Here is a 72,089-nt window from a genome sequence, read left to right as displayed (position 1 = left end):
CTCTACCATCACAGGTTTTAAATGTGGGCTCTCTTAAAAAATCGGTCCTTTTCCATCTGTGATAAGGTGGGCAGTGAGGAGGCAAAGCACAGAATATGTTGAAATAGCTGTGTCTGGTTTCTGCTTGACTAGCTGGGGTTGTTCAAGGAGCAGGGGAAAAGACTTCTGCCAGGACATGAGGAGAGTTGTACTGCTGTAGTTTGAATAAATTAACCAGTATGCCTGAGTGTAGCATTGGTTCTTGTTTACTGACAATCCAATAATACCTTAAAAAACCTTGCACTATTTATTTGGCACTTATTGGGGTGTGGGGGTTAGCTTCACTTTTAGTCCTTACCCTTACTACCAATCATGTAGGAACAGCTCACCCTCTGTCATGCAGCTTAGAAACCTCCTGCTCTTTGGCATCTGTTGCAACACACACTCTGCACTCTGCCCAAGGTGGACAGAGTTGGTTTGGCTGGATCTCTCTGTCTTCTCTCATTAGGCCTGGGGTCACCAGTCCGTCCTTACAGCACCACAGAAATACGTAACAAGAGAAGATAGTTCAACCTCAAAGCTTTTATTCAGAGCTTTTGCGTATCTGCTGATCGTTTTTTCTCAGTTTTGTCAGACCTGAAGTCTACTTCAAGCTGATTTGGATCCTACCCTTGTCTGACTATACAATTTCAGATCGATTGTGACCAATAGCTCTGCTTTCAATTAAACTCACAATTAAAAATTTAGCAGTCTGCTTCATAATGCTGATTTCAGTTGAACGTAACGATGGCACTGTTGTCAATGGTGTTGCATTAAAGACATTGTTGCAGCTAATTTCTGAATGAAAACAACTGTTATACTTCCTTGAATGTTAAATTTTGATTGAGTAAATACTTGAATCCAACAAAACTGCACTGAATCATTCTGCTATAGCTTAACCACTTTGTGTCGGAAATAATTTAGGTTCTGATGTGGTAGCTAATTAAAGACAGTCTTTCAGGGTTAGCAGACCTAAAACATGCATGGCACTGATAATTAAAAATAAGGCACCCTACTTATAGTGAGCTAGAGTCATATTGCAATCTGGCTGCAGAACAGTTTGCTCTTTAATCTGTACCTCTTTGGAACATGAAGGGATTCTACAGTGCAGCGAGAAGAACACCTGATTTCTTCTCCCATCCTTTCTTTTCTACCTTGCCAAATCTCAAGGGGCTCTCCTAAAAGAGTTACTTTAAAAGTTGAGTTACCTGAATAAAAGACTGTAACTTTCGGGTCATACCCACCTCTCCCAAGCCACCTGTATTTTCCAGTTTGTGGTGTTTGTGGCTGACTTGGGTGTTTGAAGCAAGGAGGACAACATGAAATTGTGGGGATTTCTAAATATTTTCATTAATTTCATCTCTGGGCAACCAAAGTACTGCAGTAATAATGGATGGTACTGTTTTTCCTAGGTTTTCCTGATATTTAGGAAATTGTTATTTGTCCTTTGCTGGATATTTACACCTACTAAAAATAGATAACTTAGACCTTTGACCTGGTAGGCTTATTATTTCTCTAGTTTGTTTACATAATTAGAAGAGACAAATTCCTTGTTTTATCTCAGATTCTCTCAAATCAACCTATGTCAGACTCTCACCTTTCCTTTTAGCTACAGAAAGATTAAGGTCTGAATATAGATGGTTTGACTGTATGTCCTTAATGCTCTTACAGACTAGAATTTCTACCCTTGTCAGTTCTCTGGTCTGCGTGCCTTAAAAAAGTATCTTTGCGGCTCCTGGCCCTGGAGATATGGGAAACTTGAGTGGACGAGGCCCTGAGTAACCTGATCTATCTCTGAAGATGGACTTGCTCTTGTGTCAGGGGTTGGATCTTTAGGGGTCCTGTCTCATCTAAATTATTTTATGATTCTAAACTGAACAGCTCAGGGCATAACCTCACAAGAGTTTGCTTTTAATCTCTCAATTCAGAACAGGTTCATCCCCTGAAGCAGTAAAGTGAAGGAGAATCCATAAATCTTACATGTTTATAAATGATACAACTATTATTCTAATCTTCATAGCAAGAAATGCACTCCTGGTGCATCATACATTTTCCCTCACAAATTCCTGGGGTTTACTACTCCTTTTCGAGCTCTAACTGTTCCTTGAAAATTAGGTGCTGAGAAACGAGCAAAGATTCCTTATGCTCCGTCTAGGAAGTCAGCAAGGAGAAGAGTTCAGGATTTGGGGAGGATTTTACCTGCTCTACTCTCTACTACGTTGCTCTCTCAAACGATGCTTGAACTGACTGGATGAAAAGCGCATCACAGGCTACAGCACTAACTGGGTGAAGTGATCTGGATGGACTGTGAGGGCTTCTTTCCAGCCCGTGTTGCTAACATGGGTAATATGCTTGTCTCTTCAAATGAATGGCACAGTGCAGAGAATCCAGTGGTAGCAGAAAAGCAGAGTGAGAGTGTGTGCCCAGAGGTTTGTAGATGGCCTGTGAAGTGGGGAGAACATAGATTCGAGTGCGTCTCATTGAAAAGATCCGGTTCGGTTGGCACTTGTTACCAGCTTCTGCAGCATGTCTGGAAACAGAAAGCTACTGTGAGCCAAAGCACAGATATAGGCAGATAGGAGCAGAGAGGGGATAGTACCCGTCTGCTGGAGCTGTCAGAAATGTGTGAGGTTCCCCAGGGGCTGTATAAATATATCTGGGCGGGAGGTTTGAAAGCAAGCCAGATGGCTGCAGTTGCTTGCAAGAAGGTTGATATGCCAAATAACTTTTTACATCTCTAATGTGTGAAAAAGGTTCTGCCCTTGACTCAAAAGTAACAGAGTTTATCATGCTGCCTGATACTTTTCCAGCTCCTTGTCTGTCTTTACGTCCCAGACAGCAGGGTTTGCTATAACCATCCTGCAAGTAGCTCATGAGGTACCTACTGCTCTGATCCATGATCCGCCTAGCAATCCTGCTGCAGCAAATTGTGGGGATGCAGTAGTATTTAGATTGGCAGCAAATGCAGAGTTTAGAGAGTTGTGTGTATCTGGCTGAATTCCAAATGGATAATTATATTCTACCTACCTAAAATTCCCCTTATGGCTTTTCGAAATCCCTTGCTCAAAGCTGTTATTATAATGTCACTATCTGCTCTTAATTGGTAACTACCTTCCACTCTACAGGCGACTGCATTTCAGTGACAAGTGAGGTGACCTGGTCTGTAATGTGGTGTTCCCATCATAAATTGCAAATCCATATGAAAAGATGGAGTTTTTTCATGCACCCCTCACCGCAGCTGCTCTCTCCCCAGAGATACATTTCTGCAAAGAGTGTTTGTAAAGTACTTTGCCTAGAAATATTCATTTTTCAAAGCTCTTCTGTCATGCAGTTAGTTCTCCTGTTTTGGCAGTAACTCCTTGTTACCACCTTCTTGTTTTTTATCATTTTTTCAATTATTTCAAGGCATCGCTGGCCTGTGTGCCCTGTGGTAATAGGGACCTGAAACTCAGTGATGAGGAGAGATTATTCCAGAGCTGGAGAGCCTCCACAGAAGCTTCCTCACTTATGGAATCTGGCCCCATTGTTGAGTCATAACATCAAATCAGACATTATGAGATATTACAGAAGTAGGTAGATCAGCATCAGCATCTTCAGTATTGAGGGGGGGATTGTGTTAACCCAGGGGCTGGGCTGTCCGTGCTACACATGGATCCTATCTCCAGGGCCCTTTGAAAGCTGATGCTCACAGTGCTTATCACACAAAGCTCTGAAGTGGGTAGTGCCAGGTGCGGGTATTGAAGGCTGAAATTATACATGTTCTCCTATATTTAACTGTAATTAAGCAGGCACTTGAGTATCCTTTCATCTGTTTTGTGCTTTTTTAGGCTTGCCACCATCCAGTAAACAAATCATTTTAACTTTATTCCTCACATAAGGTATATGCACGGAAGCAATTAAAAATGTTAAACTGTGCAAGGTAGACTTCACATTATTCTTGTGGAAAATGTGTTTTGATGCCATTTCCATCCTGTCTCCCACAGCCTCCTCTAAAAAAAGAAAAAACCCCAAAAAGACAAAGTCTCTCAGTTTAGGAGAATATGTTGCTCACTGGCAAAGAAAAGAAAGCGGAACAAAGACCATGGAGCACATTGGAGAGTTGCAAACTTGTTCTCAGCTTTCGAAAACAACACCATAATGAGCCTCCCACTTAAAGATCTGTAGTAAAAAAATGAATCTGAAACATTCCTGCTTATAACACCCCATTTCAGTGACCTGGATAATACCCTCGTAGAGTTTATGCTCTGCAGGCTTTGTAGGAACAAACAAGTAGTTGTTTGAGCAGTGTAACTTCTAAAGCCTGCTTTAGGGGAAGAGTAAGTCTCCTGGTGTATCTGCAGCTGCAGAATGTTGCAACTGCATTTACACCACAGCACTCCGTTCAGGCAAGGCTGCCTCTGGTGTCTCTCCACAGTCTGGTGCTTGTTCTCACAGAAATTCTGGGGTCTTCATGTCTTTGAATTTTAACTTAGCTGAATCAAAATTTCTTGCTGGGGAAGAAAAAGGGTAACGATGAACAGATTGATACCGTAACTTCATTCTGCATCCAGACTAGAAAGAAATACGTTGCTTACAATGTAATCTTGCAAAGCTGAGCAGTAAACCTGGTTTTGTTCACACCTATCCTTTCCCTCTGATCTACACTGCATTCTAAAGGGGCCAGGGGCAAAGCCACAACTGACTCTGCTTTAACAGTGACAAATACTGTGAGTCCAGGAAAATGCAGTGTCAGAAGTGATGTGAAATCACTGCTGCATCGACACTTATTTTTACAAAGCTACTTTGTTATATTTAATAGATCCTGAAATATTTTATGGACACTTGAGTCATGCACTTGGCTCATGGATTTGTTCACCTTCATCATCTTTAGACAAGATGCAGAAGGCAGTGGCAGTGCTCTCTCTATCTTCTGACAGAGCAATTTGTGGCAGTCATTTTGCATCCAGCACTTACCAACAGCCATACACCGTCTCCCACAAGTCTCTTCCAGCTCTTTCAGGCCTGCAGTAGGACTGTGGTACAGCTGTTAAGGGATTTATTAAGTTTTAAATGTGGAGGGTTCAACTGATTTCCCCTACTGACGGAACCACTGCACTGCAGCCAGTTCATCTCCAAACAAATAACCACCAGTTTGATCTGCCTGTGGTTCTTGTAATACTTGGAGCATCTGGTAGTTTTAGTGTTGGTAGCCTGAAAGCACATATGTAGGATGGTAAATATTGTCACCATGCTTCAGATAGGGAAAATTATCCAATGAGAAAGGAACAGTGTACGTTACCCTGCCTATTCAGTCTGAGTGTATCCCTGAGATCTGTATTCTGGTCCAGTCCTCCAACACCACTGTCATTCAGTTGCAGTCCACTCTAGGTTTCAGTCAGGTTTCAGATGATATTCAGAATTCTCTTCCCATCCTTCCCCTCTCCCCCTAAATTTGTTTATCTTACACCCTCCTCATTGGAGTTGTACAATATTGGAGTTGAACTTGAGCATGGGGAGAAGTGTTTGTGCTCAACCTCCCACATTACTTGCATGTCCTCTGAGAGCGTATTTCTGCCAGCAGGCAGCCCTGTGAGCTAGATGATGTTTTGTAGGACCTGTAATAAGTATAGACCAAACAGAATTGGCCAAAATGGTGCATCTACCATTTTGACCAGTAGGTGAAGCCAAGATTTATTGGATAAAAATACTGCCTCCTTGCCATTAATAAAACTAAAGGGTTTGGGTAGCGAGGCGCAGTTATTTCTCCATGTGAATTTACGAGGGCATTAGGGGAGAGTCGTTTTTCTTCACCTGGTTCCCTTTTCCTCAGGGTGAATGATGGTTGTGCTGCTGCGGGCTGCAAGGTGAGCAGAGAGCAAACAGTTCGTAAATGTAACTGCCTCCAGGAGAGCTCTTCACGTGCACAGCAAAGGGCTCTGCTGGAAGAAGCAGGCAGGGTGGGCAGGTTGTAAAATAAATAACTTGAAGAGAAGTCTTCACTCTGTTTATACCTGACTGCCTGATGCAGACTGAATGGAGATGTTTTCAGTAGAGGTATCTGTGAGCTTTTTCTTAGGCAGTTCTTCGGCTTATCTTCAATGTGCCGTGTCAGTCATCTACTGCCTTGGTGCCTGTTCTGTCATCTCTGCAGTGCTGCATAATGAGAAAGAAAAAAAAAAATCTGAGCTGTGAGCAGCTAATAAGCTTATAAAACACATTTCCAATTCTGCTTCTCTTACACGCTGTATGAAAGAAAAGATTCTGACTTTTTTGTTTGTTTCTGAACACTGTATAGCTCAGGCAATTAGTTCAGTTTCAGCAAGGGTCTGCTCTAGTTTCATTAAGAAAATAGTGAAGATTTTCACAAATTTACATTTAAAACCTAAGCAAATAGAGAAATGTCTTTTTTCTAGGAAAAATCTGTAGGATTTTTCCCTAGGTGCAACAAGACAAATGGAAATAGTTTCTAATAAATGGTATGGGTCTCCTTTAATGCTGTTACATATGTAATTGGGGCAAAAATAATGTGCTAATCTTTCTTTAAAAATGGGAGTGGCCCACCAAACTAAAACATGTAAACACTGGGAAAAAATATAGGAAGTAGAGCTTTGAATCCACCTCCTCTGTCTGCAGTTTCCCTTCAAAGTTTTGTGTCTGTTAGAAATGTGTTTATGAATTTTCCAGGCTCTGTGACTTATAAGGTAACCAGCTGATAGGGAGTAACCAATGTAGTCTGCATGGTTCTCCATTCATACAGTGCAGTGCCAGGATGAGATGCAGTGTCAGGTTGGGATGGTTGTTCCTGGACTTTTGTCCTTGCTGTGACACTACCGGCCATGTTCCTATTTGTTACATGGGTGGTTCATTTACATCATCAAGCCTTTACAATGGCTACCTAGTTAATGATTGCACAACAGAGGACTTTAAAATAAGTGGCAAGCTATTTTTTATCCTGTTCTTAGATTGATCAGGGCCAGAACCCTTTGGATATGACATCATTTGTTATTTGAACGTCCTGCCTGTTTATCGAAGCTGTCACTAGTTATCAGTTCAATTGTGGACTTTTAGCTCTAAACCAGGAATGAGTCCCAGGGACTTCTCTTGAGCAGAAATTGCTGAAAGCATCTCCCAGCTGTGAGATTCCAGGCCAAAGCAGGTTTTAATGTACACTGTGGTTTCTGTTAGAAGGAAATCTAGATCATGGACATTGCAATGTTTGGAGCCAAGAGTTACTGAGCTATGTTCAGGGTCTAGGCAACCAATGACCCACATCTGGAAAAAGCTCTCCCATGTCTGACAATGATCCTGGGTGATTATCTAGGGTTCTGCATCACCCTTGCATGTCTCTCCATTGAAAAATCAGTAAAATAAATTTATTTTGTGATCTGAGCATCTGTACTGCTATTCTTTGGGTAACTATTGATATACAGCATGTTATGTGACAGATCTCTTGAGGAGATCTGCCTTATGTTACTCCCAAGAGACATCACCACCAGCTGGAAATGCTCTTCATTTGCTGTCAGCAACAGTGGAACTTTCTATATGATATTCTTGAAATCATTTTTGTTCCTTTCAGCTTACTGTAGGAAATCACCCCGAATGTGTGTCTGTAAGATTTATACATGTATATTATGAAGTGAAGGAAAATACATTTTGGGAGAGACTCCTATTTCCTGGTGTTAACAAATGAAGAATCCCATCATGCACAGACTTATGCTCAATACAGGAACCCTTTGATAAAACTATTGGCCAGCATTAATAGGAAATCAGGCTATGCAATCTCATGCCCCAGGCAGCTACCAAACTAGGAACTTTGAGACTTCAGTTTTAAAACCAGCTCATTTTTCTCTTACCAACAGAAGTACAGTTCCATGTTAAAGACTGCACCATTAGTTCTTGTGAACAAAGTTCCTGGGCTGTACGTGTTATCTTTCATACTAGGGTTCCCTGAAAGAGGTGCTCAGCTATTACAGATCAGTTAAACTGTTATGTAATGGCAAGATTTGCCAACGTGACCTATGGATTTTGTCCAAGGGTAACTTACTCCTGAAAATACTTTCTTTTATGGAATTCACATGGTACAGTAACAAACCATGTCATGAGGCACCGCAGTGCCCCGATGAATGAAAAGATGGTACAGCTATGGAAGTAGATGGTTTTGATGCAAAAGTTCATCTTCTAACTGCTAAGGAGAACAGTACAATTGCTGTGCGGTAGTTTCTTGTTTAGCCTGGTATAAGAGTAACTACAGATTGCAGTGGTTGTATTATAACCTTTACCCCCTCAAATGATGATGTCAAAGTTATTATAAGCAGCCCATGAATGTCGAACCTTTCCGATGATGCAACTTCCAGCACCGCATGATGCTTATCACTACATGCTGATGTGATGAGAGTGGACAGCAGGATCAATGCTCGTGACACTCAAGGTAGAGAAAACATTAAACAAATAGAAAAGGAGAAGGAAGGAACTCAGTTTAATGGTTTGACTCTGTCTCTGAATTTAGAGGAAAAGAAATTCCATTGTTTTCAGCAGATCAGCTGGGCTTACATAAGATAACTAATAAACGAGCAAGGTTCCAGGAAGTTAGGTTGACTACTGCACAGGCTCGTGGGGTTGCCTGTTCAAAACAAAGCTGTTAAACAATTATGGTTTCCAGCATCCTCTACAGGGCTATAGCCAAACCTTGCTCAGTTAATAACTGGAGAAGATGACTGAGTCAAGTACCACGGGTAGCAGCAGGTTGTAATCCACTCCAGTGTGAAGATGCAAATTACAATCAGGGGCTTTTAAAAGCAAAAAGGTCAGTTTGAAGTTGCTGTAGTAGCACAGATGCAGGGTGCTCTGAGAAAACCACAGTCTTTGGGTACAGTTGTGCAGAAGCTCTTTCACACGCTCTGTGGGACCGATTGTAACACCTCAGAAGTTACTGGGAAGGGTTGGCTGCAAGTCTCTCTTGTGCCAGCAAGTATGAGCAAGAAGAGAGTGAGAACTTCTTTTTCCTTTGACACAATTTCAGTGGAAACTGTTGTATGTAAAAAGTCAACCTAGAAGTGAATCAGACTCAAACAGCATTTATGCTTGCTCACACTTTTTGTTGTGTTTGACTTTGAATGTCATCTGCTTTTGGCTTATAATGAAATGAGCAGGGCACTTTGAATAACCAGTCTTTGAATTTGCATCAGAAATCAGCCACTGTCATACTTTAAAGGCAAACAGAAAAAATTTGCTGGTTTTGTTGAAACAAACCTTGGCTACAGATAATCAGAGTGGCTGTATACTTCATGTTCTGCTTTTTAATTACGTAGTAATTAAAACCTGAATTTTTGTGCCACTGTTTATGATAGTATAAAGTTCTCATGTGCCAGAACCAAACAAACAGCCCTCAGGCTTTTCATGTGTTTCAAATTTAGGTTCTTAAGCATTTTCTTGGAGATTTTAGAAATTAAAACAATAATAGCATAAAAGTTGGGGTTTTTTTCATCTCGGGCAATTCGTCACGTTTTCACAGTCTGATGCTTATCGTTTGTTCTGCTTTAAAGGTACATTTCAGGCTTAGGTAATCTCTGGCAGAATTAAACCTCATTTCCATTGGTTAGGTAGTAATTAACAACAGAGGTTATAATAATATGGTCTCAGATGTTGCAACCAGTAGCATGTGAAGCTCAGGATTGGAATTAGATTTATTTCTTAACTTCCTTTTGGTTTCAGTCTTAATACTTGCCGTTCTGATATCATTTGTATTCTATTCTGCCTCTCAATTTTTTGAATTGGTCCACTGATTGCTCATTATCGTGATGATTTTGCATTCATGTAAATAACTGCACAAGATGTAAAGCAACAAAAAAGATGCCTAGGGAATCTTCAGGATGACAGACACATGTGTTTGCTTTTTACCTTAAGGTTTCCTATGACATTTCAGACCAGAAATAAGAATTTGCACAAGCTTACTGTTCACTTCCTTATAGCATATTTTGTGTTAAACCTTGCTATAGAAACATAAAGCTGGGACATAGATTGGGAGACGAAGTCTGAAGTCTGTGGTCTGTGCTTGAGAGATTCTGGCAAGTATCTGTGCCCGAGCATGAGGAGATGCTCAGTTAGGATATCTGTCTCTGTTAGGCCCAAAATAGTCACGGAGTGGAGCACTACAGCTTTAGGCTTCCCATCAGCCCATTTTTCTTGGCAAGTCTCTGCCTTGCCTAATTTTATAGAGCTGCACTGCTGAATAACAAAGAGGTATTCCATCAGGTCTGTCCCGTTTCTGCTTAATAGTGGTGATATTCAAATATAATCACTATTTTCTCTACATGCAGCCAAAGGAAATGGAATAAAATTAATTTTTCCAAGCTCGCTTTTTAAATGTATTTTTGAGTGTCTGCTTGTGCTACCTCACTGCAGTACATCTGATACTCTGTAAATATGTAGTTTCTGAAGTGCCTGGGATACTTTCTCTTGCTTTGGGTATGTAATGTTCTATGGGAATAAGACATGAAGTTTCCAAAGATTACTTAATAATCGCTGTTCCCTTGCAAAAGGTCTGGTTTGAGTCACCTCAGAGTACAAACGTAATCTCCCTTCATCTCTGTGGAACATTGCCTGTAGGCCACTGCTCTGTGATTCCTTGCTTTAGAAAGAGCCAGAATAGTTTAACTAGTTTTAGACACCTGTAATAACTTGCAGTGTGAGTGGAACAGCGTTTTCCCCTACCCCTGTCCTCTCCCACCTTCCCTCTGCCATCGCTGCCCAAGCAGCCTGTCAAAAGACTACTTTTCTTTGGGACAAGGTGGTATTTCCTAAGGTTAATGCTATATCACTGTGACCTAAGAGGTGGAGGAAAGAGAAAGCTTGCAGAGGAAATGACATATAGATAGAATAAGGTAGGTAGATACCTTTCTAGGAAAGCTAGCCTTGACTTGGCATGTTGTAAATTTTGGTCTTTTAGATTTTATTAACATAGGGCTGGGGGGAAATACCCTGTCAACAAGTGAACTTTTGTAGTACAGGGGCTTTTTTGTGGGCTTATAAAACAGTTTCTGGTGTATTATTCTAATTTATCTATATAATTAGATGCAAAAATGTGCAACCCAGTGAATTTAGCCTGGGGGAGTATGAAAGAGTATAGGAGGCAAAAAGGTAGGATTAAGAAGGAATTAATGGTTCCAAGGAGTGTTTCACAGTACGAATTGTTATGAATTTTATGCTCATATTCTCACATGGAAAACTGGTGGTCTTCGAGACCAAGGAAACCTGTGGCTGAGCAGGAAGGGGAGATCAGTTCTCTGCATCTAATCTAGCTCAATCTTCCACTAGCTGACATGGTACTCTCCATACCCCTGATGCTCTCGGTGTGGTGCACTGCTGCTAGGAGTGCCTTTCTGGGCTGGAGGTATTTTCGTGTCATTCTTTCAAATGGGCCTGAAAAGCTGCTTACCAAACCAGACAACTTGTGTAAACCTCTGTATACACCTGGGTCACCAGCCCAGGCCTTCCTGGATGTTCTCTCAACAATACTGTGTGATTAGATCCTGATTAATCTTTCCCTTGATCTTTGATTGACATGGAGCTGTGCCCTACTGAATTGGCAGTTGATTTAGCCTCTTTTTTTCTTTCTGTTTCATATAAATAAGTAACTATTCTCTTTTAAGGCACTTTAGTTGAATATTCAGATTTGGAGAAATGAAATTGGAGTCAGCACATTCTGACAAAAACATAGTTGCATAAAAGGTTTTTACATATAAAGGATGTTCTGGTCAGTTTCCAATTCATTTTCAATTTTTCTGCTTCCTTTTGGACTTTTTCAGCATTGCTGAGTTCCCACATGAACATCTGCAACATAATTTTGATCATAAGTGCTTTATAATCATACACGCTATAAATATTAGATTGTCTTTTAAAGGCCACTTCACTTTGATTTTGAATATTAAGTGGAACAAACAAAAAAAAATTATTACTCAGACAATTGCTCTAATTTTGGTGTCCTCTTTTCTGGGCTAAAATACAACTGAATTCTGTCATTGCTAGAGTTTGAAATACATGGTCTTATAATTAAGTAGGGTGCAGGACCACTCAGGGAGCTAGAGATGGAGACATACATTGGATTGAAAGAGATATTAGTCTTTTTGGCAATAGCAAACTCACAGGGTTTCTGAATAGTCAGATGAGAGCACAAGGAAAAATGTCCCCAACCTGTGGCAGTGAGAATGCTTCTGACAGTATACTCAGAAAAACAACAGGCAGCTGTGCAAAGAGCTCCCCACCCCCAGCATAGATACCCAGTCTGCAGTTTATCAAGGAAACCCTGATCTGATTAAACAAGCTTTCATCTGCAGTTTGCCTCGCGTTGCCTTGCCCTAACCTTGACTTGTCTCCCTGGCATCCCTGTCTCTGTGCTTGCTTTTGCTCCAAGGTCTGGGTGGAGATGGCTGAGCAAATGGCCACGACGATTGCCACCTGGGTTGTGTGTGCTGTGCAAGTTACTTTGATCAGGCAGAGTTCCTGTAGTTGTACTTAATTTGTGCTTTGGAGGACTTACTGCAGTCTGTTACTCCACTGCTGTCTTTAAACCTACTGGTTTGAGCCCAAAGAGAAAATCAATAACTGGGCTCAAAGTTCTTTAACAGTTTTTAAATCCTTGAAGGTGGACTTTTCTCCATGGAGAGATGTCAGAATTGACTGAGGTTGCTGCTGCTTTCTCCGATTACTGGTGTCTCAAGTGGTTTTATGGGTAAATAAGGCAGAGTCCTCATATGCAGAACTTGTCTACTAAGAAGTAGACGTGAGCTGGAGATACTTGAAGGGAACTTTATGAAGTTTGTCCTTTCTTCCATGAACAAGGAATGAAATTAACGTTTGCCTGTAAGAGAAGGCTGTTTCCAGGGTCCAGTGGTGGAAGCACTTACCTTGGTTTGTATTGCATACAGTTTTGTTTAGGCCAATGTATGTTAATACCATACAGAAATTAATTATGATTTAGACTATGACTATTATGATTTATGATTAATATGATTTAGAATTAACTGTAAGTATGAATAAGAGTTCCTATCTCATGGTTCTCAAATTTGCTGGATAAGAGGAACAAAGGCCTGATTTCAGAAAACATCTGTGTATCCTCAAGCTACATGCATGCCAAGAGGTGTGGTTCTGTTTCTTAAAGTGACCGCTTTCACTTCTGCAGTGACCTGAAGCCCGCAGCTTTGTGTCTGGAAGTATGTTTACTTCTTTGAAAAGACATATGCACATTGATAAAGAAAATATTTTTAGGATATATAGTGGAATTCTCACTGTCCAGATCTGGGCACCAGCTCGTAAGAGAAACCTCAAGACCACATCTCTTAAAGTCGTGAAAACCACAGGCCTGGCTGTGCTTTGTCTGATGTTTCCAAGTAACACTGTGCCATTGTGGTCTTTGTAAAAGCTCTGTGCAAGTACCTCTTCCTAATGTCTCCTCAGCTGAAGGTGTGAGCAGAGAAAATGCGATTACTGTGTTGGAAGGTGGGAAAGATGCAGAAGTTACCTCTGCCTACACTTGTGAAAAGTGCAGTGGGCCCAAATGTAGTAAGAATAGATCACTCTTGTATTTGGACATGCTGGGAGCAATGATAGTCATTGCAGCTAGCCAGATAATTTTAGTCTTACTCTATTTAACTGAGCACGTAATATGGGAGACCAGAGCAAGCTCCTTATTCACAGACTGAAGAAACACAGCACCCAGCATTACTGTTTGCAAGTTGGAAACTTCATCGTTGAATAATATCTGATAATCATCCTTGTCTGGATGACCTGTATGTCAGCATATGCTGAGAGCACATCTATTTTGAAAGCAGTCTTAATAACACAGCTGCAGCCCTGCAGAAGATTGTGCTGCCTGAACATGCCTCCGCATTGCTCAAGCTAAAGGAAAGTTCTGCATCAGGCACTGATATCTACTTTGTCCTCAGGAAAGAGTCTTATAATTAACCTATTATTGCAAGATTTTTGGATTTGTTCCCCAGGGAAAGAGAATCTAGTCGAGACATGAAAAACGTGTCAATCTAATATAAGAATAGAATAGTGAAGCCCTGTGGTCTAATGACGCAGTAGATTTATGAAAAGCTCTTTCCTGTTTATCCCACACAAACACAAACTTGCACTCAAAAACATTATATAATTGTTAATCCATAATACATTTATCTTGACAGGTGAATGACAACAGACTACAATGACCAGCTTTTTTTTTTGAATGGAACAGTTCTTTGGAGCTCTTTTTTAATTTTTAGCAGCTTCTTTTCATATTGCTGGTATTATTTCTCTTAAAATAACATTTTACAGCATAATTTTAGGCTGCAGTCTGTATCCTGCTCTTCAGTGTTAATTGCATTCTTCATTCTTCCCAGTCTCCTTACACTTTTCTATTAGTCTTAACCACAAAATATTTTCTCTGAATTGATGTGTCTGAGGAGGCAATTCTATGTAGTATCACCAAAAAATGAAAGAGCTTCCTAGCAGATAATTGCAAAGCAGATAAAGAAGTTTGTGCCTGAAATGTCTATATAATACTCGCCTCACTTGATAATGTTTATCTCCCCAGCCAAGGAGACAGGGCACCAAGAAGAAAAAAATCCTGCTTCTTTCAATTAGAAAATATGATACAATTTTTGGAATAATGGAATTGAGTATTAGAGGGGACTTGTGTTCTTTATTGTTGCCTTGCCTTACAGGACATGTAGAAATTAAAATATTGGGTGAAAGCTTGGAAGGACATTTTCCTATTTGTAGTTTTGATAATGCACACATACATCTGCATTGAAGGGTTACTTCTGCGCCTTCTCACAGGATTTATTTTCAAAAATAAGCTCCACCTTGTCTGAATATTTTGCCCTGAAGTCAAGTTTTCAGAAATACCTAACCACCTTTTGAAAACAAGGAATAGAGCTTGTCTTTCTTTGATAACTCAGAAAGTTCCTGCTTTGTATTGCTAGCTTCTGAAGTTGCTTTTACATATGCCTATGAGCAAGATTACTGTTCTTTCAGTGTGGATCTATCATCTCCTTTAATAAACAGCACAAGACACATGATTGTGTAAAGGTTTTTGTGCATATGCGGGCAAGGGATGACTCCTCTCTCCAGCTTCTGAAGTCTGGGATGCAGAGATCTGCAGCTGAGCCTCTTGTTTGGCAGGTATGAGGCAAACTCCAAAGAGAAAAAGTTTTCCTATCACTGATTTTCTGATGAGCTTTCTTTTACAGTCAAGAATACAATTTGAATACAAGAATCTTCAATAGAGAGATAGCATTTAAAAAGAATATTTGTAAAGTATGTGCCACAACTAATCCTTCCTTATTAATAGCATTGGCATGGTGCTCTAATGCAGCCTGTTTCTATCCTACAAAGGGACCGTGTTCTTTGGTGTTGGATGAGATTAAGCAACCACAGGGAGGATGCTAATCATATATGCTATCTATGAAAAATCAAGAGGGGGCTCTTCCCATTGTCAACACAAGGATGCAAGAGGAAAACACCCTTAGTGGCCTGTTGTAGCATGCCTTTTCCAATAAAGGGAAATATTTCTCAAATACTTTTGCTGGCTTACAATTGCACTACTCGCAAATAGAAGATAAGCTCAAAACATCTGGGGGTAAAAAGCCAAATTCTACCAACTGCTGAGTTTTATAGTGCTATCTTCCCTCTGGTTTGCTGCTTCTTTGATTTGTTTGAAAGCTTACCTTTTGTATAAGGATGCCTATGTATTCCAACTATAGTACAATATAGAGAAAACTAAAAAAAATAAGTGTAGGCCTTCCTGAGAGGGCTTGAGACAGATAACTTTATGGTAGTTGATCTCCTATATGTTGAACCATCTGAACATGTGGAAATCTGCACTTAGATTTGACATTTGTTCTGTCTCTGATGACTCAATGTGCCTTTCACCTCTTCTCCCAACAAAAATAATAAATATAAGATCTAATTAATAGCTGCTTATTGGAATAAATACATTCTTGATGTGCATATTGCATATGTAGAATCCTTTTTCTGAGGCAGCATAGTCAGGATTTTCACAAACAGTATCTTTGTCAGTGTACCATTGCAAAAGGGTGAGGCACATTTGTATCTTTTCAAGAATAGCGTGACGCACTCTTTTTAGTTAATAGAAGTTGGATATTTTAAGCCATATGCAAATGGCAAAGAAAAAATTGTTTAATGACATTGTCCCTCTGAATTGCCTGATGATATGCATTATCAATTGCACCCCAGACTCTACGTGAAGTATATGATGTCAGTCCTCCTTTTGTTCCAAAGAAATTCTGATTTTTCAAGAGCTTCCTGATGACACTGTGAATGATGCCATTTAAATTTACAGCATATTGTTCACTCTTTCATCAAACATCAGAAATCTTGAAAACTTCCTTGGATATAGACTTTTCCACAATTTTATGGGAGAGGTGCAAAGGTTTTCACGCATTGCTTATTGCTTCACATTTCAGAAATTCTGATGCAGGCTTGTGAAATAATGTGACTACTGCATCTGACCTCCAGCTTACACATCCCTCACCTCACATCTTAGTGTAACCGGGTGTCTAACTGACACATTTCTGCATGGCTGTTACCTCTTGCTATAAATAGATAATGGTTTAATCACTTATATGTTGCTTGTCTTGGTTTTTTTCCCAAATGCAGAAGTTCAGGAATTGAGATACCTAGACTTCTTTTAGCTTTTTGCCTCTTGGGACCATAGTAACTCCACTGGGAAGTCAGAGAAGAGAGACTAAAGTTCAGACTCTGTGGAAGAGAGCCTTTCCTAAAAGGAAGAGTAAGATAGGTAATGATTCATTATGTTTTCCTATATTGAATATATGTCTGTGGTTGTGGGAACCTTGAAGGGCATTTACACAAGGGGGGAAAGGACTTGTCCTTGGCTAGATTGCCTGATGTTTTCTCCCTGGAAAACTGTGTGGGAGTTACAGATGGGAAAAATGGGTCTTCCCTGTTGAGAGCTACCCATAGTATGTCCATCATAGATGGAATAGAAAAAAGAGGGAAAACAGTTTCTTGAAACTGAGGCTTCTTAGGCTGCTGCATAGGACTCCCTGGGAATGATGGCAATAGCATTAACTGACTGCAACTTCACAAAAGACTGGGTAATGAGACACTAATTGCTTATGCTGCCATTATTATTTAGCAGTACAGGGAAACTGTCATGGATAGTCCTCTGTATGACTTACCCAAATAATTTCTCCTGGCTCCTTCCCACTTAGTAGGCTTTGTGGTTTTAAGGGGACATATAAGGGTGTTTTGTGTCACCTGGTTTCCTAGTCTGACAAGTGAAGCTGAAGCACAGCCACGTGCTTTCCTTGTGTTTCTCTTCGCGCAGTGCCTTGAGCAGCCTCAGGGTAACTGAGCACAATGCAACTTTCTGCAGCCACGGCTGATGCTTCTCTAGTGTTTCTAACCTCATTCTCTGGAAACTCTCAAAACCCCAGTCAGAAATAAAGCAGACCACTGGAACTTGCTGATTCTTTTTAAAGGCAAGCATTTCTGAGGTGGCTGACAAAGGGAATCTTGGGCAAGACAGCAATAGCTCTAATGTGCCAGCACTGGAATTAGAACTTGTAGTCTCTATGATGAACTGGAATAGATGGCAAACCCCTTTGTCTGCATCACCTTGATCTTTCCCTTTCAGGATATGTATTGCAGTACTGGAGCTTCACCAGCTAGATGGAAGAAAACCAATCATTTCTGTAAACCCATGTTGAAAAAATCCACACTTTGTGGGTTCTTTCAACGACTTCTCTGTAAAAGCTAAATCAAATGTGTGTGCGATTGTAAAGTATTCTAGAGCTGAGGAAAAGGGATTTTATGAAGCTCTTTTAGAAAGAGTTAGGACAGACATGTTAGATATACTGCCAGAGAACTGCTATATTTTTTATGGATTTCCTACCATGCAGAAAATCACTGGCGTAACACATCAAAGTGCCAGCCAGTAAATTGGAAGATTCTTGTAAGCAGTTGGCTAAATTATAGAAAATTGTCCCTTTACAGAAGGACATATCTTCATTTCTTCTTTTCTGCCAGGTCATGTCCTAACAATGGTGGCAAGTTTAGGCTTGTTCTTACTGATCTGAAACAATAATTACTGTGTTTGCTTCTGCTATCTTTTCATTGCTAGCACTGAAATTCATATGTCAGGAAAGCCATTAGCTTGCTGCTTTGATTATGCATACAGCTATATAACACAGTCCATGCAAAACTAAGCAACAGTTATATAGGGGGTAAGTTATGAAGTCACTGCATCTTCAACACATTTAATTGCATGGTGGCACCAATTGGCCTCTGTCTTCACGGATATGGCACTGTTTATAACCACTGCCTTTAAAAGAAAGCTATGAGGAGTGGGTAGAATTCCAAACCGAATAAAACTAAGTCATCCTTTCATTGATTTATATGCTAACTAAATAGTTAACGATGGCAAAGGGAGAGACCCTGTCTGGAATGCCAAGCAGAGTTGCCTAATTATGATTTGTGAAGCCATAGAAAAAGTTTTCCATGGAGAGTTGTGGAAGACATGCTACTCTTAATGTGTAAATCTGCCTTAATTAATCTGTCTGCTTTTATTTTTAGTAATATGCCTGAAACTATTCCTTTTTTTTATTTGTAATTTCAAAGGAATTTCAACCAACCATGATGCAGCTCAGATACAGAAAGAATTTGGTGCTTTGGTAGGTCATGTGGATCTCATATATGCACCTCTGTTATGTGCAACTTTTACATACATAGTATGTGGTTAAAGACAGATGTAATACAGTGTGTATCTGAGCCACTAAAGATCACCACTCTTCTCTCCACTGTTCAGATTTTAATTTATGGTGTAGCTGAAACCAACTGGATAGCGTACTGCTCAGAACAGGGTGGCAAAAGTGTCCAGCCTTTGACTAGCAAACAGGAGCTGCATCATTTCACTATAGCACTTTCGCTGAGTGATTGCTGTGTGGTTTTGGTAACTACCAACATTGTTAAATCTTTTAAATTAAAAATTACACTGTAAGGAAGTGCTGGCTCTAAGATAGCTTAGGTTGAATATAATTTTTATTTCAGTCAAAGTACTCATTCAATTGGACTTGGCAGAGTAGTTAACATGTATTACAGGAGGTCCTGTCTGTGGATTAAAGTACAAGTTTGTTCAGTTCTGCATGAAGCCATTCAGAGTGCTAGGTTGTGTGTGTTAATGTAACACCTTCAAATGATTGATTTTTCTCAGTAAACAAGCTCCAAGTGCGATAAGATCCAGACACAAGGAAGTCTGTCGTGTCTGCTGTGTTTCCAGTCCTCTCTCATATTAGTAGTTTAAGTCTGGTAGCTTGTGGACAAAAGGTTCCTGAGATCCAAGTCTTCTAAAGACATTGGCTATTATAGCTTGAAAGCTGTAAAAGGCTTCATAATTCTCCATACTTCCTGTTGTGTCTAGATGGTGTCTTTTCCCAGCTCTTTTCACACAGTAAAACAGAAATAAATGCCACTACACCTTGCTAAGAGACACCTGCTTGTCATTGTCTTGTCCCAAGGTTCTCATTTGTCCTAAACAAAGCCTTAATAATCCTCCCATTTCTCTCAGCACAACCCTCCCATGGGTGCTTGAGGATCAGCCAGGAACACAGCACGAAGGCAGTGGCATGAGAGTCTGATGTTCAGGTCTAGGTTCAGCATACATTCATCAAATCACTGTTGCTCTCCCATGCAGACCACCTCTGACTTACTGTATGTTGCCTACAGTTCATCTGTGGCCTGGAATCCTGCAGGCTCTGGAGATTGTTTGTTAATAACACATGTGCCCATTGGCACAATGGCAGCTGCTTTGCCTTGCGGTGGCTCATCTATCAACAGGTTAATAAAGATATTGCAAACACAGTGAAGGCATCTAAAATCAAGGGATAAATGCTGGTATTCCAGTCCATGGAGCCCAGCACAAGTACCAGGGAATTCTGTTAAATACTCCTTTCATTTGTTTGTTGTGATGATTACTTTCCCATGCATCTTCCTGGGAATTTATAGTTTCAACATTCCCTGTCAGAGTATCACAATGTTAAGTCCAGATTCATTAGGTATTTGGGCTCGAGTTATCAACTGGGCCAGTATTTCCAAGGTTCTGATGGACATATATTAGCCATTCTCAGCACTGTAGAGGACTCCACATGCTGCTGAGCAACCTGAACTCCGAATTAAAGTTTTTTGAGCAGTTAGTGAGTAATAGTGCATAAACAATACCTGTTTTTCTGATGAAACAACACAGTTCAGATGTTACTCAAATTCAGTGCAGTATATTTTTCTCCTTCCAAGACTCTAACATGTACGTGTTTTTAAATATGATTAAGTTTTTTTCCAAAGGAAGCTATATCTCACATAGAGTAAAATGTAGGCTTTTTTGGAAGAGTAAGCTGAAAAGCAGAGAGAAAGGATGGACTCACTGATAATAAAGGTATAAAAAATTTCAAAAGTTTAATGTATTTGAGATGTGTTTATGTATATTTACACAAACATGTCAGATATTCTCAGTCTGCTTCAAGTACAGTTTCTATTAAATAAAGTTTAGACCAATTCTTTAGTGAATTAATCTTAAGTGGCCATTGTCCAAGTTTAAATAATTTTTTTTCTCTGTATTTCCCACAGTCTGTGAGGTGGGTTCAATTCACATGGGGTTTGCAGTCTTGGGGTTGCATGAGGCCAATGCCTTGTTTGTTTGTTTGCTTTTTCAGATTTAATGCCTCGTCATTCTAAAGCAGCTTCCAGTCCTCAAACTCCTGCTGTTGGGGGGACATTGCACTGTGTTTAGAGTGAGCACAATAGCATATGCACCGGCGCTGCTGGAGCCTGAGCATCCTGCACGCTGGATCACAACTGCAGTTAGTTGTGGATGTGTGAATGTGTCAGAAGACACCCGTTCAATGATAATAGGATTAGTATTAGGAGATTTAATTCCTTTATCGCTCCAACCATTAAAACATCCATTGTTTTAGTGCTGGCTGGCATTTTCCATTCAAATCAGATTTTTGTGGAGACTCTGGAAAACTGTTAATGTGAGTGTAAATGAGATTAAGCTGATGCTGCAGTTCTTTAAGATCTGAGCTATTAAGATTCAACACCTGAACCAGTCCCTTTGTAAGTAAGTGTGAATAGAAAAAGTACTGTAAGAAAGTCAGACATTTCAGGAAAAATGCCTGAATAGATTTGGGGGCAGCTTATGACTGAAGAAAATGATATAGAATTTGTGATGGAAAAGCCATTGTTCACCTCTGTTAAATTGGCTTTATCTATGTTTAGTTTGCTGTTACAACACACAGAAAATAGATTTGGGAGGGTTTTTTTTTTTCCCCTGAGATAGAAATAGATTTTTCCATATTGTTGTATCTTTTATTCTGTGCATTCTCTGCAGAAAGTGCTGAGCTCGAAGACTGAACATGTAATGGTCTGAACAGTATTGTTTGCTGCTTTAAGCCTCAGCTAGCAGGGCACGAAGGGAATTTTCTATCGGAACAGAATTGGTTTTCAGTCCTTGTCATGCGTTTGTCTTTCAGCCTGACATCCCTGCTGTGAATGGCTTTGTCTGTGGACTCTGCTTTGTACCGTTGGCAGCGACGAGGAGCTGAAAGTCCCTCCCAGACTCTATCAGAATCAACACCACTGCTGTTTTCTGTCAGAGACAAACCGAAGCTCAACTCAAACAAATGGAGGATTGTGTTTCCTGGCAGTGGGAGGCAGTGGAAAGACTGGAAACAAGCTTCTGGAGCTTATTCTGGAAACAGGATACAGACCACAAAATACACGTGGTTCACTTTTTTGCCCCAAAATCTTTTTGAGCAGTTTTGCAGGTAAAAGTTCATTCATTGATAGGTGAGATTTCAGAACTCTCTCTGAAACAGTGATATTTGGGGGTGGCAGGGAAGGGCTGCTTTTGTAGTTGCTACGTTACCAAAATTTAGATGAGGGTTATTTGTAACCAAATGTCACCCAATTCACACCAAAACGGGAATTCAAAGCAAGTAAACGCCAGGTGTGCATAACCAGTGCTGTGGCCAGATTTCTTATTTGAATGCTGGAACACTTTTCATTGTAAGAATGTCACATTTTAATTTTAAAATCCCTCCGTTTCTGCGTTGAATAAGCCTCTAATTTTTAAGAATGCAAAAAGACATTCACTGGATGTGTTGAAACACCTGTGAAATTTCTCCTATGAATTTTCTGTGAAATTTCAGAGGCTCGTAGATTAATTTTGGTGCATTCTTAATGGCATGCAAGTGACTTTATCTACCAGCTTATAAACAGTTACGTGTACATCTGCAAACACTAGGTCAGGTTTCTCTCAAAGTGCTGCTTTGAAATTATGCCCACACACACACATATAATGAATTGTGTCAATAAGATGCCCAGGGAAATATTATAATAAAGATAAATGAAAGCTGTGTATCCATCTCTGGCTTTGAAATATTCATTCTGGATATCAGATTCACACATTCATAATTTGACCTTCCACCTGTGGAATCCTTCATGGATTCCTGACAGAGACTCTATAATTCTGAACACGTGGGTTCATTAAAAAAGTTTTAGAGATAAGAAACATTTGTAATATGCAGAAAAATGGAGGTAGCTATACTATTATGAAAACATATTGGGCTCTTCTAAAGAAAGAATCAGTGTCTCAGTTAAGCAACTAATTAATTCACTCTGGGAAATAAAGAGGAGGGTAGAGGAGTGAAATAATAAATGTTCCTTGGACACAAAATGGGGGATGTTCATTAAGGAAAGGACACATTTTAATTTCTGACTACTTTTAATTTGATTTATACCTTTTTAGGCTGGGTAATATTTATTTCTTCTTTCTGATGGTTCTGAACTGGTTCCCACGAGTGGAAGTCTTCCACAGGGAGATTACTATGCTGCCTCTGATTGTGGTGCTGCTTGCCAGTATGATTAAGGATGCTATTGAAGACTACAAAAAATACCAATTTGATAAGATGATAAACTTCTCTAAAACCAGGGTATTTGACAAGTAAGTAAACCAAGCCAATTATTTTTCTTTGCATTTGATGTGGTGGAAACTGTTGATCTGACTTTGCAGTAATTCTCTCACTGACCCTTTGCAGTACAAATAAGGTTGGAAAAGTTGTTATAAAAGAGTTTTGCTCTGCCTTTGTAAATGCCTAATTTATCTCACTTAAGTCATCTTGACGTCACTGAAATCTTGTTTCATATTGCAGCCGTGTGTGCTGATATACAGGCTTTCATTCCAGTTTCCAAACCAGCTTGCCAACACACGCAACATCCTTTCCAGGTGGCAGAAGGACCTGGAGGAGAAATTAAACATATCAAGTTCCGGAAAGGATTACTGGGGCTGTTTAGCAAAGTGAAGCATGTCTTACAGATGTTTCACACAAAAACTGCTAATACAAAAATTAATAATCAACTACATTCAAGGTGAAGCATAACCAGGAACTGAAGAAAAAGGTTTTATAACACTTCCAGTAAACACAGGCGATCAATGCATCGTGGTTTCACTTCGGAGATGCTACAGCACCTGCAGTAAGCTGTGATGTTTGCTCAGTACTGACTCAGAAGGAAGAAATATTTTCATGTGCAATTCTTATTGCAACATTTCAATTTCATCAGAGTTTCTTGTCCAAGTACGAACTTGACTTGAGACTTACGTTGTCACTAGACAGTGCAATAGAGAGGAGTTTTCATTTAGAAGTTTAAATGTTTGTGTCTGTCTTTTTTCATCTCTCCTTAAGCTCAGCCCATAGAAAGAAAATTACAGAGATCTGTACACATCTCATTAGCTGTCTTGGAAATTAGTGTCCATCTGTGTTACATACTTACATGTCAGAGGCACGAGGACCAACGGGAAGGAGAAATAAAAAGCTGGAAGAGGTGGGATAGGAACATGTGGGATAGGAACAGTTTGAATGTCCAGAAGCAGGAGGTCTATCAGAGGAGGAGGGTCAGGCTGAGGGGTGATCTAGGTAACCTGCTTTTCAGTTGCCTACACCTGTGTGTAATTCTCACAACTACCAAACCATAGATTTGCTTGTTTTGGGGGGTGGGGGTTCTTTGTTTAGTAATCTGTGTTATGGGCATGCAAACAAACAGTAGATAGAGGAAGTAAAAGACAGAAATAGAGTCTATTTCTACAACTTACTCTTGACTTGTGGGACACGGAGCTCTGCCCATTACCTTTGAACTTCCTGGCAACTCCCAGGCTTATAAAGTGATCCTGAAACTCATGGAGTGAACCGTGAAGATTGCGTGTGTTCTGAGCTTTGCTGCTGCTCTTCAAAGAGACACTTCATGTGAGCAGATAGCCAATGCCAGGGAAATGCTCCGAATAGAGCCTCCAGGCATATACTAACAGGAATAACAACACATTCAGGATGCTTTTGTCATATGTGAGGTGCAGCCTCTCCGTCACGCTCTAGGACCCGGTGCGCTGAGTCAGGATGATACCTGTCCTTAGGCAGGTGGAGGTTGGGATCCAACAGAAGCAGCCCTGGGCTTCGGACATCTTGATCTTCTCTTAGACTCTTGAGAGTTTATGTGGATTGTTGAACTCTTCCAGCTCAATTTTGCTGGTATACAACTTGAAGCTACTTTTTGAGAGAAAAGCAAGATGTCAAGGAAGAGTGTTCCTGGCTGCTTTTCTAGAATGATATGGAAAAAACATTTTTTCAAGGAGACCTGCTGCCGGTGTGCTGCTTCAGACACTGAAATCCAAAATGAAGAGCTGGAGAAGAGAGGAAAACTAAAGAAAAGAAAGAAGAAAAATGAAAGTAAACGAGTGATCATCTCCAATTTGTCCTTTGCTAATACGAAGGGGAAGGAAAATCCAAACAGATACTATGACTCCAACAAAATTAAAACAACAAAATATACCTTCTTGACTTTCCTCCCTAAAAATATCTACGAGCAGTTTCACCGCTTTGCCAATATTTATTTTGTGGCTATTGCATTACTGAATTTTGTGCCAGTGGTGAATGCTTTCCAACCAGAAGTTTCTGTGATCCCAATTTGTGTTATAATTGCCATTACATCCATTAAAGATGCTTGGGAGGACTTTCGGCGGTATAAATTAGACAAAGAAATCAATCATATGGGATGCTACATTTACAGCAGGTGAGTTTCATACAGCTTTCTTTACCAAGCACATTTGGCTTGAGATCTTTAATCAATTATGAGGCTTTTTGTTTAAAAAAAAATAATAAATGCCTGCTGGAACATCACAGTGATTAAGTAAAAGAAGGAAAAGTCATAATGACTGGGCAACACCTGATGTTTGTTCTGGTACAGGGAAAAATAATTCTTTTTCTTTTTTGTTTAAACCTCGTGTTCAGGCTGGGAAGGAAAGTTTGAGGTTTGGGGTATTGGGGGAGTCATCAGCCGCTTAAACATAGAGTGCAGTTAAAACGGGTGCTTAAATAGCTACTGTGCACCTGGATTTTCAAGAGGCCTTGATTCTATGAATATAAGTTACCACAGAACAAGATCTGTCATGGGACCTACATGCATCCTTATATGCCAAGAATCCTCTTAAAAATGTAGCCCTTTGACCTACTTTGGATTTTATAGTTTAAACTGTAGACTGGCTTTCAGTATGTCTTTTACTAGATTGTATATACAACAAAACTGTAAACATTCAATTTAAAAATTTGAGATAATATATGCCTCTGTTCAGACATCCTTAAATGAATTAACTGCCTGGGTTCACATCTACAAAATGTTTCATAACCTCTGCTTTTAGGACTTTCAGAAGTTCGAAAACTGTATTTTATTGCATCAAAACTGTTCTCTTAGTAAAGCTGAAAATTATTTCTCCTGTTAAAATACCACATCTGGGAGTCAGAGAAGGAAAACTTTCTATCTTCCTGATTGCTGGTTGTCATCCCTCAAATTAGCCAACGATGTTCTACATAATGTATGCTTTCACAAGCAAGATCTGACTCTTATCACGTAGTGCTGTCATTTCTGTTTGTTTCTCTTGCATGTGTTTGTCAGATTTTTATATTTATATCCTGCTGGTTGAACAGGAAAACAATGGATTTGCTTCTCTGGGGGCTAAATGTATCTCAGAAACAAAATGGCACTGCTCTACTTGCCAACTTGTCCAAAAAACCCAGACACTTTACACATTTTATTAAGATTTCTTTATTTTCTACCATGAAGACTGTCAATTGGGTAGGTGGCAAAATTACCTCTTCTGCCTATCTTTGAGATTGCAATCTAGCTGGATTTTTTTAATCTTTTCAATGTTGCATTAATCCCTGGAGCAATGGAATGTTTCTTAATACTTATTAAAATCAGTATGAAAGAGAATAGGTGGTGCAGTAGGTACTAGTGAAGGGATCTGCATGGGAATCTTAGTGATTTCTTCTTTGCATGAAGCAACCACATAAATGTTTATCTGAGAGCATTTTACCATGGGAACATTAGAAGTGAGGAGTATGATAAAACTTGTTTTGTACAAGAGAAAAAAGTCCACCATGGAACTACAACATATGTACAAATACAGATTCAGGGTGTAGCCGTGAACACTTTCTTATGCAGAACCTTGACATGAGCCTTTCTGAAATCGTTTATCCTGTCCCATAAAAAGCACTTTGACCTATGAGTAAATTTTTTCTGGAATCATGCCTTTCATCAAAGTTTTATGGCCCAAAAGGGCAATGTAAGGGAAAGGAAAATGAGGTGGCCTTCAGACTATAGCATTCATCCTGTCTGGAAAAAATTGTCGGTAATTACAATTGCCATCAGATCAGTAGCTACAGCTTATTATGTCATGAATAATTTTAATCAGGCTTCTGTAGTGCTTCGGGAAGCTGATCTTTCTTGTTCTTCTTGCTAGCTGCAGTGTCATGGAAGGGCATGATGTCTTCTAATTTTCTTCCTTATGAATCACCTGCCACGGGTAATTTTTTTAACATAGGTGAAAGTCTTTTTCAAGACGTTGCAAGTTTTGTTGATCTTGTGGCAGCAAAGAATTCTTTTTAGTAGAGCAACTAATCTTCTATCCTAAAATGAAAAATTACTTAGATTTTAAGGGTTAATCTTGGAGAGTACATTGTCTTTATTTCAGATTTCAATAACAAGAGTTCTGGTTCTTGTTTCAAGAGAAATACAAAGGCAGAACCATCTTTTCCAAACGCTAAATGTTCTTCAAAGCTTCCTTAAAGACTGGGGAAAATGTAGTAGCTTGCCTTCTTTCAGCACAGAGCAAGGGAAATTGGATTTAAATAGGCTGCCCTGTAAACACATTTCTTCCAATTTTCTTTTCACAGAGATCAGCTGGAATGGGTAATCTAGTCTGGTAGTCAAATGAAGGAAAAGACACTTCAAATAACCTATTTAACAAACATTTAATTGAGAAAATGGGAGACAATTCATAGGAATTAAAGTGTCTTGGGGAGATGAAATAACTTAGATCTGATGTTTGATTGTGGAGATTTAAATTTGTGAAACAAAGCTTTCGGAATCATAATACTTGTATACAAACTGTTGCACTGTCAGAACAAATCACACAGTGCCAAAAGAAGAGAACAAAAAATTCCATTGCAAATTGTACAGACCTATGTTTAATTGTCCCCTTTCCTCTGTAGTCTATAAAATTAATTTTGTCTTCTTTTAAATTTATCAAGAAAATTGTCAAAGTATTTTCTATTATATTATGCATTATTATCCCTCTTTAATTGCATCAAGGTTCAAGTCACCCGGTTTCACGCAAACCTAATTAATTAAGCTTCATCCATAATATTTAATTATAATCTTCAAATATATATAATTTTTATCATGTTCATTATACTGTGCCCAGACACCTTTTATTCAAGATCTATATATAGATCATTCTTTTCATCTTTCTCATCAGTCAGCCCCTCCAAACCTACTCTGGTTACTTTTCTCTGAACTCTCTCCAGTTTGTCATTAACTTACTAACAACAGGGACCGGCACCGAATGTCATATACAAAAGTGAATGTCAACTCAACAGTTCCAAGAAGCTATTATTTAATTTTCTTGAAGTTCTGTAATGTTAAAAGAACTACTTGATATGTAATTAACGTGGCTTGGATCTGATAAACCCCTAGGCTATGACAGTCTGTAAATACTCCACAGAATCCAGACATGTTTTTATATTAATTCCCCACTTCTGAAAGATTTAACCTAATTTTTTCTCAGTGCCTCAATAGACACTTGGATACAAATACAAGGACTGTGCACAGTTGAAGATGGCACAGCAACACACTTGACTGAATGCACATACATCAGGTAGCAGCAGGCATAAAAACATGAGGATTCACATTGCTTAATTTTTAGCACCTAAACTCAGATACCTGAGACAGTGACTCACAGCAGCCTAGCTTACAGGCTTTGACTCGTCCTGTGGAGCTGCCAAATAACTAGGTAAGTCAACAGGCATCCTAAACAACGTAGCCTGCTTACTCTTTCAATAGAAAGTTCCTCTGTGGTGCTTTCAGGCCCTGTGGTTTTCAAGTAGTGCTCACAAGCATCTATCTCCTCTTGCTGTGTAGGTCCATTGATGTCTGATAAAAAAAAGTCAGGCTGACTTTTGCTGTGGTTGTGCTTAGTGTAAAGTTTTAGAACATTAAAAGACTTCTGCATCAGCAGTAACTCTCAGGTATTCCTAGAGCAGCGATGTAGAAATAAGGAAAAAACCAAAGAACTCATCTCTGTGTTGTACAAAGTCAGAACTGCCAACAAAGAGCTGAAAAACTGGAAATGGCTTAAGCTCGACTCACCAGCTTGAAAGATAATTAAAATATTTCAGTTCTAAGTTTTGTAATTCAGTGTGGTAGTTCATGAGAAAAGCATTCAATTCGTTGTAACAGCAATGGAGATCCCAAAGCATTCTATGAATCTATGATCAGCTAGACCTTCTGCAGGGAGGAAAGATAGCATGTTCCCTGGATGATCTCTGTGTCTTGGAGAGCAAGTGGGGTTGGCCAGAGACATAATGACCTACAGGAGTCCATGACATCTGGAAGATTGCATAGAAGAGTAGGGAGCATGCTTGAAACCAGGAACTGACCTGCTGTCAAAACTCAGAGGTGAATAAAAAAAAAGAAAATTTTGCTCTGGACCCAGGAAGCATCATATACAGCTCATTCAACCAAGGGTGAACCTGAAAGTTTACAGAGTAGAAAGCAGGATGAGAGGAAAATACCATCCTGCCAAGGGCACAGTAAACAAAAGGAGGTTTGTTGCCAATGCTTTCATTTCAAGTTTAGTTCAGTAGCACCAAGTTTTCTCTTGTTAAAAAGCTTTTTCTTTCTGCTTTATTATTTTTGCTTTCTAATAAAGCGTAACTTTAAAGACTAGGATCCTGCTGGAGGCTTTAGTAGGGTCATTTTATACCAAAAAAAAAAAAAAAAAAAAAGAGATGGTCTCAATCCTGTGGCCCAATTCAAGTCCCACTACATTCTGTCAGGCAAAATTGCTTTTATTTAGCATAGCGGTACGAAGGCTTCTACACCTCAGAAGTACCTTCTCTGAATAGCATGAATTTCATCAGCTGGAGGTTGAAGGTCTTGACAGAGCCCAAGGATCCTCGCACTGACTGACAAGAACTACTAGCTCACTACTCTGAATTCTAAGTATGTCTGTCTGGACCAGCGGTGTTGAAAGCTTTACACTTTTCTTTTACATTTAGTAAGTTCAGCATGTAATGCAGTTCTTCACCATACAATCAGTAAGTTTTGTTTTTTGGGGTTTTTTTTTTGCCATGCAAGAGCTAGAGATCTTCAGGAGTTCATAGTATCATAGAGTGGTGGAGCAGGGTCAACCTGCACTAGCCCAGGTTGCCCAGAGCCCCATCCAACATGACCTTGAACCCTGCCAGGGCTCCAGGGGCATCCACAGCTTCTCTGGGAACCCTGTGCCAGGGCCTCACCACCCTCACAGGGAAGAAAAATCTAACTTCCTTCAGCTTAAGGCCATTCCCCCCTTGTCTTGTCACTCCATGCACTTGTAAACAGTCCCTCTGCAGCTTTCTTGTAGGCCCCTTTAGGTAGTGGAAGGCTGCTATTAAAGTTCATCAGGTCCCATGGATTTACGCATCTTCAGGTTCCTTAGACTCAAACCTGATCTCATGGCAGTGGCTCCTAACCTTGAGGCCATGGTCATAAAGTGTGCTTTGACAACATTTTGTAAGCTTTTTCCATATTGGTGTAATATTTGAAAGCAGAAAATGTGTGGGATTTCAATTTGCACTAATTGACTATAAAGTGTAAGTATCTGTGTGATTCTACCTGTTGTCTGCGTGAAACTGAGAATCTCAGAACATGAGCTTATTTATAAAGTAGGTGATGCTTGAGGGGGGCTGTTTTCAAACATCCTAGCAAAATTACATATGATAAAGTATAAATGTTTGGCTCTATTTATGACTGATATTTTTTTTCCTAGTGGCACTTTATAGGGAGTGTGCAAGATGGAGCAGCCAATGTCTGTACTTGAAACTGCAAAGGATCTCTGAAATGGAGCTTGCAGTAATTCAAGCAAATAAGATTCGCTGAACTAGTTGGTTGAAATGATACTTCTAGGGGACAAAGATTTCTGAATATATTTCTCTAAGACAACCTAGGGCTCAGACATGTTGTGGACTACACATGAAAAATTACTTTTATGTATTCTTCTCTGGGGAGCAGAACAATAATTTTTATTAGCTTCAATTCACCATATATTTTGACCCAATTCTTTTTTGAAATGTATCTTTATTGAACCCAAGAATGTGAAATGACATTGTGGACACAAAGTCAATAATTTATTCATGTTCCCCCACAATCTCCAACCACAGCAGGATTTTTTGTTACAATCCTTTCTTCCCAGAAATGACTTTATAAAGTCTATTTAGTTCAGCCCTTCTGGCTAGATATGATGAGTCCAATAACAAATTCTGGCAGACTTCACTTTGACTGTTCAAGGCTAACTGCTTCTTTTTGTCTGCACTATCTTCTGATGGGCATTATTGTGCTCCCCATTATGCCAGGACAGCAAGGGTGCTGATGATAAACTGACGGTAAAGGAGAGAAGACACTGAGAAACTTTCATTTTGGACCATGCCTGTAAATATGCCACAGCCCTGATGCCACATGCTGTAAGAATCAGCTTTCCACCTATTGAAAGCCACCACATCCTGTTTATTTTATTGGATAAATGCATTTATCCTTTTTATATGTTTCTCATTAGATCAGTTCAGATTTATGAAGCTCCTCTGTTTATTTAGTAACCGGAGCTTGTGCTCTGAACTTTAATCACTGAACAGAAAATGGGCAGAGTTCCCAGTTACAGGAACTGCTGAAAAGAAAATGCTTCGTTTGAAAAATCTTGTTAGGCAACTGGGCCAGTGCTGCTGTGGGGTGCACCAGGTTCCTTGTGAAGTGCTTTTCTTCCTTTCATCCATTGGTAATTGTCTGCAAAGTTGTAGAAAACCTTTGTACTGTAGGAAATTGTTAATCTTACAGCTCCAGCTGAATAGTTCTTTCAGGAAAAGAAAATGTGTTTCTTTGCCAAATTCGTTGCTCTTTGGGAGAGAGGAACAGTCGATTCATCTGAAGGCAGGTTTGGGATTCTAGCAATTCCTGAACTCTAGTCCCTGTGCTAAATAAGACCTTTCCTCTGATCTGAAAGAGGTTGTTTGGCTTTTCTGACTCACCATCTCCTCTGTAATTAGCGAATGGGCAGAACTTGAAGCTTTATGTGTAATATATGTTTCATAGGGAATTATTGGAACACTATTGCAAATCTATGATTTCCATGGATTATTTTTGCTAACCCAATTTGCTAAGGCCGATGTGGAAGACAGCCAGCTGGGCAAGGCCCTTCTATAGCATTTTGTGGGCAGGAAAATAAATGAGAAGTGTGTTCCATAAACTTCGAACTTGTGCAAGAAATGACGTACACAGAGGTAGGGTTGCCCTGCAGAAGTTACAGCAAACATTATATACAAACTATACACGGTGTCCAAATGTCTAGGATAGCAAGACAAGCCATCTGCTTGCTCTAAACTGCTTCTGTACTCTAATTTTATTGTTTTGAACAAACAAATTAAGAAGTTCTACCCGGAAAGTGTTTGACGAAGGAAGGATTCATAGTTACATAGTTGGGGGGGTTTTCCATTAGTATCTACTTTGTAGAGCAATTAACATTGACCTTGCACCTGCTTAAATACTTTTCAAATAGAAATTGATCTAGATTCTTTTTAAATGTGCAGCAACATCAAATTAATTTAGAACAAATCTCTGTTCTTCAGTGTGAACTTTTATGTCTGTTGCTGAGCAAAAGAAAAAAGGACATGCAGATAAGTAGAGTGAGACAAAAGAAAAATGAAGAATAGAAAATTTGGTGTGAAAAATTAATGTAAGAAGGAAAAATTATTGCTACAATACTATTATTTAGTAAGCACCTCACATCTTGCACTATAGGGATTCAAATAGTTAGGACTTGGGGGGTCTTTTTTTGAATAAAATATGGATGCCACTGGGAAATGCACAAAATGTAACTGTGTGCAGAAAGCTGTTATTTCACATTGCTTTCTATATAAGGATATCAGCCAAGTGCTAGGGTTTGCCTGGCAGCATCATGGCTGGCTCTCCTTTACAGAAGGCCGGGAAAGTAGGTTAGCAAGAAGGAGCCTTTGGCTTGACCCTGAAGCTATGCTTGGAAGTGTGCTTTCAAGTGTAGCAAAACACTTTATCTACTATATCACTGCTCCCCTTCTCATGGTACAAACACTTAATTGAAAGACAGTATTCTTCAGGCAATAGATGAGGATGATTAAAAACTTAAGCAAAAATGAGACTCTGAGTCGTTACAAAAAGCCTTTCACTGTCTGTCTGCTAGAGCATCATGAGCATTTTCCCTCTCACAGAACAAGGCATAAAATGATTCATTTATTCATATTGAAAAAATAATTTCATCTCAAAGAGTTATAGGAACTGGGCCATTGTTGCCCATGTAGTTTTCCCACTGAAGAAGTTTAAAGCTTATTGTGCAGTTTTCAGTTTGCTTAGATGATTAAGAGCAGTTGAAGAACCATTTATTGAAAAGATAATGTCGAAAAAAGTTTGCCATTTCCTGAACCATTGAGCACCAGTTTGTTGATGAAATAGCAATTTCTTTTCCTTGAACCTCAAGGCTCTTTGAGTCCCCTCTTTTTTTTTAATTTAAAAGCTCTTTATTTCTTATCTTAACTTTTCCATTACATTTTGGCTCTAGTTGTGTTTTTTTTCCTTAATATTAAGGGATCATTTCTCTGCTGTTCTACCTCTTGAAGTTGTTTCTATGGCCTAAGGTCAAGATTTGTAATTACCTTTTGAGAGTTGCAAACCAGAGAGACCTGAAACAAGTGTGGCTGAGATAGCAGTTTGTTTCTTACAGGTTCTATATGTCGTTGTGGGCCATTATCTGAGAAATAATCACAGAGTCAAAAATAATTTTGGTTGGTTTTTTTTTTGAACTGTCTAAATTTCTTGTCTTAGATACTTTAAAACACCTCTGTTAGCCTGAACAGCTTTCTGTCTTTTGCTGTGAGTGTTATAGGGCTAATATTAGAATGAAAGAGAGCTGTTGTAATTTATTGTATGTACAGATTTTTTTTTAACATGATATAAGGTGAAATGATACTATGGAAGTATCTAAATCAGTAATGTCTAGCTGTTGTGCTGTGTCTTTAAAGAAAAACAAAGACCAACAATATGCCACCATCCCCCTGTTTTGGTGGTTTTTTTGAAGCCCACTAAGCAGGAGGCCTGCCTTCCTAATGTCACTATTCACCCACGCCATGGTTTTAACTTCACAGGGAAGAACGTGCTTATGTTGAGAAATGCTGGAAAGATGTGCGAGTGGGGGATTTTGTGCAGCTGCAGTGTAATGAGACCATCCCAGCCGACATCCTGCTGCTGTACTCCTCTGATCAGAACGGCATCTGTTACCTGGAAACGGTCAACCTTGATGGGGAGACCAACCTTAAACAACGACAAGTCGTGATGGGGTTCTCCAGCCAGGTAAGTCCATGATGTGCAGGGCTGGTGGGGGCTGTTTGCACAGCAGCTCCCACCACGAAGCACACCAGGCTGAGTGCACTGACACAGCTATGAAAGCGTTTTGCTGTTGGAGCTAACGACCTGTATGGAAAGCAGCAGTTTGTCCCAAAGATTTTTGTTATTCAGGCACAGGGATGGCTGCATAAAAAGGAAGATCATATCTGACAGTGGTTGTAAGCAGCAAGCTGCATCAACAGATGCTTAAGCAACACCCCGCAGTACCCATTTGGGACAGCCACAAGTCTTTCCTACGTAATAGCCATCCATATGCCACAGGTTGTCAGAGCACACACTGTATCCCCCAGCAAAGCCACTGCTGCTGGGATTCCTGCATGGGGAGTAGAAGACAGCTCATGGCCCCTCTCTAAGCAAATTGGCCACAGGCTTCCCTATGGATTTTGCTCCTCCATTGCAGCTGACATACTAATGTTTGTTTGCTGGGCAGGTAGGCGTGTAGCATTCAACTGGGACCTGCTCTGGGGCACAGAAAGTTGTAATGATATAATGGAATCATTTATAGAAGTATAATAAACAATTGGATAGGAACTCAAGGTAAACTAAAACATGAAAAGTTAAATAAAACTGCTATGCTTGACATCAGCTTGATTGTTAGCAGAGATTCAGTTCGAATTCTTAAAATCCCCATTCCTTTTTCATAGACCACATCATTTCCTTTTTACAAACACTTTACTGGTACATTCTCTTGACTTCTGTTTGATAAACCTGAAGGAAACAAGAAAATATGGCTCAGGGAAAGTTGTCCTTGTCATGTTTTTAAATATCTTTTCAAGCAGAACAGGTTGGTTTTTTCCAATAACACAGAACAAATTTATGGAGTTCTAAAGAGGAATATTTTGTTTCATTGCAATCAACAGAAAGGAAATCCCAGAAGCTGGCGGGTAATTCTAGGAATTGCGCCCATTAATGTAGTAATTAGCAGCAGTACCATTAGGAAGAAATTTGGGGATACTTGGTGAGTGGGTCACAGCTGCCAACAAGCAACCAGATTTAATAAATAAATAAAAGCACATCATTTCCATGGCCAGTTGTGGTCAGGTACTGTACCCCAGCGTTACTTGTGCTTTGTTCAAATGAAAATCATTTTGTACACAATTAAGGGCTTGTTCAAGTTGTGGATGCCATAGTATGAAGCATATCTTTTCCATGGATGGTTAGGCACAGGTGGGGATTTTTTCCTAAGACATGCTGAAAATTTTTAGTGTGTTGATATTTAGCAATATAACCCAATAAACTGGCAACTTAGACATTGGTTATTTTAACAATGCTGTATTTGTGTCCTGTGGCCCTGCTTTACACATTAGGTTTTGTATTTTTGCTTTGAGAGGAAAAGAGTGCACTTGGCTGTCATACAAAGTGCAAACTCTTGCCCCAGTCATTCACAGCATGAGGAAGTCTTTCTGTAAATCAGAAAATCCCCGCATGCCGAACCATGCTTCAGACTGCTTACTCATGGTTATTCCCTTTAGAGTTGGAGTTGTTTTATTTAGATAGACTGTATGCCCAGATGTGTTGATGCTTACAAAGTCTCCTTACATTGGCAGAGTGGAATGCCATGGTGATAGCCAGTGTTCGGGAAGGTCAGAGCTTCAGCAGTCAATGACCTCACCCTGCTTTTTGATGGATGAGTGTAAACAGTACGTTGGCTAAAACAACCCCAGTGTGTTAAATATCACATGTACAGGTTTTAGTGTTCCTTGTTCTTTGAGCTTTGTTTAGTGCTGTGATTTATGTGCTGTGTAAAACTGAGTCAGATTTAATTGTGTCTATAAAGTGTGATACTTTAAGGAGAGGGGAAATACGCATGAACTGGGGTTAGTTCAGTTTAGGATATGCTTAGAAATAGTGAATTCACATACCTGTGAAAGACTGAGAGGAAGGATCTTTTCACTTTTATGCCCTTTTCTAACTTGAAACTTCTTGTTATAAAAAGAAAAACAAAAACAAAACCAAGAAGAATCATTCTTCTCTCCCTCCTTATAGCTAGAAGCCTAGTAGGTTTCTTCGTTAATAATGAGCCCTCAGATGACTTTTGCATCTTCCTGTTCTCCTGTTGAATAAATATTTCTAGCAGAACCAAATATGTACTGATTTTCCTGTGGAGCTTACTGGGTTGAACAGAATTCAGTGGGGATGAATTACATCTCTTTAAAGAGATTCTAAAAATATTCAGATACATGAGTCAGAAGGTATGAAAAAAGCTTTGAGCTTAGATAATCTTGGGGATTTTTTAAATTATATTGCTCAGGAGGAAAAAAAAAGGAGACAAAATAACATAAGAATTAAAACACAGTGAAGAAAACATTAGGATTTGACAGTGTAAGAAAGTTGTCTTGCAGGCAGGCAAAGTTTTTCTGAATTACAATGAAGGATTCCCAGGATTTGAAATTTCTGAAGGAGTCTAATCTCTGGAAGTCTCTCTTGTGGTACAAAAAGGAAGGGAGGCCCAGTAGCAGATTTGATTACCAGCTTTCCTAATGGGAGGAGTTTGGATTAAAGAAAGTTTCGGTTCTTCTAAAGATTGTATGGCACAGCAGTGATGTTTCTCTCTCACTTTTTTTTTGCATCCCATTTTTATTAAATTTTCTTAATCTAAAATATAAGTCTTGTGGTTCTCTTCAATTAAGAAAAAACCCACTTATGGCAGTAAGTACTTCTCATGCCGTCTGCTTGCTGGACCACTTCATGCGGTCCAAAACCCAAGCTGTGTTTGCTTCAACACAGAGGGAATCAAGCCAAATTGTATGTCTTAGTTTAGGTCAATGCTCTTTTTAAGTGAGCATTTGGCCTAAGAAGCTTTGTCTTGCTTTGCCTCTCCCAGCAGTTCAGACCTATTGCACCAGCTTCCCTCTTTTTCTTTGCTCTATTTGTTCATTTTTGGGACGGGCATACTTTTTTTTGCTATCGGTCTTGCTTTTAGTCTCATTTGAATGTGATACGTTTATTCCAGCGTGGGGGATCTTATATCATCCTGGCCTGTAACATAACTCTTCTAATGTATTTCAAAATCCTGCTAAATCCTGAAATTATTTTCAAGTGAGCTTGGTTTTTGTTGGAGGCTGGATTTGTTTCGTAAATAATTTGAATTGTTTGTCACATTCACTTCAAATAATGATGAACGTTTTCTCTAATTATCATCTGTGATGTCTTGTCCAATACATGGTATTTTCTTCATTTAATTTAACCTTAATCAATTAATCCAAGAGAGGAAAATCTCAGATCTTTAGTCAGCCCCTCTGAAGCTTTACTTCAGTCTGAATGAGCTAAACTCCCTCTGCCTTTCCTCGCAGGTCAAGTGCTACAGTCCCCAACCATCCTGGGGACCTATATTCAGCTGCTCTTTATGTTCAGGACTTCGAGTACTCATTGGATTTGACACTCATTCTCAGTGTGTTTCCTCTTGCAGAATTCTTTGTTTGAACCTGAATTTTTCCAAAACACCATCATCTGTGAAATGCCCAACAACGATCTCAATAAATTCAAAGGGTACATGTAAGTATTTCTTATCCATAATGCAATTTGTATCTGAACTTTAATATTTCTCCACAAGGAACTGGATGGAAAGAACACATTGTGTGGAAATTGATGGGCATCACCATTACCTATTCCTGGATTCAGGCATCAATATAAAATGTAGGCTGGAATCTGTGTTTTGAGGCAAGGTGGGACCATGGTGTGACATTGAATTTGCAGTTGTTTCATACAAACTGTTCTCACAGGGCTTCAGAAATCAGACATAAGCTTATTTAAGTTTTAACTAAGGGTTAGGCTAGTCTAGAATTTAAATCTAAACCCTTCCTAATGTTTCAAGGCACTCAGCTGCATAGCTCTAGTTCCTACATATTTATGGCCACTGGGAAAAGGTATCCAGGATCTAATAAACAAATTAGGTTTCTGTTCTTACAGATAGAAAAAGCAAGCAAGTGAGAAAAACCCTACTGAACCAATGTGTTAACCTAGTAGAAAAAAGTAGTTGTTTTTTTTGTTTGTTATTGGGTTTGGTGGGGTTTTGTTGTTGTTTTGGCTCTTTTTGTTTTTTCATTGAGGTTTCTTTTCAAGCCCATTCTCTGGCTTTAAGACCTATTTGTATGGTCTGGCTCATGTCCTAAACTCTTCTCACCCTCAAATACAGAGCAGCAGTTTCCCAAGGCCCTCTTAGAGCCATTGGTCTCTGATTCCCACACCACACCAGAGACTTGTTTGAAATGCCTGCTGCTCCAGACCAAACACATGCCCAGTGATATGCAAATAACTTAACTATGAATGTGCCAGCATCCCTATCCACGCCCCAGCTTTAAGCTTACTAGAAGCTAAACTAGGAGACTCTGTGCAACAGTGCAGTGAGAGTTTTGTACCTGGAGTAGCTGCAAATGGCCAGATCCTTTGAGTGAATAAACCTCACAGCCCCTCTCCTGTTAACGCTGACCACGCTTAATCTGGTCTAGAGAATTTATGCCCTGTAAGAATGATGCCTCTAATAGTAATGCTATTTTGCCTCCACTGTGATATCTTAAAAGGGAAAAAGGTCAAGTTTGTATTGATCACTGGCTGTGGTTGCTGGCTTTGAGGATCATTTGGTATAATTTACATTGAAGCAATCCTTCCAATTAGCCTGCTGCAATATGGCACAAGAGTACTGAGATTATAGAAACGTAGGTGAGATGTCACAAGGAACCACATGCAATACACACCCTTAGGAACCAGGATTGGCTTCAAAATCTTCAAATCTCTGTTCTTTGTAACAGAAATCTCTTTGGGAAATGCCTGTTATCTCACCTGTTTTGTGGAATGTGGAAGTAGGTACCTGCTTCAAGGGTATATGAAATAATTTGCAGCACAAACTATTTATTAACATTTGGTAGAACCTTTGTGCTTGGTCTGCTGTTGTTTGAGCTATTTTGTAAACACAAATTACTTGGAAGAGGTTACATTTCTCTCCAAGAACTCCTAATAAATTACTCAGGCTCTATTGCCTTGTTATAAAACAGTAGCAATATTCTTTCTGCTAAAAATAATGAACTAAGAGACAACCATCTGACATGCCTGACCACAGAAATTCTGCCCAAGGAGATACAAGAATGTTTCTGTTCAATGACTTTGCCAAGACTGAATCGAGATCCCCAGAAATAAAACCAGGTTTTATCTGGCATTAATTTTTTTACAATTCTAGAAGCTGTAGGTTGTTGGTACATAAACCTTTTCACTCACCTAGTTTGATGTCATGTGGTTGTGTACAGCTGCACATAGACACAGGGCTGTAACTAGCACCAAACCTCGCCTTCCATTTAAGTGATGCTGCAGTTTACTGGTAAATGTGATGCCAAACAGCAAATAGAAAGGAGCAACAGGTACTGAGTGAAAGCCAGACTCATTTCATATTGATATCCTGATAAACACAGCATGCAAGTGGTCATTGAGATGCTTGGACTTCTCTGTAATAACTTACTCCAGTCTTTATGGAAACCGAGTGAAAACCAAGCCAAACCAGGCCTTCTCACTTCCTTGATTTCGACTTGAAACAGACATGCACACAAGAATTTTGTTTAATGTTATGTTAGAACAGAAGATGGGGCTTCATTGCATTTCCTTTTCTTTCTTCTAGGGAGCAGCCAAATCATGAACGGATTGGTTTTAACATTGAAAGTCTCTTGCTTCGTGGCTGTACAATCAGAAACACTGAGGCTGCAGTAGGGATAGTTATATATGCAGGTAAGATGTACTTTCTATCTAGCTAAGCAAAGAGTTTCCCTGTAAACAGCCTTAAATAAATATGCATAGTCTGATATTGCACAAAAATTTGACAGTTTGTTTTAAGAACTGGTAGTGCATGGGAAAGTTACACCCCTTTTTGAAGTAAAGGTATTACTTGTCCATCTCCAAAGTGCAGAGTCTTGCGCTGGGTCTCTGGCAGTGACAATATCCATGCATATGTCAAATATCTTCCTGTCTTTGTGATATCTTGCAAAAAAAAATCCAGACAAGTAAAAAATTGCTAAGGTGAGTTTTACTCTCTGCTCTGATTATAATACTGATTCCATCTGGCATAAAATCTATACGGCTGCCCTAGGGGAGGTCTCACTGCTCCTCAGGGCAGAAACTGATGCAGCTGAAGATCTACCCAGGAGGAAAAAAAATAGAAGGAAAAAAAAATCATCACAAAGCTAAGCTGTGCCAGTGCCAGCACATGAGGCAGTGAGAGCAGCAGCTGGAGGTGACAGAAGAGCTGGCAACAGCACAGGTTTGTGCTGACATAAACATAATGTGCCCGTGTGACCGTGAATTTCATGCGGTAGAGACATGAACCGAGCAAGACAGTGTCAGTGCTCAGATCAAATGCAGCGGTGCCAGGTTCAATGGTGGGTCAGCTCATCTCTCTCTCAGCATCCTTTACCCCACTGCTTTTACTCAGTGAGCATGGTTTATCATTGGCTTTGCCAGCTGTGCCCTCTTTATTCTAGAAACAGAGTATCAGCTACTGTATTTATTTGTAGATTAAATAAAAATCAAGTGAAATTCAACAATTAATCCCATTATTGGTAATTTTTATCCTTCCAGTAAAGTCATGTCACCTGTTTTATGTCTAATCAGTACCAGGGTGTTCACAGCTGAGGCACTTAGGAGAAAATAGAAGTCACCATCTTGCCAGAGTCATTTAGTTAAGATTAATCTCCACCATCCAGATTATTTTCCCTGAAAACTGACTATTTTATTTCACTACTACAGAAGTGGACTAGAGCATGCATATCTTTTCAAAGTAGTCTTCACTTTTTGATGCCTACCAGGCAGAGGAGGAGATTGCAAGCCAAATGCACCACTCAGGGTAGTGCTGTGTTCTGGAGTTTTTTTAGAACTGCTATTCAAAACCCTCTGTAGGAATCATTCGCTATGGAATTGGAGTAACTTGTCTTCCCTCCTCCTGTTAGGATGTCCATTTTTCTTTTTTTTAGTCAAGTCATTTCACATCATGTTCCTTTGACCAGCAGCACAGATCCTAATGCAGATCTCTGTTAATGTTGCTTAAGCTGCTAGCAGCAAAGGTTGGACTTTTAAAGTAATTTTCCAGATATGGTGTCTGATCTGAGTAAGTCTTCAATTCAATTTCCAACTGATATCTTATTGTAAATGTCAGTATAAAAGTTTATTCTTTTTCTTCTAAAATTAGACTCACTTGAGCCAGCACCAGCTTCACTTACAGAGTTCTTTGACATTGATTATACTCCAGCTTTTAATCATGATCTGTGACCTTTTCTGAACAATCAGGATCAGTCACATTTATAAGATGGCACATTCTCCATTTTTATAACTCTATTACTCCTCAAACCTGCTATCTAATGGAAGTCCTTGTGAAGAGTAGAGCCATCACTTACTGTGATTGTTTAGCCTGTGCAGATCTCATCTGACCCAAATATGGTTATACTTTTCATGGCTACCCAAATGGTTCTACACAAAGCAATAGTGCTAATGCACAAAAACCTCATTATGGAGCAACAGCCAGTGTCGTTTTCTCATTGTGATAGGGACAGCAGCAAGACTTACGTGCTTTTCAGATAAGAAAGTACCAGAATGAAGTTTCAGACAAGTCCATCAGCATCCATAAATAGAGACAAAATATTAGTGAGGTGGTAGGTGAGGTGCTGTGTTGCACAGCATATGAATCTGTGTGGATCAGGGAGAATAAAGTAGTTTATTCCTCTTATTTCTGATACTCTGCTTCTTCCAAGATGGTATCTCTATTACAGATGTTTCCTTTTCCTGTTGGTCATGAGGAGTGGAAGGGAATGATAGAGTTGGTATTTGGAAAGAAATGTCTTCCCATTTTCTCCCTGAAATAAATCCATCAACATTTCCTTGAGGGTTTTCTGGGAGGGATTAGAGGCTTTTGTCTTGTTTTGCTTTCAACACAAAATATTCCATTAAGCCTGACACAAAATAAAAGAGAGGAACAAGATTCACGGGGCTGCGGGAGGAGCAGGAGCGCAGGCAGGAATACCCTCCCCTTCTGTGTAGCTCCGTGGTTAGAGCATTTGCTCACCAAAGGGAAGACTTGGGCTTTGTTCACAGTTCTGTCTGTATGGGAGTGAACATACATCTCCTGCTTCACAAGTTGTCCCCTGAATACCTGTCTGTGTGGAACAGGTGGGTATGTACTTGCATATCCATGAGTTGGAAGGAAAGGTCCATGGGTAGTATAAGCTGGTCCCGCCGACACAGCTCCAGGTTGTGTAAATAATTACATATTCATTGGAAATGGAAGCCACGAGTCCCAGCTCTTGGGTGAATGTCCTGAACATAAGGCTGGAGAGTAATTTTCTCTCTTGCTTTCTGCCTTGATTAATAACCTTTGATGTAAACCTGGAATGAATCCAGGAGGTGTGATTGAATCGCACCTAACTTCCAGCTTTTGGTTCAAATCACTTCCCTGGAGAAAGCCGAAAGGTAGCTTAGAAAACAGTCCCTCTCACACACAATCATGCACATGCAAATGAAAACTAAATGCAAGTCTGCAGGGCCCGTACTTTCAGGGAAAAGAACTGTAGAAATAAACACAAAAGATACCATTTAATATAGCAACAGATGGTACCCAGATATCCCAATTGTCAAGCCACTGTTTAGATATTAATAGTGTAGAAAAAGCAATTTCTGCTTGTTGTCTTCTTACAGCACTCTCTTTTTGCATTACAAATACACCAGCACAATTCTAATTCAGGAAGTTTTAAGGACTGGGTTTTTTTTTTATTTCTTGCCCTACTGTTTTGTTAGCTCTTTACAACCACATAGTGAAGAACTGAGTAACGTTAGTGTTTGTGACTGCTGGATCTGACATGTTGGGCTTCATTTCAGTTAGTAGATGAAATGTGTCTAGTGGCTTTTAAATAGCTGCTGGAAAGTATTCAAATGTAGGTTTCAGGAATCTCTATAGCACCTAACCAAAGTGTTTGTTAAATAGAAAAATACAATATTATTGTTCTTTTCCCTCATATTCTCAATGAGATTTGACGTTAGAATATTCATATAAACCTTGCAATCCTACTGAGTCTGCTGTCTTTGGGAAAGTATAGAACAGCTGAAGTCTGTAATGTAATGTAGGTCTCTTGTAAACCTCTAGGTTTAGTCTCTGATGTATTCTGCTGTTCAGTCAAACGAGAAGATGGGCAATAAAATTCCCGAATTAAAATAGAGTCAAATTAACATTAGTCATGAACATCCTCCTCTCATTTTGAGTGAAAAATACTTCTTAAAAAAAACCTTACTGAATATTGCATAAACATGATGTTATCCATTTGTGTTTTGAAGGTCATGAAACCAAGGCCATGCTAAATAACAATGGTCCTCGTTACAAGCGCAGCAAGATAGAGCGACGGATGAATATGGATATTTTCTTATGTGTGGGACTCCTATTTGTGATGTGTCTCATTGGAGCTGTGGGTATGGAACACTGATGCAAATCTTCTGCTTCATTGCTTTTTTCTTTTTCGATGGTGGTGAAATTGATCTTACAGACATGAGTGAGGTTCGATCTAGAGCTGAATGCTCTTGGCATCTTCAGACTCTTTGGTCTTCCCAATAGACATATAAAAATGGCAAATCTGGGCAATTCAGCTGGAAGAAATCTGAGCCATGGCTATAAATATTTCAGAAAATCCCCATCTCCACTATGGTAAGATAGGTGTAAAAGAAGCAAGTGAAAGCCATTGGGTTAATGCATCCCAGGGATCAGTTCTTGCCAGCTGAGATGTGCTTCCTGTGTGGATGTTTATTCCTTGTGTACAACAACAGAAATAAAATTATATAGCTTTACCTTCATTTCAGTAACATCTTTCTCTAATGTGTTCAGGGATGATTTAGCCAGAGCTACCCAATTTACAACCCTTGAGATGCACATGACTAATTCAATGAGTTTACAGCCTCCATGGCTGCCTTCCTTATCAAAAGCCCCTTTCCATTCAGCTGTGAGATGAATTAATTGTTTAGGTAGGAAAAACCTGCATTTTCCTGGGGTCCTTGCAAGTGAGCACACTTGAATGTAGTAACTGGGGTTATCTGACCAGACTTTACTAGATTGCTAATCTCAAAATCATCATCTTCACTGCATGTAAGCTACCTGCTTGCCTTCCAGCTCCGATTGCAACCTGTCCCAGGCAGGTTGGGATTAATAGGATCCCATAATCCTCAGGAAAGGGCCAAATTTTAAGGCCACGAATTTCTGAATGGGTCACTGCTTTAAAGAGATAACAGAGGTTCCAGTAAATGCTTTGTGTTCAAAACCCCTTTTCTTTTTTCATCGATTTAATCCTGGTGATAACTTGCTTCGTGCTACCGCTCTGAATTAGTTTTGTAGCGACAGAGTCGAAATATGTGGTTCTGCCAAGTTTTCCTCCGCCTGCCCTGGAGGCATGAGACGTGACGCACCAGCCAGTCGTCAGTGTCATGCCGTTAGAAGTGGGGGCCACCCAAAATGATGAATTGAACTGACTTAATCACTTTTTTAATTTTGCTGCTTCATGTTGCAGTGGGCTTTCTTGGCACAGAAATGGGATTTCAGTTTGACAGCTGAGCTCTGTGTGAGGGAGAGAGAGAGACTTCATTTTCATTGTTCCCTGGCTGCTGTCATGTAAATTTAGGGACTTGTCTTTGTTGTGTAGGCCCCTCGAGTAATAAAGCCCTTTAATTTAAGGTTTAAAAGAGCCTTAGATGAAAAAAAAGGACATTTAAAAAATAATTTATCTGCTCAGGTTTGAAAAAAAAAAAGATATAAAATGTTCATAGTCTAAGTGAAACTTGTAAAATGGTAACAAGTCCATTAGTTTTCATGCATTCAAAATGTCTCGTAGCTCTACCATGAGCTCTTGTATTGCAACCTTGTCTAAAAGTGGCATCCTAGGAAGAAATATCACTGCTGGATTGGTTATCAGGATTTTCACTGCACACAGTGAAAAACTGGGGTAAGGAGTGGCTTATAGAGCATAGTTGTCCTTGCTCAGATGTGATTGTGGTCTCTAGCAGCCAGAAAGTATTGCTGAAATTATTTTAATTCTTTTGGCAGCATTTTAGTAGGCAGATGCTGCGAAACAACTGCTTGCTTAATTGGTGCTAATAGAAGTTTTATCAGAGCTGGATATGTGAAGTGGACTAACAGAGGGTTTTGGCGCCCGGAGCAATGATGGAATGGAGGGAATGGAGCTGGTTGTCTCAGCTCTGTGTGAAGTTTCTGATGCTGCAAATTTAGGATCATCCCTGAGCAAAGTTTATTTCAGAAAGGGCAGTATGAAAGGCAGCAAAGTATCATGATAGGCTGCTAATAGGTCCTGAGCAGAGGCTTGTTTGTAGTAGTGCAATGATATCTGCTGATAGTTAAGACAGAGGGAAATAAGGGAATGCAAAGTCCCTTAATTGAGAGGAATGTAAAAATGAGCTGCGTAGACTGAATTACACAGACTTGTCAAATCTAACAAAGACAGATGGAAATCAAGAATTGTTGGGAAGGGTAAGAAACATTTCAGTTCATCTGTACAAAGGTTATGAGGTTTCTTTCTGTTAGAAAGAGGAATGGTAGTCTTTAGCACTGAGGATTTTTAAAGACAAGTGGTAAATCTGGGGTCCTGCAACAGCAAGACATCTAGTGAAGAGAGATCTGTGCAGGGCAAAGGGCCTGGGGGACACCTGCTGAAGGAGAGGTGAATAAAAGTATTCATGACCACACATTTTTTACTAGCGTATCAATTATATGCATGTGCTGCAGAGCTCTGCACATATTTTGCATTCTCCAGTAATTTACAGCATTGCTCAGGGACTGCTGCTTGGGAAAAGCTCTTTCTTTTTAATTATCACAGCAGTCCATATCTGCACGTTTCAGAAGCTTTGCCAATCACCTTCTGGCTCAGCGTATTTCAATATTGTGTATTGTCCCTACAGGGCATGGCATTTGGACTGGAAACTTCTCAGAGCATCCGCCCTACGATGTCCCAGATGAGAATGGCAATTTTCTCTCTCCAGTTCTTGCCGGTTTCTACATGTTCTTGACAATGATAATCCTGTTGCAGGTAAAAGACAAAACCTCTCTGTTACCTCCAAGGAGGAAGCTATTCAAAACGGAGTATAATCACTAATGAACAATTAATATCAACTAATAACTGTGCAGTACCGTCTTAATCCTATTTGAAAATATTGCTAGGAGTTTTTCAAACCACCAAAGTGTGAAATAATGTATCTTCCTTTTTTCTTTTTTGCTTTCTAACTGCAGATTTTATTCTTGTTGTTGAAACCCCACAAGGATATAGATAGGAAGGATGTGTATTATATCTCTAAATAACTCCAGAATCTCTAGCATCTGCAATAAAGAGGATGTTTACATTGAAATGTCAGCTTGCTTTTTTTTCCCTGTGTATGTCCAGAATTCCAAAATAAGGATGCCACTTAATATCTCAGGAAAACGGCGACACAAAAATTGTCATTTTTGCCAGTGGGGAATAATAACTTGGTATGGTTCAGCTGGTTTAGTAAAGAACCTAGATTAGGAGCAGGACGCTTGTATATCTGAATTTGATTAAACCTAATTGAGAGAGAAAATCTTACAGGATGGTGGTGGGGGGGGGGGGGGGGGGCAGAATCACATTTGCCTTTCAGGATTCTTGATGAAACTGATTGAAGAGGACAGAATGTCTTTAATATGAACGAAATGTGAGGATAACTTTCAGAGCTGCTCAGAAATTCCTTGGGGAATTAGTCTTCATTACCGAAACAGAATATCTGGGCACCTTAAAAATTCATTGTTATTTCAGGACAGAGAAACTGGGGGTGGGAAGAGGTGTGTGCAAAGTAATTGTGAAAATTTTTTTGCATTAAGAGTAAATCTGTGCTAGTGCATCCTTTCAGAGTTTCAGGAGGGTAAGAGCAGCATGCACCACAGTGCAGAAAACGTGCTTTGTAAGACCCATCTTTGCATTTGTTGTTCATCCATTGCTGTTGTGTACAGAATTTTGTTTTCTCCTCTGAACTATCATTACTCAGTCCTGCAATATGGCTCGAGGAAGAACTGTTTCTCTGAAAGTTGTTAGTTCACCTCACCTGTGCCAGAACATTACTGACAGAAAGCAGTGAGAGTCCTCTCACCCCTCACTGAGAATTTCATCTCTTTCAGGTTTTAATCCCCATTTCTCTGTACGTGTCCATTGAGTTAGTCAAGTTGGGCCAAGTCTTTTTAATTCACAATGACATTGACCTGTACGATGAAGAAGCAGATTTGCCCATACTGTGCCGTGCCCTAAACATTACTGAAGATCTTGGACAAATCCAGTATATCTTCTCTGACAAAACTGGGACACTAACAGAGAACAAAATGGTATTCCGACGCTGTACTGTCGATGGAATTGAGTTTTCACATCAGGAAAATGGTGAGAGAGACTTTTATATACTTGCTTTTCCCTCTGAGCAACTATTGTTAGTAATTTAAATTTTGTAATATTTAAACCTGCTGAGCCCTCTGACTGAATGGAGGGGATTTGTCTCCATTTTGTCAGGGACTCCTGTTACAGAGATTCACAAAAGAGAAGGTGCTTTAAACGATTCAGAAGTCAGATGGGAAAGGTTTTCCAGTTCCCTGTGCAGGACCCTTGGGCTTTGCCCAGCATTCAATACCCACTTGAGAGTCCAGAGAGAATGTTTTCTCTTTCATTTCTAAATGAATGCCAGCCAACCTTTTATAAGCTCACAAACGGAGATAGTTAGTAATTAAACTCAGTGGGTCCAGAAGTAATTACCACAGTCTTCTGTGTGATATGAAAGGTATGGCTACACGTTCTCGTGAGTCGACCCTAGCTGCACTCTGGATCGGAACTCTCTTGGCATTCAGTGCCCTGAATCTGGGGGTTTGACTCAGGCTCAGTTTTGGTCGCTGCTTTCTCTCTCTACGTAGTGAGAAGTATTTTATTAAACTGGCAAGCAGCTGCCAAAAAGATGCACTCTGTGACTGAAAGCATTAGCAAATTTGTGAATTACCATATTTCACTCTGCTGTTCCAGTCAACTGCCAATGCAGCTGAAGAGACCAAGCATTAGCAGTCCATAAAAGTGACTGATTGCTTGAAAATGCATTTTTGTTTTCTTGCAATAATAAACACCAGAGCATGGAGCTGCCAGAAACTGAAGTGCATAGTTAAGCTTTTCTGGTGCTTGCTTTGGAGAAGTTTTGGCTTTGAATTAATTTGTTCCAGTTTATTTAACTGGAATGCCACCTGAAGCAATGCAAAGAACAGAATAAGAAGTGAGGTTTCATTTGCTCTTTTTGCAGCCAGACGTCTGGAAACCCACAAAGAGTTGGATTTGGATGATGAGGACTTTGCAAAACTTCAACACTTCACTCTTCCTCCCATGAATATTGAGAGACCTGTCGCTTATAAGCAGAGGACCATGAGACCTTTAAGGAGGTGCCAGAGTGCTAGAGCTCATTTTCAGGGCCATACAAGGAACAGGTCCCTGGGTCGTCGTGACAGCAACCAGTCTCAAGTGGCATTCAGCAGTACCATTGTGAGTACAAACAGGCTGAGCTAAACCATCTTGTGATGGGAATACAAAAAACAGACAGTTGAAACCCAAGCCCTTGTGAAGCTAAGAGAGGGATGGAGGAGACAAAGCATCAGGTCCTGACTTGGAGTGTGCAGGCTAGAGTCAGGGGGGAGCATGGTCCTGGCATCAGAGGCTGTAGCAGAAGAGTGGGGGCACACAATTGAGTTTTTGTGGTGGTTGCTTGATAGATGGAGAAGATGTGAATTTGGGGCCCAAGAGTTGAGGCTGTATTTATAACAGCAAGAGATACTTTGCACGAAGAGGAATGAACTTGTACAGTTCTGGTCCATTAAACTGCCAGGGAAAATGAGGTGGGCATTCTGTGCTGGGATTGTGCAAGAGGAGCTTGGTGTGAGTCTGGACCCTGGCTTTGCAGAAACAGGAGGCACGGGTCCTCCTGGGATATGACAGATGGGATGGAAGCGTGTGTGGGTTTGAAGTCCGAGTTTGAACGTAGCTCAGAAAGCCACAAACTCCTAGTGCTGACCAGCACTGCAGCACATCGTCTCTGTTAAACAAAGTTCAGCCACCTCCCTGCTGTGCATGTAAAATGCCCAAGCTGCACGCTCCAGAGCAGCTCTGGAAGTCTCTTAATGTGACAAAAGATAAAATATTGCATTTTTCAAGAAAAAAAAAAAACAAGCTGCATTTCTCACAAGGATAATGGAAATTAAATTAAAGGGGCTTATCAGAATAAAGTCTTTAGCCCTGCAAGATATTGAACTCTGAAAGATGCCGAAGAACCTTGTCCTCCTTCAGTATCTAGGTGGCTTCAGCCTCACCTTAAGTACTCACTTTGAAGTTGTCTTTGGTTGTCTTCACTGCAATTCTAGGAAATTCTTAGACTCTGATGAATTTTAGATCTGAAACTTCCCAAAACATAACACAACCTAATTAAAGTCAGGCTATTCTTTTCTTCTTGATTTTTTTTTTTTATAGCCATTTCACAAGAGGCTTTTATGGACTTTAGGAGAAGGTCGAACACTTTCAAAATTAGAATTCAAATTAAAATTAAATGCCTGGAAAACACTTCCAAAATATGATTTAAGAAAATAATCTAGTAAATACAGAACTCTCAGAACTTTATATTTCTGCAGTTGTACCTCTTGGCAAAGTTTTTTACTTGTTAATTTTTTTTTTTTTTGAGGATGTAAGTTTAAGTTCATTATGAGATCCTACTCACCTCACTCATCTCCATCATGTACCCCCGTTCTTGGAACATGGAGGGCTTGTCAGATGTTATCCCAGTATTTTCCAGCTCAGTCCTCATGGGATGTTGAGAATCTCTCCATGGGTTCTTGAGACCCCACGGAACATGACTTCTGAGAGCATCTTATGGATCATGACTGTTGAAGTGTGATAACAGAATTTCTTGCCACTATATATCTTCAATTATATTTTTTACTGACAGGCCTCTTCATTTTCTTCTATAAATAAACTGTCATGCTGGGGGAGGGGGTCTTCCCCCTGTAAAACCATATCTTAGGAACTAGTATCAAACATCTCCTTTGTAGAGGAAGATGAAGCTGCTGTCATGGAAATAACCAGCCTTAGCTGCTAATAGGTGTCGCTCTTATCTGGATAAATCGTTTAACCTCTATGACAAATGTGAAGATGTAGTAAAAATGGAGACACTTAAATATTGCCCAGAGGCTGTCCTGTGTGTAGATGTCCTTCAAATGATGCATAGTAGTATCTATTTTTACCAGGCAAGCCAATTACCTATTAATAAAATGGGGATAATAAAATTTTCTGTGTCTCTATGGTTCCTGCACTTTGGAACTTACATCACATTGTCTGATGCATTTGTACTTTGCTCCAGATCTGGGGCATCTTGAGCACTCTACTTAGATAGTATCATGGGCCTGAGTGTATCTCAGTAGTCAGAGATTCATAAGAAAAATCCATCTTTGAACACAGTGCGAGTGGAGACACAAAGACTGCAATTTCACTTGATGAATTTAAGGCGTGCAAAGTCCTTTTGGATGAATGGCTCTGCTAAAATAAAAGCATTGGAGTATTTGGTGGCAGTCAATGATTGTCAAACACAATCCTTACTATGACATTGTGAGACTCATTTTCGTCAGATCAACATAATGCAAGATAAACCCCCCCTGCTTTACATGACAAACAATGGAAAGTCCAAAGGGCAGTAGCTGGCATTGTATCATTTGTTGTTGTTTGCTTTTTTCCTTAATAAATGTCAAGTTTCCAAGGGTTGATGTACCAGCCACATGAAACTATTCATGAAAGCTGGTAGCCTCAGGTAATAGTAAAATTAAAAACCTTTGTACTGCTGGGAAGACACAGTGGGTTTTGGGTAAGGGTTAGCACAGCATCTGCTGTGAGCACCTGCATGTCAGAACTGGTGCCAAAAGAAGCATTTTAAAGCAAGAGGGCGTTTTACACATTGTAGGATACTGTTATGTTAAGAGTTTAATTGGAAAGTAACTGTGCAAAACAAAAGATAATACTTTACAACTGTCTCAAATTTAGATGTGAACAGTTTTTATAGGGAACTACCTAGGCAGTGACCATAAAAATTTGCTTACTCTCGATCAGCCTTACATGAACTGGTGATAAGCAGGTTGCATATGACATTTTAAGTACATTTGTACAGTGGTAATTGATTGTGCAAATTAAATATGTTCAGGCTGGTCAATGAACAGACTTGTTTGTCTGACTTTTTTTACCCCCTGAAGTTCTATAAGGCTGGAAATTCAGGTCAGCCCTGTTTTCACTGAATGTGAAAAGAAAATGAGAAAAACTTTTCTGATCAATGTTGACTTTTGTGTTGTTTTCCTTTAGAAACCTGTCTTTGTGGCCACAATTGACCTGACAATTTTCAATTTTTCCAGAGAAAAATTTTGAGTTCAGAAAGTTTCTGCTGAAGTGAAACCTCCACGAGTGTGTCACCCCTTTTAGCATGACCTAGAGGCAGATATTGAGGATAGAAGAAATTGAGGGGGATGATGATGGGTAGGAGATGCTGAGATCCATGCATAATAGTTTGCAGTTCATGAGGCTCATTCTAATTGTGGCAACACATGAGGAAATTCTGTGAATAGCTGGGCAAACAGCCGGTGAGCCCCTAGCCTTTCATGTCTGGAATTTAATGTAATCCCCAAAATAACTGTTTTGACAGTTGTGTCTGCACGTGGGTTGTCTTCACGGGAATTGTCCAGTTAAGCTGTTTGGGACTGTTCTATGTACAAAGCACAGTCTTGGCAGCACACAGTTACACCCAGAACCTGTCTGCCGCAGTACAGGGTGGTGAAAGGTTTCTAAAGATGACAGCTTTCAGAGACCTGAGAAGATAACTAAAGGATCAGGCTTATCCTGTGTATGTGTCAGTTTGCCAGAGAAAGGACTGCATCTGTCCTGAAGTATGTGAATCAAAAAAGCCTGAAAACCCTGACCCAGAGGATCCAGAGCCTCCTGCAGAAGGGAAAGGGCAAAACCTTGTTCCATGCCCCGATTTCAATTGAGCTCTGTGCTGCAAAATGAGCAGTAGATTTATTTGCAATTGATTAGGATGATTTAAGAAAGGCTGTTCACTTTAGCAAGCAGGAGTTACAATGCAACACACTGAGCTCAGCCGTGAAGGTGGTTGGTTGACTTCTGTTGCATATTTAGGGAACTTAAGAAAACTGTGCCAGATTGAAGGAGGAGAGGGTAATAGCTGAGATGAACTAGAAAGTAGCTAAATCACTTTGGCAGTTCCATAAAGAAGACATCCAAGCGTGTTGGCTCACAGGAAGGTGTCTTAAATTTGGAAGCTCTTGTTAAATATGACCCTGAATTAAATCCAAACCAGGCTCCACTAACATGAAACTTCCATTAAAAGTGATACTCCCATAGCCCTACATCAGATTAAATTGTAGGTAGGTGACATTGTTAAGTAGTTTGGCTCGCAAATTGAGGTTTGATTAGAAAGAGTGTGGTAGTAAAATGACTGTAACATTTCAGGAACAAAGGAAGTATGTACGTATTTATGTATTGTAAAAACTGAACAGTTTGAGACAGCTTCTCTTTCTGGGTGCAAAGCAAAATGGCTCTGGAAACAAAAAGTGATGCTGCTGTAACCAAGCCATAAGCACAATATGTTCCCTGTTGGAATAACTGTCAGCTCCCACACAGAAATGGGAGATTCCGAGTCCACCTCCATCTGGAACGCCCTTTAATTCAGCAGTCAGCAGTTTCAAAGTTGGATGATACAGTAGATATTATTCTTGCTTTCTAGTAGATCTCAGAGAAATAAAATTATTAAATCATCTTCTATTTCAAGATGCATTTCCTTCTAATTATCTAGTTAAGCAGCTTTTAGAAATGTATATTTTTTTCCCTAGATGTTAAGTACAAAAGAAATTTATCTTACGTAGTTCTAGGTGTAAATTCAATAAGAGGCAAGAGGAAGCTATTAAGTTGGTAGTTCTTCCTTGAGGACAAGGGTAAATGGGAATCATCCTCATTAAGTAATTTGTCTTCCAGGAGAAGGATGTGACTCCCGATCGCAAGCTGCTGAGGCGAGTGAGAGAAGCTGCGCTCCAGACTGAAAATCTTTCTCCTTTTACACATATGAAGACTTCCACATCCCTTACTGACTTTTTTCTTGCTCTTGCCATCTGCAATACAGTCCTGGTATCCACAGCTACCGAGCCAAGACAAAGGGTAATCTAACTTTAAGTATATGTGGAACATTGATTATGCTTCCGTGTAACAACATAGAGCAGTGTTCAGTAAAGCTTGCAAGGGTGAAAAATGATTTCCTGTTCTTTTACCTTTTGTGTAACAATTACTGTTCCCCAGCCTATGCACATCCCTTCCTAACACAGCTTGTTACGTTTGCTAGCTATGGCTACCACAGTAGCTGCAGTTTCCCTTTTCTTTTAGATATTCTATTCTATATGTTGTACGATGTATGTTGAATGGACTGAGTTTTCCGTCTCTGCTTCAGAGGTAGAGACACAAATCACCAACAAATTTGGATGCCAACTCACCCACGACTCTTCTACTGAATTCCCCTATCATAGTTACATAGAAAAATAAAATTTAAAAACTTAGCTTGCTTTTCTAATTCTTTTTTAATTGTCATTTAGATAGAGAAAAGATATTGAGGCTTTGAAAAGTGTCTTGTAATTAACATATTTTTAACTAGAGGTTTTCTCATATTTCCAGGTCACTATCCCACCACCAATAAAACCTTCAGGAATCACCCTGGAGAAGATTCACCAGATATTTCAACGGCTAAAATTAGCAAGCCTTAGTCAGTCTCTTTCATCATCTCAGTCTAGTTCAGACCTAGGCGCTAGCTTCAGTGCAAAGAACACTGAGGAGCATCTTGCTGCGCTGGGTTGCTGTGATGGTGACGACAACTACTGTGCCAGCAGCAGAGGCGATGAGCTCCAGGGTGATGGCAGCACAGACATTGGGAGTGCTTCCTTGGAAGAGGTTTTTAAATCTGTGACCAACAGTTCTGCACCAACAGACTTTTGTTATGAGGCCGAGAGCCCAGATGAGGCAGCTCTTGTCTACGCTGCCCAGGCATATAGTTTTACCTTAGTGTCCCGAACTCCTGAACGGGTGACCGTACGGTTGCCACAGGGTACACTCCTGACCTTCGATATTCTCTACACGTTGGGATTTGACTCAGTCAGGAAAAGGATGTCTGTGGTGGTAAGACACCCTCTAACCAAGGAGATTGTTGTCTATACAAAAGGAGCTGACTCAGTCATAATGGACTTGCTGGAAGATTCTGCCAGAGGTAATTAGCCAATGAGCTATTTCTGTTGTGTCTCCTCTAAAGAAGCACAAGGAGTTTGCAGTACTCTTCTCTGTATGACATATTGTATCTAGGCATTAGAAATATGCAAAAAGAATGAGCTTTCTCTAGTGTTATCCTTGCAGATCAGAGCCGAGGTATTTATTTAACCCGAGTAGTGCTTAGAATATGGAATGGGCTAATTAAAATTCACTGACAGCACTAACCCATGTGGATTGTGTACTCTGCAATAATACTGTCAGAAGGGCCTGACCATTGTATTTCAGCTTGTCAGCAAGAGTGTTATAGCACCAATAAACAAACAAACAAAACCCCAAGTAATGTTGTCTTAAAGGAAACAAGGATCTTTAGCAAACTTTCATCTTATGCAAAGCCAACACTGCGCAGCTTTTAAAGGAATTGCTAGGATACTGGGATCCAGTTTTCTCTAATGCCCACTCTTTTTTAAACAGAGGCCATTAGGTATGAAATGATCTGTGCTTAAAAGATGGAATCTTTTCCTTGTATTTCACAGCTGACATCAGTGCAGAAAAGAGAATGAAAAGAATTAAAGAAAAAACACAGAAGCATCTAGACTCTTATGCCCGTGATGGCCTAAGGACACTGTGCATAGCTAAGAAGGTAAGAGGGTGTTAGCTATTACTGTTCACAGCTTTGTTCTGTATATGTCAATAGATTTATTAGAAAAATGTAATAGTTATAACTCTTTCTGCTTCAGAGAACAAGCCAGATACAGCCCATATTTCTGTCCCTCTGTTTGATTGCTCTGTCATCTTTTTTTTCCTCTTTTTCCTCAGTGTGAGCAGATGATGGATTTTTAGTCAGCCTCAAAACATTCATTTCTGTTTCTCTTACGGTAACTCTAGCTGACCTTCTCTACAGTGATTCCAGCAAGAAATAAAAAGTCCACAGAGGAGCCAACCTTTTTCTGTTTTGCTTGGCATTCAGCTTTCAAAAATCTTGCCCTCCACCTGGGTTAGTACATCTTAGCCTGATGCTTTAATACAGAAGTTGTGCAACAAATAGGTCATATCAAGCTCTGCAGAAATGTAGAGCAACCCTCAGAAACTGTGTGTTCCAGTTCAGAGTCCCAACTAAGGGTTACATGATCAAGAGTTTCCCCAGGTCACGCTTTTAAGTCTCAGGTCATTTATACAAGCAGGAAGGCAGGTCTGTTTTTCTCATTATTATTATTTCTTGTGGTCTCCTCCTGCAAAGATTGTGTTTATTTAAAGGCAGCACCGTACTTTACCAGCCCAAGTAGGAATTAAGTCTCTGTGATGGAGAATGTTGGCATTCTTCACTTTTTTAAATTAAAAATGAGCTCTGTTTAAATTGTGTTATGCAGGTCTTGAATGAAGATGACTTTCAAAAATGGGCCAATTTTCGTCTGGAAGCAGAAGCAGCAATCGACAACAGAGATGAGCTGTTAATGGAGACAGCACAGCATCTGGAGACCAAACTCACCTTGCTGGGTAGCTAAAAATAAGAATCGTTATTGCGTGAAATATCACTTGCTCTTCTGTGATATTCTTGGCAATCACACAGAAAACAGCTTACACTAATTTATATCAAAAGGTCTTCCTCTGTGATTTGGAAATCTCAGGGCTAGGGTATACAGGCCAATGACAGTGCCTAAACAACTTCTGACTCATTTTGAGCAGCAGTAACTTTGAAAAAGTGTCCTGAAACTGTCACATGCCAGGAGCAGAGAACATGGACATCAGCTGTTCCTGTGGTTCAGCTGACACAGGACATAACAAAGATCCCACAATTCAACCATGTGTCTCTGTCCCTAGGTAAATCTATGAAATACTACAAATTAACTTCAGTTTTCAGCAAGTTCCAAAGGGACTTTGGTAATTAAACTGTATTAGGAAAAGCAGTAACTTCCCTATCCACACAAAGCTATTTTTGCTGGTGAATTCCTGCTGCTGTTACATCGTTGTGTTTGCTATCTGCACTTAGTAAAAGGATATTTCATGTTAAAACTTGCATTCATTGGCACTTGTACATCGTCCCTCACTGTTGTATCTAACAACACTGTTCTGATAAATTATGGAGCGCTTCAGTGCTTTCTTTTCTATTTTGTTTCTAAGCACTTTGTTCTTTAAGACTTTGATTTTCGGAGTTGCCTCAGTCTCATCATTCTGCCTGTACTTCATTATCCTGAATCTTGGTGATTGCGAGCTATTAGCATTATGGCTTCTCATAATCTCTGTGGTGATTTAAAAAATTAGAGTAATAACAGTAAATGCCATAAGCAGAACTACATAAGAGATACAGTAGATCTTGTCAGAATCTGGTGCCTTTGCCAGCTTTTAAGGCTCTGTATGCTTTTATACTTTGTGTCACAAAAAGTGTTCTTTTGGCTTAAATCAGTATCTGCCTTTAACGCCTCACAGTTACAACATCTTCAAACTGCCCTCTAATGGCAGAGGTGGTGTAACGTTCAGGTGGTGAGTTACCACCGGGAGGAATGCTGGCATCTGCTCCTGTTTGTGCTTTTTCAAAAAGAAATGCACTGTACTGTTTCTTCTCCCTTTGAGGAGTGAAGCAGCTAAGTTGACAATAGGGATAGCATTCATTTAAATAGTCAAAGTTCCTAATTTCTGCTTGCTTTGATGAGACTTAATGCAGTACTTTAAAAATGCATCTGGTGTAATTCCTCTGCTGATGCAGTGTCAGTTGGGGATATTAGGAAAAAATGGAATGTATTGTTCTAGCAACGAGAAAGATGAAGAGGCAGAAATTGATTGCTGACATATTCAGACCTCAGTCTAAATGTAGATCTTGTCCCTCTGTGTTGATTTGCTGGACACTGCCTTGGCTCAGCTCTTGATAAGTTCAGGATCATGACTGGAAGTTAAAGACCTTTTCTTAAAAAAAGGTAATTGCAACATGATTTCTGAAGGAAAGAAAACAAGCTCACCACTTCTTCTCCTGTTTGCCCAGGAGCCACAGGGATTGAAGATCGGCTGCAAGATGGAGTGCCTGACACTATCGCGGCTCTTCGAGAAGCCGGGATACAAATCTGGGTGTTGACAGGAGACAAGCAGGAAACAGCAGTAAATATTGCATATTCCTGTAAGCTCCTGGAGCAAAGAGACACTGTCTTCACCATTAACACTGAAAACAAGGTGAGTGCAGAGAGATGCACAGAATTTGCTCTCTTTCTCTTTGTGTCTCACAGCTCGGCGGTGTTTTGCTTTAGGCTGCATTCGACACAAAACAGGCAGCCAAAAACCCACACAGAAGCTTTAGGCCAGAAACTCTTTAGACCGCCTGTAACAGGATGAATTGACTGACAAGACAGTTATGTAGAGTTTTATTCCATTAAAATACAATTATTTTTCTAAATAAAAGTACTCTGTTTTAAAATTACCTGAATAGAGAGCCTCAGAAAAAAAGGTAATATGCAGTTTAAATGCCTTAATGATACTGATATCTGGCTTTTCCCCTTGTAATGGAAATTCCAGTTGCGATGATATTTTAACCCCAGGTGATATCTGTGGGAAGACATTTGGTAAGTACCATATGGGTCAGTGTGGGAAAAGTCTGCAGGTGTGGATTTAATGAAAGTCACAACTTTCTAGTCGGATGTTCCCTAATAAGATTAGGCTTAATCAGAAATTTGTTAGTGAACTATTCAGTATCTTTTTGCATAAGCAATATTTCACCTTCATGGAAACCTAAATATAGTTCTTGTGGGCCAGTTACAAACAATTCCTATGTGCACATAGTTGTTGATGTGCATAGATGTTGCCTGAACTTCCGTGGGCGATAAGAAGGTCAGGAAGTAGGCAAAGCAAACACGCTCCAAAATGAGGATAATCACTTCAAGGGCATGTCTGTCAGCTCCTGTGACTCGCTAAAATGTGGTGAACAATTATTCTGTGGTGCAATCCCTGGCTGTTCCTGAAGCCATCTGAGTCAGAGAGAGAGAAAATGTGATGGTGAAAGTAAAAGCCTTTAGAAAAGCAGCCTTGCTTTTTTCAGGTTGGGAAGCAACTTAAGTAGAGTACCAGGAAAACCATGGCTTGCTTTCGGAAAACAGAATGGCCACTGCTGTGCACAGCCTACTGTCTCGTCCCTCTAGGCCTCCTGGTGAGATGGATGGCTTGATGAGATGGATTTAAAGGAGAGATAGTTCATGCATTGTGGTTAGACCAGACCTGTTTGCTATGGACAGGACAGCCTTGATCCCAAAATGTCAGCTGTAATCCCCTTTTGTATTTCCTTCTTAGTGACCTCTTACCTCCCATGTAGACCTGGATGCCCTTGAGGCGTCCCCTGTGGCAGCTGCTGCCCTTCTCCCACATGCTGCTCTGTCCTTTTTATGCAGCATGCTGACCTCTGATCAGTCCTGGGCTGCAATGGCATTACCATGAGATGAACCTGTCTGTAAGGTCATGGGAGGGGAAGAGGGAGGGCAGGGCTGAGGAGAGAAGGCAGGGCAGCTTTCTGCAGCTGGTCAAGCCACTGGTCTTGGCTGCCTTGGTTTTCTCTTCTCTACAAAGCTGTTGTTAGGATGAATTAAATATAGTTAAAATACCGACCGTTTTTTCTTGTGATAGGCAATTGCATAGAGCAGTTAGATGGCCTACTTCCTAACTGCTTTTGTCTGCAGCTAGTAGCTCTCCAAACAAGAATAAAATCCTATGCAAATGTTTCTCTCTCTTAATGTCATGGAAATAGGGAAACATGCAAAGATGATATGGAATTTGGCACAGAATACATTCCTTGCTTCAATGTGTAATTTCATTTGATACGCATATCTGCTTTAATGGAAGGCAGAAGGAATATATTTAGGATGGAAATTAGAAGATGGTTTCTGTCAGAGAAGTGATGCTGCAGGCGGGACTACCTTGGCTCCAGGAAACACAGGCATGTGCACCCACCTATTGCACCCCACACAGCCCTCGACTCAGGCTCAGCTGCACACAGGTATGGATGCTTGTGTGAATACATCTGGTTCAGTGGGTGCTGGAGTTGCTCCACTGTCAGATTTGGTTCCTTCCTGTTCAAAATGAAGCTGAGGACACTGGTTCCGAAAGAGTCTCCCAAAGGCAGCAGCAGGGAAAAACAAATTATACAAAGCCTTTAGCCCTTTAATCATGGCAAAGTTACCCCTGGAACTGGCTTCAGTGGGGAGAACTCTCTTTCCACCCTGAGCCCAGCAGTTTATTCGAACTCTGAAAATTAAGTATCTTCCAGCAAGAAGCAACACAGGTAATTTGGGGGATTCACTTAAAATGGCAAGTCGAGACAAACCAGGAATTTCCACTGCAACTTTTGGGCTATTCAAAGAAAGATGATGTTTCTTTGATATTTTAGAGGTTTTCTGTGTGCAGGCTAGATGCAGATTTTCATTAGATGTCAGAGGTACATTTGATTCCAGAACCTCCTACTTAAGTGTAATTTAAATCTTGCAAACATCCTACACGTGTACCTTATGCAACATAAAGTGAAAATAACATTTAGAACTGAATCATCACTCAATAAAGCTGACAGGAAAGGTAGAAAAGGGGGTGATTAGCTCCTCAGGTATTCGGTTCCGTGCCACAGAAGGAGGACTTTTAGTACTTACAGGTAGCAAAATAACTCTTAGCTCATTCTAGGTTTCTGATAGTAGTGTGCCAGTTTAGGAGATCTGTATGGGAGAAGACAAGTGCTCCCCTTAAATCTGTTTGTATTGATGCTAAATGAATTCTTCCCGGTTGGACCACTGTCTCCTTTCAGATGCAAAACAAAGCAAATTTGCTAAGAGGAAAAGAGTGCTTGGGGCAGAATGCTGGGCAATATGAAGCTTTTTTTCTGTCCCTGTTACACACACCTGATTTGTGACCTAGAAATATCCAGACTACCAAAGTTACTGGGTAATTTTGAAAATCTGAACCTCTCGTTCCTCTACTGCAGTTTATTTCTGGGGGAAGCAAGCGCTGCAGTGCCTCACTTCATTCACATCCTTTAGCAATAAAGGATTTTTTAACGATGTCTGTACTCTCAGCACTGCAAGTAGAAATATGTCCTCCTGATGTGAAGATTATTTTATTTTCTTTTAAAATAATTTCTTACTACAATTAACTAGCTGATAAGACGTGCTGTGTTTTCACTGAAGGACTTGATGACATCATTGAAATAATCTCCAATCTGATGAATCAGTACGTTTCTCAGTTTTCCCTAATGTGTATCTGATAAGCTTAAACCCACTGGCTTGATTATACAAACATGCATTTCATAAGGTGCTGTGCTGTAAAGGGAGATGGAGATAACTATTTCTAGAACCGCTTCTGTTTTCTCACAGGAAACTTGTGAATCTCTCTTGAATTTAACCCTGGAAGAGGTGAGGAAGAATTATGAGGTTGAAAATCCACGGAGGAATCTTTTTGGCAGTATCTTAACATCTGTCTCAGCCTCTGAGGCCCCCAATCCTGATTTCGGACTGGTGATTGATGGACGGACACTAAACATCATCTTCCAGGGGGGCCTGGAGGAGAAGTTCCTGGCGCTGACGAAGCACTGCCGCTCGGTGCTCTGCTGCCGTTCCACGCCTCTTCAGAAGAGCATGGTGGTCAAGCTCGTCCGCAGGCAGCTTAAAGTGATGACCCTGTCCATAGGTACTTCCATACCTACACATGCCCTCCAGAATGCCCTTGCTTCACAGTTGGAAAGCAGTCAAGTGTAGCCACGGGTTTGTCTTTTCATAAAGCCCTTACCTGTCAGGTTTTCCCAACTAGTGGAAACAGTGGTCCCCAGAGCGATATTAAGCACTGACTCATTTGCTTTGTACCTCCAAATGTGAAATGCTTTGAGTTTTCTGCTCCACTTTTGGTAAGTGAGCCCACTGAAATCCTTGCAGAATTGATTTTTATGACTTAAAGCTAAAAAATACACCTCCGTGGACTAAACAGAAAAGGAAGAGTCGGGTGTATTTTAAAAATCCTTGCTCTGCCCTCCGCTTCAGTTAATTTGCTTTGCCAGCTAACCTAATTCACAGTCTCCACATTGCAGGCAACAATCATGTCTGTTCTTTCCATGGAAATTTGGTTATGTATTTAACATATTGCTGCAAGTTGAGATGAGCAGCAGAACTCTTGAAATTGGGTTGTTACATTGTCAAACACAATCAAATTTATTGTAGGATTTGGAGAATTCAGTGAGGTAGGATGCTGCAAAGCATGCTGCTGAACATATGGAGTTCATGAAGCAGAAACCTACCAAACTGTGCAGATGTTGATGGTGTTGGGGTGTCCATGCCACCACCCAGCTGGTCTCAGTGTCGGACTTAGCCCTGGTGGATCCAGGTCTTCTGGGAAGGAGAATGTTCCAACCAAGACCAGAACCTAGAAGTTATGATTACTGATGCTGAGTATCAGTTACTCTAAGATGCATGGTAGTACAGAATAGCGTTTGTTTATCACCATAGCTGGTTTTTTCTCTTGCTCTGATGTAGGCATTTTGTATTAAGCAGCTTTTCTTGCACTTTTACCGTTCCCTCCTGTCTTCCCATTCTAGGTGATGGTGCAAACGATGTAAGTATGATTCAAGCAGCTGATGTCGGAATTGGGATATCTGGCCAAGAAGGCATGCAGGTATCCCTTCACTTTACTGCCTTCCCTTTTTTGTCATGTGGTCCTTTCTGCCTAACAAGTTTCATAGAAACCCTACATTCTTGAGCATCATCTTAAAAATGCGAGTTGGCATCATTACTGTCATAAATTAATATGCATTTCATAATTATGGGCCAGCCAAAATATAGAGTGTTTTGAGCCAACAATTAGCATGCATGGACAAACCTGTGTTTGCTCATAAGCCTGGAAAATTAACAGATGTCTGTCCAGTGTTAGGTTAGCATCTGGTTTCTGAATCATCTCAGCTATAGCATTTCCAGGTTTTGTTGATTCTCTTTCAGTGTTTTCTGCCCCAAATTCCTTCCCACACATCTCCCTTCCTCATTCTCCCAAGAAGAGGAGTTCTACAGAGATAGAAAGTTCCAAATATTTCCTCGAAATATTTTTTTCCCTACAATATTCAATAGTAGGAAATAATTTCAATGTCCCAGTTAAAATTTTATCGTATTGGGTGGGGAAAAAGGTACCTTGTAAGTTAACTTCTATTCTTTTTACCAAAGGCTGTGATGGCTAGTGACTTTGCAATATCCCGATTTAAGCATCTCAAAAAACTGCTCCTTGTCCATGGACACTGGTGTTATGCTCGCCTGGCAAAGATGGTGATTTACTTTTTCTACAAAAATGTGGTAAGATTATTAAAATTCTGGAAGATTTGCTCCAAGTAAGGATTCATTTCAGGGCTGTGGGGTTTGTTTTGTTTTCTTTTCTTTTTGCAGGTTATACTCTCACTTTTTATGAAGCTACAGTTCCTGTTTCTTCACTTTGCAAGTTTATAGCATGCTACCTCCTTCTTAATGTGCTGCATAAAGCATTGAGGAAAATATGGGTTCTAAATATGTTTTGAAATAGCATTATTCCAGAGGGAGAAAGGACTCAAGGCTTAGTAACTTTTATATGATAGTTCAAGAAACTTTATTAATAATACCCATGAGCTTCAAAATAAAATTTGCATAAGGAAGAGCGGATTATTAGTGCTAGAATATAGAAGATGACTCTGCAATAAGAATTGTTTGCCTGTGAAACCTCTGAATTTTTGCATTTAATTTGATAGGAACCACTTGCAAGTAATGATGCAGTCATATCTGGCATTTTTATTAAAAATTTAATGTATATGCAAATGAGCTGTGCATTGAAGAATAATGTAAAGTGGAAAAACCTGATATAATACAGTTTCTACAAGACTGTGCAAACAAGTCCGTTTGACATGAAATATACTCTGAGCATGAAAGACTATTTACTTTAGAATTCAAAGTATCTAGTGGGTTTTTTTAAAATCATTTTGAATAAGGATTACTTCTTATCAGTGTTAAAATTTGTAGTGGAAATAGGAACTTTTTTCCCTGTGTTTGGGCGCCCCTTTAAAGTTCAAAGGATATTTATTGCCATGTGAAATAGCTCTCTAGACTGGGATCCCGCTGTTCTATTATCTCTCCAGTACCATTAGGGAGCAGGAGGCCTTTGATTCCTTCTGGACAACCAGTTCGTTAAAGTATTTTAAAATCTGGTGCTCAGAGCTGTGAACAGTTCACTTAATTATTCCCTGATATTTTCTTAAAGAAACCTAATGGCTTTTAAAAAGCTGTATCACAGTGGATCGGTGTGAAGTAGACCCTTAAGATGTGCTGCTTTATGGAATGAAGTGCAGAGCTTGCTACTGACAGAACCTTTAACTGGAATAATGCGTTCTTGGGAGACTCTCTTAATGACCAAAGTGCTACATAAACCTTGTAGGTGCAGTTATGAGAGACATAAACCCTCTATGCATTGCAAACTAAAGGGTCCAGATTAGCTGTAATAGTAAGGATCAGCCGGGGCGAGGGGGGAAAGGAGGAGGACATAAGGAGAGGCCACAGGAAAGGTGCAGCTCCGCCAACTCCCACAACCCAGAGGATATGCTTCTGCATATGTGCAGAGGAGCCACATCTCAGCTTGTAACAAGATGCTGTATTTCTATTTGCTTCTCCACAGAGCTATGTCAACCTGCTCTTCTGGTACCAGTTCTTCTGCGGGTTCTCAGGCAGCACAATGATAGATTACTGGCAGATGATTTTTTTCAACCTCTTCTTCACCTCGATGCCCCCTCTTCTCTTTGGAGTCCTGGATAAAGATGTTTCAGCAGAAACACTTCTAGGCTTGCCTGCATTGTACAAGAAAGGACAGAATTCAGAGGTGTGTCTTGATTGTGGAAATACCTGCTTGATAAGGCAAAGGACCACGGAGGGGTTGGGTTTGAGAGGAGGGAGAGAAGAGTTTAGGCTTACTTGAAACTAAATGATCCATTTACAATTTCTCATTTACTGATGTCCACTAAAAGATAGTGTGATTGTTGCTGTCAGAAGAATTGGTAAGGAATATGTCATCAAAGTTGCTTCCTGGAAGTGGGACTGCGTGCTTGGTCATAGTGGGAAGATGCAAATGGGAAGGTGTATTCTGCCATTAAGTACGTGGAGCACATCCAGTTCGGTGACAACATGCTGCATTATAAGAAGTCATATGCTACTCAATCAGCCCTGTGTTCAGTGTTTCTGATCTTAAGAGATGATGGAGTAAATATGAGTATGTATGTAGGTACACACCATATATATATATATATATATATATATATAATTTCTGAGTGAAGGCATAGGAATAAATAAATTAAACAGTATGACAAATGTAATGAAGGGAGGTGAAATAGTTAGCTGGTCCCTGATTAAAGTCTGCTCAGATTTGGTTCTTAGAATTGTCTCAACCTACTGAAGAAGAAAAGCTTGTTAAAAAGATTACAGCAAAAAGTGACAAGAAAACTCAAATCCTTAAATCAATAAACAACCCAACATTTTTTTTCTACTCTCAGGTTCAGAAATACATCTGTTAATACATAAAAGATTTTGTCACAGTTGGGTGTCTAGGCTGTTCCAGGCATAAATGGTTTCATTTATTTACTATTTTTACTTTGAATAGTAAATACCTGAAATCCTCAGAAAATATGCATGAAATAAGTGATGGATTTACTTCAGTTTGCCAGTCAGGTTTAGAGAATCAGTCAGATCTCCATATGTTTGCAAGGAGCACATACATGCATACATACATACCTGGTGTTGCATATATATGCAGTACACCAGCACTTTCTGCCAAATTGCCTTAACATACTTAATAGGGAATTATGAAGATATTAGTAAGAGAAAAAATCATGTGGCCTTAGTTTGAAACGACAAAGTTGCATGGTACTTGGGAATTCTCTCTCCTTTTTCTCCTAACACCTACCTTTATTATACTGGACTGTGATTTTTAGCACTGATGAACACTGGTGATTCACATTGTGTTTAATGATGTTTTGAAAAACCTAAGTGAAGGTTAGCAGAATTTGAGGATTCTCTGCAGGATTGATCATCCCTTTCTTTAGGAGCTCTTGGACCTCACATATATACAAACTATATATTCTGTTTCATTTTGAGGGTGGTGGTGTTCCTTCAGCTGTTTGTCTGCAGTGAAGGAACCCAGTCTTCCGACATTCCAATAACGTATCCCACTCCATAAGAGCTGTGACTCCACAGGTTGCTAGATAAGTTTAAATAAGAAAAATAGTCAAATTATAATGGCACAAAATAGATGCTTCCATGGAAGGAACCTTAACTGAAAGGATTTTTGACCAATTTTGTTTGAAAAAGAATCTGATTAATGGGATCCATGGGGAAAAAATAAGAGGAATTAGACAAATAGGATGAGGCATTCATGATATCCAGCTTTCAAGTCCTGTAGTTGACTGACTAATCTTCCTAAGGTCTGTCTTTAGTTAGCACAGAGAAAATGCCTGTTCAGAGATAAGCCTTTCATCTAAATCAGCTGCTCAGGAGAGTTATGAAGGGAGACCAGTTAGCTATAATCAATAGTCTGAATGGAAGAAAAACAGACAGCAATTGTGTCCGTGGGACAGACTAGAGATGTGTGTTACATCATGATGACTGTTATTTGTAAACTCCTGCAGATATACAATCTGTCAACTTTTATTATTACAATGCTGGATGCCTTCTATCAGAGCCTCATTTGCTTCTTTGTCCCCTATTTGGTAAGTACTGGAGCCATTCATATTCCCATTCTCCTATCCTTAAAAAAATAGAGAAATTCACTTCTGTGTAGTCAGGGTTCGTCAGTCTGTCTGTCTGTTTTCCAGACGTACGAGAACTCTGACATAGATGTGTTTTCCTTTGGAAACCCCATCAATACCGTCTCACTCCTGACCATTCTCTTGCACCAGGCTCTAGAAATGAAGACGTGGGTATGTCCTTTCTGAACATAGCATACTGTGTAGATGTGGCATTGTCTTTCAGCCTTTTCCCTAAATTCTGTGTCACAAGATGTAGCAGATGCACTGAGATTTCATGACGTGCCAGAATTGTTTATTAGCCTCAGGATAATACCTTCCTGTACACAGCAACAGAATTGGCTTATGCTGTGCCTTTGGACTGGACACTACACAATTTGTGCACCATTACATGAGGACGTGTTTCTTAAAGAGCTTTATTCACTGTCTCTGGGGTTTTGTGAGTTAAAGCACGTTTTAGTAGCCTGAACCTATCGGGTATGTTCTTCCTAATCCTTCTTTGTATCCTCCTGTCTTACACACAGTGTCAGTCTCTCAATCATCCCTGACATTTCCTGCAATTCTGCTTACAGACCCTGGTCCACGTGTTAACGATGATTGGCAGTGTGGTGTTTTACCTCGTCTTCTCTCTCATCTACAATGCCGTCTGTGTGTTCTGCAACCCACCCACCAACCCCTACTGGATTATGGAGAAGCAACTTTTAGACCCCACCTTCTACCTCCTGTGCCTCATCACCCCCGTGGTGGCACTCTTGCCAAGGTTTGAACAATGCCCTTTTTTCCTCTCAGTTTTCCTTTAGTCAATTTGTAGGCATTTGAGTGAAATAGCAATGCTGCATGTAGGAATGAAAGGTGTCAGGCACATGTTGTGCAGGGATAGGTGATCAGCATGGAAGTCTGATGCCTGGATTCAGCTTTTCAGTCCATGAACCATTAATTTACTCAGTTAGACAACCCTAGATAAGCCACTCTATATCTACTGCTTTTGTTTTGCCATCAGGAAAACCTCTTTCTGGAGTGCTTGAAACTTTACCAGTACATATCTGCTACATAATTGTTCACTGTTATTCTAAATGCAATGCTGTTGAGCTGATCAAAACTAGAAAGCAAATATTTGAAATGTCCTTATATGTTTTGAGTTACTAAATATGTTGGGTTTCTTTAGCACATTATTGTGCATTACCAAGCCAAACTGAAGAACGTGTTTCTGTATCAACTAATTTTCTGTATCTGGAATCTTCATTTTAACCTATGCTTTGTCTGGGTTGCACCTCTTACTCCAAGGTTTTATTTCTGCTTTGTTTAGCTTCCTAGTCTCCTCATCCTTATTGTCATGAAGTAGTGCAGCACACTGGTACTGCAAGAATCAGGGAAATATTTCAGTAGTTGATTTTGTAAGTGCTTTTAAGGCATTAGAAACTGAGCCCTAACTTTGGCTAAAAAGGAACCTTCAAGACTAGCTACTATTTTTCTTCAAATTATTATTTCCCCATTTGAGTTGAGATGCACTTGTGATTTCGTGTTATATTATGTCCCTTCAGGTCAGGATAAACACCACAGTTTAGTACGGTCTTGCGTCTTCCAGACAGGGCATCCTTTACCAGTCTGTTTTGCTCCTGCATGCTTTTTATTTTATAATTAGCCCAAAGTCACAGTGTCATTTTTGACCCTGGGGTTTCTACTGAGAGCTACATCAAGCAAGTGGTTGGAGAACTGGTATCTCCATCTTGGGAATTCAGCAAGGTTCAGATCATTGCTGCCTTAGCAGGATACTGATCTTAAAGATTCATATCTTGAGACCTTCGAAGCTGGAGAGGTACCCCAAATTATTTTCTGCAGAGTCCTCAGTTCACAGCATAGCCAGTCCCCAGTTTCTGCTACAACTTATCTGGTTCAGCATATCACAGCAGAGGTGAAACCCCCCTTTGTTAAAATGCACTTAATTTTAAGTTTCAATTGGTTCATCTCACCACGCTGCCTGATCCTTATCTCCTTGAGAAACCAGTTGGAGCCTTGAGATTCTGGTTTCTTTCTAAGAGCTTTTGTTAAAATCTTTGCTCCCCTCAGTCCTTCCTTTTGCTACTGCCTTCTGTGCTAGCTGATGTTTCTGAGACACTGCAGCACTCTGGGGGGGGTTTTCCTTGGAGCCTGGCAGTGCTTTGCCATGCATCCTCTGTGCATCTGCAGACTCTGAACTTTATTTGGGATTCAACTGCACGGCATCAGTGTCTCAAGTCCGAGAAGAAATGGATCTGAATCTTGTGTTCATGTTCATTCATTTGCAAGGGAAGGCGCTTGCCATGTCTCGTGGAGGATTTCAACACGTGAAGGAACTCTATGTCTCCAGCAGTGGAAGGCAGACTATGCTCTGCCAGGAAGCCCTGCAGAGGCCCCACAGGTTGTCTCGCATCCTGCAGGGCTGTGGGAAGGGCAGGAGCAAGTGACAGCAGTTCACAGGATGGAAGACACAGTTCTCCTTCCCTTCCCTGTCCTCTTGTCTGGTCCACCTGCATCTTGCTCAGAAGATAGAGAGGCAGCTTGAGAGGAAAGACAGAGGACAATACAACCCGTGCCAGATGGACCCAGGCACCCTTTGTTGTGCTCTTAGCTTCCCAACCATAACTAGCAACTACACAGTTCCCAGACCTGAGATGTCATGGATTGATGAGCACAGGCACAAGGAACATGTGTTTACCCACTCCTGATTGTGCAGATAGGTCTGAGAAATCCATTGCCTTAAAAAGCCCTTTCTGCACTTAGTCTAGCTGGCTGGGGTTTTTAATCTTGTTTTACCTATTTATGCATACATTTATCAGCAGGACGTGAAGATGGCAGCTTGATTAATGCAATTTCAAAGAGTCCCTGTGTTTGTAAAACGAGGCCATGTACATAAAGGTCAAATCCTATTAGAAAGACTGTGAAAGAGACTTTGGTTTTCAGACAAAACTGCATGATGTGGCGAGAGCGTGTGTGCTCTCACTGCACCAGTATCGAGTGATACCTGTTCTCCAGCCTGCAAAGGGCACAGACAAGACTTTTTTTTTTTAACTGGTTCCTGGGCAAATCCATAAGCTGAGGTTTATAAACTTCTAGTTTTATGTGTCCTACCAAATTAAGATCCCCTCTTCTAGCAGTATAAATATCCTCAAAATCTCCTCAAATGCTGCCTGTCCTGGTGAGCTTCTGTGTATCTTTCTTGCACTGTTCAGCAATCAAATGGTTCTATTATCCTATATTTAGTATTTATATGCACATAGTTGCCTCTATACAAAGATAAGGGTATAGTTGCATGTTACATTAAGATTAAAGAGTCAATTTCCACCTACAAGGTGTAGGACATCAATCAGATGCCTGTAGAGCAATAGCAAATTTGCAACTGGATTTGTGTTACATGTTGCAGATTATGGAAGGAACCCACTGGTAAAACAATCCATTCTCTTCCTCTTTCATCAGGTTCTTCATTTTTGCTTTGCAAGGAACCTTTGGAGCATCCCTGACTCTGAAAGCACAGCAACTAGATAAGCTTCCAAAAGAGCAACAGGATCTCGAAATTCAGAAACTGAGATCAAGAAAGCAAACTACTTCTGGTGCATCTGTAGCATCACGTGCATCTAATGATGACCTTGAGCAAAACATCAACCAGTTATGTGTCTCACCATTTTTACATTCGGCTGCAGCACCTGTGCCCCACGGAGACACAGAAAGTCAGGGACTTTCTGCCTCGCAAGTGAATCCTCTGAGGAAACAGACACCTGAAGAAGGCTACTATTTCTTTAATAGGTGGGCAGAGGAAGAACCTGCTGCTACAGACTCTTCATCGGGACCTTTCTCTGGCCATTACCCACTTGTACCAACAGCTCCTGGAAATGATGGTGGCAAACGGACTAAAGATAACACTGACAGTTTTAGTCATGGAAGCCATCGGCGATCTGTGAGTGCAGTGACACTCTGAATAAACATTCAGAAATGGGATCCACAGCCCATGTGGAGAAGGATACCATAGGGAAAATAAAAAGTCTATTTATATTTAACCACGATGCGCACTACAAAAGGGAGAGACGTGGAGTTACAAACCTGCTGGAGTAGTGCAGTAACATCTCAACGATGTAACTTTTCCTAAGTGCATTTATAGTTTGAGTTTGTCATCACATCGCTCCCTGGTCTTCCTGGTTTTGTCTCATTAGGGGAATGTTACATGAGCACCACACAGCTGCTGAGAAGTGTGCAATTACTTCCTTTCATTAAGGAATATTTTTCTTTCACTGTAAGAGAGAATAATTGTACTAGTGGTTTCAATGCTGTTATGCTACTGAGGTAATTGAAAGAGAATCGTTCTATATTAAGCCAAGTCTGAGCACAAGACATTCCACTCTAGATTTCACTAAGTCCTAAAAAGACCTTACTAACTTAAAGATTGTAGTTCTGCCCAGAAAAAAACATTACTGAAAGGTATTTGCAAAATAACGGCATCAGAAAGAGACTAGTAAATGTTCCAGGTTTTAATATATAGATGTTATACATACAACAATATCACTCCTATAGTCTGTTTTCCCTGAGCAGTAAGCTCAGTATTTTTATGCAGGTAGCGGTTTGACCTGCTACTGTTAAAGGAAAGGACAAACAAGTTTATGAAGTAGAAGGATGCAAATACTGAACTACAAGAACTGTCAGGATAACTTAGGGATAAGTGGTGTCTACTTTTTCATACCTACAAAAGGAGACACATATAACAAGGATTTATGTTCTAGAATTCTTAAGTTTTTCCTGCTTTTTCATCTAGAAATTCAGTTTCTTCCTTCTATTCTTTATATTATTATATGGTGTTGCTGCATTCAATCAACTATAAATCCTGCCCCTCCCCACAGTTGGTTACATTTAGTAGTTGATGGAGATCTCAATAATGGAGATTTTGACAAGCAATATATAATGGTCACTAATCATATTGCAGCAAGTACATGGTGTAGAATGACCAAAATATGCATAATACATTCATCCTTCTCAGTATCTCAGGGCAACAAGATGCGGGGGAGGCAGGAGAAAAAAACAACATAAAACGTGACCATCATCACTACCTATTGCAATGCAATGAAAGGTGACTTTGGTATTTCTTATAGAAATGTTGACTAGTAAAACTGTTTCCTAAGTTTTTCTTCTCAATGTGGGGTGAAATTTTAACTATGTTTTAAATTCAAGCTGTCTGTGACTTCTGTGAATCTACCGTTGGTTCTGATTTCAGTAGGTTTGTAGCCTTTTTTATACATGTTCTATTAATTCAGCTATTTGCTATCTTTTACAATGTGTGAAGTCTGGTTAATAATCTGTTTAGCAAACACTACTTTAAATTTGGTGTGTCATGATAATTACTGTAACTAAAGTCTTCACATTTTTACTTTAAAGCAACTGGGGCAAAATTGAGTAGCTGACCTGCCACTGGGATTTGGGGTAGCCAGAGCAAGAGCACACACAGAGCTGCAATTGTTAAAGTATTAATTGTCAACTATAAAACAATTCAAAAATAGGGTTTTTTTGCATGATATACAAAATGAAGGGAATTAGGCATAGCTGAGATTATTGTTAATGGAGTGTGAGATTGCTCAAATGCTTGCTCACTAGCTGGGAATGGACCTTGGGTGACAAGACTTAAGATCAAGTCTTTACAATCCACAGCCATGTTTTTACATTAAACAGTACATTTCCTCTGAACTTAAAGATGCCAATTTCTTACACATTTTACTACAAAATGTGAAGTGTTTTTATAGTAATAAATGTAACATGGTCATAATTTGGTCTGTCGTTGAAGGACAAAAACAGAGACAGAGGAGCAGTTTTCCTATTGTCATTCGTGAGTGACAACCTCATGTTTTCAGAGGCCATGCTATAGAAATGCTTATCCTAAAAACTAGGTAACATTTATCTGACTGAGCATATATGGAAGAGAGCCAGGT

The 72,089-nt window shown here is 39.9% G+C and overlaps 1 protein-coding gene across 1 annotated transcript; it reads left to right on the top strand.

Annotated features, from left to right (window-relative positions):
- Positions 1–21,561: 21,561 nt before the first annotated feature.
- Positions 21,562–70,096, top strand: ATP10B (ATPase phospholipid transporting 10B (putative); the record flags this gene model as incomplete). The annotated part of the gene is made up of 22 exons (XM_084268702.1): positions 21,562–21,836; positions 22,820–23,014; positions 33,822–34,026; positions 37,490–37,575; positions 39,686–39,792; positions 43,378–43,509; positions 45,997–46,124; positions 47,222–47,474; positions 48,370–48,605; positions 53,136–53,315; positions 53,823–54,408; positions 54,941–55,047; positions 55,775–55,901; positions 57,382–57,566; positions 60,734–61,046; positions 61,945–62,021; positions 62,561–62,686; positions 64,029–64,229; positions 66,028–66,108; positions 66,214–66,318; positions 66,717–66,904; positions 69,598–70,096. The coding sequence occupies 22 exons, from the start codon at positions 21,562–21,564 to the stop codon at positions 70,094–70,096; spliced, it is 4,392 nt and encodes a 1,463-aa protein (XP_084124828.1).
- Between the last annotated feature and the right edge of the window lie 1,993 nt (positions 70,097–72,089).

The sequence above is a fragment of the Gallinula chloropus genome (assembly GCF_964237585.1).
Source record: "Gallinula chloropus genome assembly, chromosome: 10".
In the NCBI taxonomy this organism is placed as follows: Eukaryota; Metazoa; Chordata; class Aves; order Gruiformes; family Rallidae; genus Gallinula; species Gallinula chloropus.
The sequence above is the reverse complement of the archived record's forward strand: the minus strand, read 5'-3'. Positions and strand labels throughout refer to the sequence as shown.